This window comes from Cheilinus undulatus, linkage group 22 (assembly GCF_018320785.1).
Source record: "Cheilinus undulatus linkage group 22, ASM1832078v1, whole genome shotgun sequence".
Lineage (NCBI taxonomy): Eukaryota > Metazoa > Chordata > Actinopteri > Labriformes > Labridae > Cheilinus > Cheilinus undulatus.
In genome coordinates this window covers 26,315,084-26,374,898 of record NC_054886.1, presented here as the reverse complement: position 1 = coordinate 26,374,898, position 59,815 = coordinate 26,315,084, and the positions used below count along the sequence as shown (strand labels likewise).

Below are 59,815 nucleotides of genomic sequence, written 5' to 3'. Positions count from 1 at the left end.
TAAAGTCCCTAAAACTTATACAACCCTCAAGTTTAAGTTGACTCTAGCTCAGACCAAGATGATGAAGCAACAACATTCAAATGTTGAAGGTTAAGATCATAGAAAAGCACACTAAGAACAAGACATGGATCAGACGTTTGATTTAATGATTCACATGCAGATTTCTGGTGTAATATCTCATTAGAGAGAAGTTTCTTCAGTGTTGGTTTTACCTGTTGATGGATTGTAGGCATTTCCTTCATTCGTGATCACTGTCTGGTAGACGAGTGTCGTCTCTGAGTCATAAGGTCCAATGTTTCCTCTCGGGCCTGCCTCTGCGCTGAAGACCACTGATTTTTCTATATATATATGAAGGAGAAATATTCACATTTAACATTCATAATACAGCACTGATAACAGGTTATTTTAGTTATGAAATCTTGAAGATTTACTCTACCTTTGCTCTTCAGAGCTGCAATCTGGTTTTCACTGTCCTGCAGCTTAGTTTCTAAAGCCGCCATCTTTGCTTTCAGCTCACCGAACTCGCAGCACATGGTTGCAGTGGAGGATAAAAAGTGTTGATCAGAAGTGGTACTCACTGAGGCTCCAGGTGTTGCTGCAGAGCACAACAGCAGCCAGAACAGAACGGTCGGTCTCCTCTAAATGATGCTCAAAGGGTCGTCTGTCTTGCTACTTTTATATAATTGGATCCAGGATGCTTGCCACAGATCCAAAATTGTTTCACTTTCAGTTTGGCTTAACACCCAACTAACAAAAAGTTACATTTGCCCACATAAAAACTTGTGTAGCACTATTTTAATTCTGTGGGATAGAACTCCTCAAACTTCTGTAAGATGAAATATTTGGTTTGGAGATTATAATGAACATGTTTGTAGTTTCCATGAAAAACATCCATGTATGGTGATGTCTCTGTGGGGTTGTCAGGTGTTTATTATTGGAAAGTAATCTCAGCATCTGATGTGAGTTATTAGTGGACTTATAAGGTTTCACTTAACATTAGAAAGTGAAACCAAAAGTTTCCAAGAACTTACCCTTCATCCTGTTAATCTTATCTGTTCCCATCAACCACATAAACATCTTTGCTGACCCTCTATAACTTCCTCTAATCCTCCCAAAAACTGCTGACATCTAGTTTTCCCTTATGTTTGTCAATTTTAGTTTAAATTTATTTTTCTCATTCTTTTGATTTAGAATAGCCTCTTCTGGTGAAACATATGCAGTTCTTTGTATTCATATTGCACCCCTGGAACTTTCTTATATGCAATTGCGTTGAAACTGAAAACCAAAACTCCTGAGTTGTTATTAGTTGTAAATAAAATATTCAAGGCCGTCCCTGAAAGAGACGTCGTCTGGATGGGAGCATATATTGCTCTAAAACCTCTATCAATATCAATAGTTCCTCCCCAGATGTGTAAGCTGCCCAAGCCATAGGCACTCCTGTAACCAGATACCATCAGATATGTAGGCTTTTAGATCATGCACTGGCAACAAGCTGGATGGTCCCTCTCCTCTCTATTCCAAAAACAATTTAAAATTTTGATTCATCTGACCACAGAACAGTTTTCCATTTTGCTTCAGTCCATTTTAAATGAGCTTTGGCCTAGAGAAGGAGGTGGCCTATCTCGGTAGTGTTCACATAAATACTCTTTCTTTGCATGATTCAGCTTTAACTTGCTTTGGTGGATGGCACAGCCAACTGATGTCTGGATGTACCCCTTAGCCCATGCAGTGATTTTGAATACAGAATCATGCCTGTTTTGAATGCACTGTTGCCTAAGGGCCCTAAGATTACTAGCATCCAATAATGACCTTTGACCTTAGCCCTTAATCACAGCGATTTCTCCAATAATAAGATAATAAAGTTGTTTATTTACAAGTTAAAAACCTAAGAATTTCGTAGTTTAAAACGTATGAAAAATACAAGACAAACTTGCAATTTCTGAGTTTATAAAGTCTTAAATTTTGACAAAAGAAACTCAAAAATGTCAAATGTTATAAATCCTACATTTACAGTACTGTGAGGCCAAACGATTTATAACATTTGACATTTTTGAGTTTTTAAGAAAAATCTCCAAATTCACAAGTTTAAAAAGTTGTTAATTTACAAGAAAAATGTAGGCATTTTTTCTTTGAAGGTTGTAAATGTAAATGAACCAAAATGTAGAGTTTTTTAAATAATAATTTTAAAAAATCAAATATAACTTTCAGTTTGATTTCTTGTAAATCTTTTGGCCTCACATGACTGTAAATGTAGGATTTATAACAAGAAAAATCTCCAAAATTCACAACTTTTTAAACTTGTGAATTTGGAGATTTTTCTTAACAATTAACAAATCCTCGTGTTTCTCTAGAGTGGCCCTAATACACTGTCATGTTAACGGATAGTTTTTACATTGATTTTTGTAAAGAACAAGTGTATGAGGGCCTGTTATGTTCAGATTTTACCAGTGAAAACAACTACAATTGATTTGAAGACTAGTAGACAACTCAGAAAGTCCAGATGATGGCAGCAAAGACTGCATGAAAGTGAGTCACCTTAGACTCCACTTAAACTTGGAAGCCTTGAAGTGTAGAGGGCTGAAAGACTGGAAACTTTACACTGGGCAAGCAGGTCAGATGATAGTGTTGTGATCATAGAGCAGCACCAAGCAGTGCTGGAATGCCAGAAGTAGCAGAAGGAAGTCCTTCAATGGACATGACACACCAGTCCACTAGAGGCATGCCCTTCAGATCAGATAACAAAGCAGTAATGATCAAATAGCCAAAAGAGAATTATCAGGTAGATCAGGTAGGTATTAGCTGAAACCTCACTCAGACTTCAACCAGCTGTTGGAACAGTCCTTGAAGCAGGTGCTGTCAAAGTTCATGAACAGTGGAGATTGTTGGTGGATAAAACTCATACTGGGGCCAGTCAGTAGAAGTGCGGAAACATATTCTCCGCCAATGAAAGCTTTCAGTGTGGCTCTTTGCACTTGTTTTTAATAAAGAAATGTGGCTCAGCTCAGATAAGACTGACATTATGCCACAGCTACATCTGAGTTTATCTCTACACCAGCAGCAGCTATCGAATATTCCGGCTCTGTGTTGTCGATTGTAGCTCTGCAGGATGGATTTGCCTGAAGACAGATATGGATTCTGGCCAACCTATCTAATTTGCAAGTTTAGGTTCTTGCTGCTGGATGACAAGTCGTTTAGGAGTAAACTAGTGACTCTTATTTCTTGGCTTTCTCAGCTTGTATATCTGAAATAAAATAGATTAAATTTCCCTCATTTGTAAAAAAAAAAAAAAAACCTCAAATGACAGTAAATATTTTTAACCCTAAGAGTTCCTTTAATTTCCTCCCACATTCATCCCTAATGACAAAAAATGTCCGCCTCCAAAAAACTATTGTGAAATATTATATATTAATTTTTATTCCACTTTAACAAATCATTTTAAAACTACTTCAGCCTCAAATGTACATATCATATTTTGTTAGATTTTTTGGGGTATTTAACCCTAGTATGCTCACACATCTTAGTGGACCCCCCCAAACAAAAACTAAAATATATAATACACACACACACACACAAATATAAACTATAAAAATGAATGCTAGCAGTCCAAAATAAAATCTTAACATAAAGGAATGCATTAATTTATGCTAAGATAAATGTGGGGTTAAAATGGCATTTTCAATGGTTCTCAATGGGACATTTTTGGTCTTTAACAACAAATGGAACTCAGATGATTTTTTTATGAATATCCTCTGGATAATTTGAGCTATATTCATTCATCACAGCTAAAATGGCTTGAAAAAAAAATAATTAAAAAAACCCTAAAAGGCACAAAATGCCCCTAGGATCTCTTAGGGGTTAAAGATGGTTGTGTTTGCTTTAAAGGCCACACAGGGCCATCAAAGTCTGTTTCATAGTTGAAGCACACAAAAGACACATTTCATCTGTGCTTGACATTTCTCACTTTATTGATCAAAATGGTTCATTTTTATGTAGCTACACATGAGGTAACAACATTTGGTAAAGTTAAGCTTTATTTTAAACTTACATGGTTTATCTACAGGTTTTATCTGCAGACATTGGCTTTTCTTTGTGTATACTTGTCTTATATCCATTCAAAGCTCCTAAGGATAAAATTGCATCAAGATTATCAACTGCCACCCCACAGTACTAGATTGTAACAAGAAACTCGCCATAGCACAGACATGAAAAACTTTAGTCAAAGACTCATTTTCAGATTAAACATGTCAGAAGAAAATGATTTCATCATAGAGGCAGCTGCCGTCTTCTCTGCTCTCACATGTCGACCAGAAAACCGCTGAAGGTCGTGTGGTATCCTGAGCCCCAGATGTGCTGGTTTGGACCCATGCGCACATACACCTGGTCTCCTTGATTCAGCTGCAGGAACACGGCGTTCCCTCCGTTATGAGCCGTCTCGTGAACCGCTGGGTGATTCTGCGTCTGCACCACACGCTGGCCGTTCCTGTAGAGGAACAGCTCGGTCCCGGTTCCTCCTCCAGCATGGTGGAAGATGGTGAAGTAGTAAATTCCCTCAGAAGGTGCACAGAAAATTCCTATAAAGACAGCAATAAATTGACTTTTTCATGCTAAAAGAAATAATAAAATGTAATTCTAACCATGTTGGCCCAGTAGTTTCTTTTCTTTTCTTTATTACATTGTTTTTGGGGCTTTTTGCCTTTATTCAGACAGGATACCTAAAAAAGAGACAGGAAACATGGGGAAGACAGACTTGCATCAATCCAGCGTGTTGAGGATTATAGGCTTTGTGTTTTGGTGCCTGCTCTACCAACTGAGCTACACCAGTGCCCAGGTTTGTAGTTTCTTCGTTGAAGCAAAGACATTTCAAAATTTCATGAAATAGTTTATAAGACTTATAATTACAATATTTTTTCATTTTCAAATTTTCAAATTTGAAATTAGAAATTCAAATCAGGAAACATGCTGCTTCCCAATTACTGTTAAAAAACAGAACAGAAACAAAACATGGAAAAACATGTCCTTGGCCTTTCAGGTACTTCCTATTAATTTGAGAATCAAAACAGGAAGAAAAACCCAACCATTTCCCATTTTCAATTGAAAAAAATGAAAAAAAGGTGGTTTTTTTAGATTTGTTTTTTATGCCTTTATTGGAGAGAAAGGACAATTAATTTAACCAGAAGCAGGGATTTTTTTTTACACTTACGCGGATACAGCTTTGATTTTGTTTTAGGATTTTTCATTTCAAATTTAAAATCCCTTGGCAATGAAACACACTAACCCCTATTCAATCCAAAATCATAAGAATCCAAACAACTATTATCAACAAGTTTGTGGTTTGTTTTTATATCAGCTTTTTATTAGCTGAAGTACTCCCCCAGAGATTAAAAAAAACTTAAAAATTAAATTAAATAATTAAAAAAAAAAAAGTTTCTTCAGTGTTGGTTTTACCTGTTGATGAATCGTAGGCGTTTCCTTCATTTGTGATCACTGTCTGGTAGACGAGTGTCGTCTCTGAGTCATAAGGTCCAATGTTTCCTCTCGGGCCTGCCCCTGCACTGAAGACCACCTTTTTTCTCTCTATATGAAGGAGAAATATTCACATTTAACATTCATAATACAGCACTGATAACAGGTTATTTTAGTTATGAAATCTTGAAGATTTACTCTACCTTTGCTCTTCAGAGCTGCAATCTGGTTTTCACTGTCCTGCAGCTTAGTTTCTAAAGCTGCTATCTTTGCTTTCAGCTCACCGAACTCGCAGCACATGTTTGCAGTGGAGGATGAAAAGTGTTGATCGAGGATTGGATGTCTCAGAAGTGGTACTCGTTGAGGCTCAGAGTCTTGTTGCAGAGTAACAACAACAGCCAGATGTAGTTTGAACCCCGGCTAAAACTTCTGTTGAGTTTTTAAATTCCCAAAGGAGAGGAAGCTTTTCCACCTTGCAACGCCCAGCTTGACACACCTGGTAAAAGGCAGACCTCAAAGGACAGTTACACCTCATGACTGGTACGCTCTCATTGGCTGTTTCATATCAAAGATTATTGTCTTGCCAGTGGGTTTATTGTTTAATTCAAATTTCCAGCTCACACCTTTGGACACCTGGATTGTAAACCTTTCATAGCTGCACTTTGAAATGCTTCTGCCTTTTCTCTGTGGACACACACAGCAAGAAACAGATGTTGCCTGTAGAAAACTTTCCCTGCTGGGACAAGACACTGTCATATTTGGATGAGTTATAGAAAATGGAGCATGATGGTATGTTTCTTGTTCTAACAACTCTTCTTATAGCTAAAATAGAAGATTACAATTTCTACTCCCAACAGTGCCATCTACTGTCCTGTTTTGGTAATTACATTTCTCCCATGAGGACAAATACTTGACATGTGCAGAATGCAGTTTGGTGCTATATTATAGTTTTGTATAAATGCTTATGCTATTCCTTTTCTTCTTAATGCCCCTTTAGCCTTATGTAAACTACATTCATTGGTAAGTTATTAAAAGTGAACCATAACTAAGATGATTGAGATAAACTGAAGTACATTTGTTTCTGTTGAGTTTTCTCTCATGACTTGATATGAAAAGGTTCCTCTTATGAGCTGGGCTAGTTTTTATCCTATGAAGGTAGCGATTGAAAGATGATATTCATTATTTCAGCCTCTCTGGGAGGCGACGAAAAACCCACCCGTCCCCAGATTTAAAGCGGTGCATTCAAGCACACGCCGGTCTCTCTTTAGTCTTGTCTTCTTCTTGTTTGCAGTCTGTTCTCTTTGCTTTAGTTCTTAAGCCCGCTTCCGCCTGGGAGCGCGACAGGCGTCTTGATCGTGACAGGCCTGGATTTTCAGTTTGTTAACAAGTCGGGGCTTTCAGACTGCCTGTACATGTGCCGCGTCTTGCACGCTTTTCAGCTTTTTCTATTCGTTTCTCCCAAGGTTTTGGCCTCCGTGAGTTTTCGCCAACTTTATCTAGTTCCAGCGTGTTTTTTTTTAGTTGTTTTGTATTATTTTGGCTTAGTCACAGCAGCCCAAATCTCTTTAATACTTATTGTAACGTTATCTGAATTCTGCACGCCCAGACTTGACAACCAAATTAACCTACCTGTTGAATTTCTCAAACTACTGAAGTGGTGTTTTTTGACGGTTGTTTGGACAAATTGAGGATTGTATTTTGAACTGGATGAGTCCACCTGAATCAGGGGAAAGGAAATTGCTTGCTGTGTAAAGTGGGGTACACACATAAAGATAATCAGGCTGTTTTTGTCCTGATTTTCCCCCTTCCCGACCAAGGATGGCAAATGCCTGATTATCTTAGGTCTTATAAGATTATCCTATAAGATTATCCTGTGGTCTGAAATGTGTTAAGAGTGAATGTGTCCCAATAACTGGCTCTGAAAACGGTCTGGGCCGACGATCGTAAATGTTAAACTTGTTCAATATTTACGACCAAAAATCTTCGTGTGTGGGGCAAGCCGACGACTCCCGAGTCATGACTCCATGAATTGTGACGTAGAACAAAATGTAGCCAATCAAGAAGTGAGCTGACTTAGGAACAAGTAAGCAGGCGTAAATAAAAACAACTCACCTCTAGCTCGCCTAGTAGACTATAAAGTCTGTGTTCTCGCTGTCTCCAATATTTTCTCCACAGTCTTTTGTTTTAGTTCATGATTTTTCCGTTAAAAATAGTCCCAAGAACACCATCATTCCCTCTTCTTGTATGTCCTCTTCCATGTTGCGTGTTGTGTTTTCCGGTTGTTGCTATGTTTCTTCTTCTTCGTGTTTGTTAGATCACGTGTGATCAAGCGACATTTCTGGCTTGGAGGACGAGATTCTAGATCGGCAGTGGACAGAGTCATGATGTGTGTGGATTAAAACTGTTCAGTGCCTGATTTTTTATCTTCATGTGTGGGGTCTCTAACAGATAAAAAATCTCTTAAGATTTAGAAAATCCTTGTGTGTGTACCCCCCTTAATCGCCACTCAACTTTGCAGAACTCGTCAGCTCCTGAACAACCGGATCCAAGCTGCGGATCAGCTGGTCCAGGCGGTAGCCACAGACCCTCCTCTTTCCAGTTAGATGGCTCATCTCTGAGGACTCCATCCCTCTACGACAAAGTAGACGATTCTTGTCTAACTCCTGCTGAATGGGTTAATGTGTTTCACTCAGGTCCCATTAAAAGCCACTGATCAAATCAGACCTATTTTCCAAAATCCACTCCCAAATTCTACTGTTTGATTATTTTTCCAAAATTTTGGATCATAATCTGTTATTGTTACGTTTAGCCATTTCCTGTTTTCTTTTTCTATATCATAATTCATGTTAGTTACATGGTTTATACATTGCAATCCTGTTATTCGCAATAAATCTTAAAAATTTAAGTAATTTGTCTATAAAGTTTCATGTTGGTAAATTCATTCCTGAAACGAGAGTTCACAACTTGAGAAATGAGACTGATTTAAATTTAAAGGTTAAATGTGGTTATTACATATTTAGTTCCCACATGCGTGGGTGGTGCCCCTTTTAAACATGCAATTCAAATTTGATATCACTTTTGAAATTAGCTCTTGCAAAGGTATTTTTCAGCATTTTGGCTCTTTGGTTGAGCAGGGTTATGCTCAGTAGCAAGGTACCTTCGCAGAAAACAGTGATAAGTGGGGAATTTTGCAGCATGCTTTGAATGGAAAAAGTAGCGCCACCTAGTGGACAAATATGAATTTTAAAAATGAATGCTAGTAATCCAAAATAAAATTTTAATATAAAGGAATGCTCTAGTTTATGCTAAGATAAATGTGGGGTCAAAAATGGTATTTTCAAAAGTTTTCAATGGAACATTTTTGTCCTTAAGAAGAAATACATCGGTTTTTGTGTAGCTTAGCCATTTGAGGCTAATTTAAGGAACTGACATGACAATTTAGAAATAAAAAAAAAAATATCCTCTGGCAAATTTGAGCTATATTCATTCAACACAGCTAAAATGGCTTGAAAAATAACAAAAAAACTGAATGGCACAAAATGCCCCTAGGATCTCTTAGGGGTTAAAGATGGTTGCGTTTGCTTTAAAGGCCACACAGGGCCATCTAAGTCTGTTTCATAGTTGAAGCATTCTTACAGTTTTCATTCTGACACAAAAGACACATTTCATCTGTGCTTGACATTTCTCACTTTATTGATCAAAATGGTTCATTTTTATGTAGCTACACATGAGGTAACAACATTTGGTAAAGTTAAGCTTTATTTTGAACTTACATGGTTTATCTACAGGTTTTATCTGCAGGCATTGGCTTTTCTTTGTGTATACTTGTCTTATATCCATTCAAAGCTCCTAAGGATAAAATTGCATCAAGATTATCAACTGCCACCACACAGTACTAGATTGTAACAAGAAACCCACCATAGCACAGACATGAAAAACTTTAGTCAAGGACTCATTTTCAGATTAAACATGTCAGAAGAAAATGATTTCATCATAGTGGCAGCTGCCGTCTTCTCTGCTCTCACATGTCGACCAGAAAACCGCTGAAGGTCGTGTGGTATCCAGAGCCGTACACGTGCTGGTTTGGACCCAAGCGCACATACACCTGGTCTCCTTGATTCAACTGCAGGAACACGGCGTTCCCTCCATTATGAGCTGACTCGTGAACCGCTGGGTGATTCTGCGTTTGCACCACACGCTGGCCGTTCCTGTAGAGGAACAGCTCGGTCCCGGGACGTCCTCCAGCATGGTGGAAGATGGTGAAGTAGTAAATTCCAGCATAAGGTGCATAGAAAATTCCTGTAAAGACAAGAAAATATTAACTTGCATCTTCTTTTTTTATTGTTAGAAGGAGTAATAAAAAATAATTCTAACCATCTAAGCTCTGGAGTTTCTTTGTTTTTCACTTTATTGGGGGGGCTTAAATCTCTTCTCTTCTCTCAGGCTGTTTTCCAATTACTCTTTAAAAATAGAAAAGCATGGAAAAAACATGCCCTTAGATCTTTCAGGCAGTTCTTTTGAAATAAGGGATAAAAATGGAAAACATGAAACATATTTTTTTCATTTTCGAAAAAGAATTGTAAAATTAGTTTGTTTTTTTTTGTTTTTTTCAAAATGATTATTTTTGAATTTTAAAAATTTGGACATTTTGGGCCTGTATTGGTTAGATGGGATGGTGGATATTTATGGTTGAAAGAAGAATCAAAAATCAGTGGAAACCTTTGTGAAATTAATTTATTGAATAACAAAAATAAACAGGCAAAAAAAGACCCCAACAGTTTTTTGTTGTTTGTGTGTGTGTGTGTGTGTGTGAGTGTGTGTGTGTGTGTGTATGTTTGTTTGTTTGTTTTGTTTTGTTTTGTTTTGTTTTTGTTTTCATCTTTGAAAAAATAGCTTTTTCCTAGGAAAACAAAAGTTAAAAAAATTAGTCAAGTATGTTTTTGGGTTTTCTAGTTTAAAAGAAAGATTTAAAGAACAGGAAAATGTGACTAAAAGGGAAAGATACGTGTTTCAAAATAAAAGCCCTTATGTCAAAATAAAAGCCTACATAGGTATCTATTGTGTTTTACAGTAAAATAATTGGCCAATTTGATTTATACAATGTATAAATGATCTTAACAGAAATTGTAAAGATAACTGTGTTATTTTAAAAAATAAAAATTAATTAGTGTGAATAAATGAGACCAGACTGCTGGAGGTTTTTTTCCATGAAGACGGCACAAGTAATATTTTCTATTATACTGTCTTTTTTGACATGGAGGCTTTTATTTTGAAACAGTCACCTTTCCCATTGGGCCATATGATATCCTTTTCATGATATTCTCAAGTCTTTTGTTAGAATTTTATAAAAATGAATAGATGAAAACTTACTGTGGATGAATTTTTGATTTTTTTTTCAGATTTTGAGATTGAAATGAAAAATGGGGAAAGAGCTATTTTTTAAAAAATCTTTTTTTTTTTTCAAGAAAAAAAAACAAAACAAAACAGAATATCAAGAGTTCCTTCAGATTTCTGAGGCTTTTTCAACCAGGAAACGGCACTGAAAATACACACTCATCTGCACCCCGGTTCATTTTTTTAATCTTTATTTTTTTCTTCTGATAATAAAAGAAAGATTAAACAAAAAAACACTGTTGATGTAAAATTCTTTTTTTTCACTGTATCTGCTTTGGGTCACACATAGAGGAAAAAAAAATGTTACTTCACTAGTGTTCCTTTTTTTGAATTTCCTTTTTTTTTTTTTTTTTGATCAGGACAAAAATAATAAAATAAAATAATTCACTGATTTCATTGTAAAAAGGGTTAGGGGTTTTTTTGGAAAATGGAAAGGGGGAAAAAATGAGACTCATAAAAGCTTCTTTTTTTTTAATTTTTTTGATTCCCAGTTTAAAATGAACTGTCCTTAATGGTGAAGGGCATGTTTTTTAAATTAATTAATTCAATTATTAAATGATTTATTTTAACAGTTTTTTCTGGTTGTTTTTCATTTAAAATAAAAAATTCATTGGTCATAAAATACACTGACTCATAATCAATCCAAATATCATACTAACCCAGAACATTTCCACACCATTCAGCTGTAAAACATGCATATGAAGGTCCTCAATGCTGGTTTAAAATCACCCAAACTTTTATAGTGCTCAAGTTTAAGGTGGCTCTTGCTCAAATCAAAATGAAGCAAAATTATTCAAATATTGAAGTTTAAGATCATAGATAAGCACACTAAGAGCAACGCATAGATGATGCTATAGCTTGTAAAATATCTCATTAGAGAGAAGTTTCTTAAGTTTTGACTTTACCTGTTGATGAATTGTAGGAGTTTCCTACATTTGTGATCACTTTCTGGTAAGCGATTGTCGTCTCTGAGCCATAAGGTCCGATGTTTCCTCTCGGGCCTACCTCTGCACTGAAGACCACCTTTTTTCTCTCTATATGAAGGAGAAATATTCACATATAACATTCATAATACAGCACTGATAACAGGTTATTTTCATTATGAAATCTTGAAGATTTACTCTACCTTTGCTCTTCAGAGCTGCAATCTGGTTTTGACTGTCCTGTAGCTTAGTTTCTAAAGCTGCTATCTGTGCTTTCAGATCACCAAACTCACAGCACATCTTTGCGGTGGAGGTTAAAAAGGCTTGATTGAGATTTAATGCTTCAGAAGTGGTATTCCTTGTAGTTTTAAGTCTGTTGCAGAGCACAGCAGCAGCCAGAACAGAACGGCCGGTCTCCTCTGTACGATGCAGAAAGGTTCCGCTGTCTTGCTGCTTTTATATGATTGGATCCAGGTTGCTTGTCACACTTGTCACAGATCCAAAAGAATGTTTCATTTTTGGTTTGGCCGAACAACCGATGAACATGTGACAGAACTCATCATACTTGTAGTATTTAAGAGGAAATATGTGGGTTGGAGATTATAATGAACACATGTTTGTAGTTTAGTTCTAAGAAAGTAACCTCAGAAACTGATGATACAAGTTATTTGTGCATGTTTGAAGTTTCACTTCACATGAGAAAGTGGAACCAAAGACTCACTGTTCATCCTGTTCATTGTATCTGTTCCCATTAACCATACAAACATCTGTGCTGACCTTTTCTGACTTCCTCTAATCTTACCAAAATCTGCTGACCTCTTATTGTGCCTCATGCTTTTTTTGTTGTTTTTCGGTCAATTTTACTTTTTATTTTTCTCATTCTTTTGACTTAGAACAGCCTCTCTATGCCTGGTGAAACGCATACAGATCTTCGTATTAATATTTCACATGTAGAACTTTCTTATATGTTACTGTGTTGAAACTTAAAGTTAAAATTATGAGAAGTTATTAGTTCTTTATGAAACAAAGAGAAATAAATATGTGGTTTAGCATTGTTTTGCTGAAATATGCAAGGCCGTCCCTGAAAGAGACGTCGTCTGGATTATACTTTTTTGCATTGATAGTGGCTTTCCAGAGATGTGAGCAGCCCACGCCTTAGGCACTAGAGCAAACCCATCCCATCAGAGATGCAGGCTTTTAGACCGTGCACCGACAACAAGCTGGATGGTCCCTTTCCTCTTTAGTTCACAGGAAACAAAGACTGTGGTTTCCTAAAAGTTTTGATTCATCTGACCACAGAACAGTTTTCCATTTTGCTTCAGTCCATTTTAAGGGTGCTTTCACATTAAGGGCCTGGTCTCAGATCCAAGTGCACTTGAGCCCAGAGTCTGGTTTATTTGGGAAGTGTGAATGCAAACGAACCACGCCCGGGCACCGGGCCCGGGCCCACTTGGGGAGTAGTTCTCGGTTGCGATTCAAGTGGACTCTGGCACGGTTCAGATGAGATGTGAATGCAACCGCGCTCAGATACAGGACAGAGCGTCGTATCAGCTTTATGACCTCATCGTAAAAACTAAACTTCTTTCAACAGCACGGCAATTTACTCACATTTTTCCTCAATAAAAAGTGGAAATCGTCAGAATCCAGTCAATAAACGGTCTGTTGTGATTCACCTTACAGATGAACACAAGTTGGAGTCAGTGAGAGGAGGTGCAAAGGCAATAAAAGTCTTGTAACCTCAAAAACCACTGCAAGACCATTTAATCCTCTGAGCTGCACGTAGATGTGCAGATACAAAGAACGAAGTTGCTGGCATCTTAAAAAGTGATTTTAATCATCAATGGCTGCAGGATGGAGTTTTTGCCGGGTCAAAACAAAAGCAGTCTTCACTCAGGTCATGACCCCAGTGGTTGCCATGGTAGCTTCTTCTTCTTTCTCCTCCTTTGCGGGGTTGTAAACCAGCTACGCGCAAACCACCACCTGCTGTTTCAGACCGAGTAAATACGCAAGTGGGCCTGGGCACGGTTTGATATTGCTAGAGTGAAAGCAAGTCAGTGGGGGGAAGGGGGAGGGGGAGGAATCGCGTCGCTGCGCAGTTAAAAAAAAACAGGGCCTAATGTGATAGCACCCTAAATGAGTTTCCGCCCTAAGAAGATAGAAGCATTTCTGGAGAGTGGTCACATATGGCTCCTGCTTTGCATGATTCAGCTTTAATTTGCATTCATGGATGGCACAGCCAACTGATTTCTGGTTGTATTCTTTTGCCCATGCAATGATTTCCAGTACAATCATGACTGCTTTAAATGCAGTGTTGCTTTAGGGCCCGAAGATCACTAGCATCCAATATTGACCTTTGACCTTGTCCCTTGATCACAGAGATTTCTCCAAATGTTCCAAATCTTTTATGATACTATGTTGGTATATTCAAAGGCCTTGCAATATTACACTGAGGAGCATTTTTTCTGAAAATTTTACATGCTTTGCTTAATGCTTCTCCTGCTTTTTCTCATTAGTTTCACTTACTTTTTCAGCCTTTTGTTGCCCCGTCCCTACTTTTTTGAGATGTGCTGTTGCCATCAAATTCAAAATGAGCCAATATTTTTCATGAAATGGTAAAATGTCTCAATTTAAACATCTGATATGTTGTTTATGTTCTTTTTATGAGATTTGCCCTCATTGCTTTCAGTTTTATATTTACATTTTTACAAAACATCCTAACTTTTTTGGAATTGGGGTTGTACTTGCCAGCCTGTTTTCGAGGGGGTGCTTCCAACATGTTTCAAGCTACAGTTGGACAGAAATGGTTCCAGGTGACACTCACCTGTAACAAAACCCCAGAACAGGATTCTGTGGGAACTACTAGTTTAACATACAGAAAGACAGAAATATGCACACAGGGAGGGATGACACAGACAAACAGATTTGGTTCTCTGTTTTATATTTTGTCTTTCATTTTTAATATGAGAGCAGAAACAAGTTAAGGTGTAGTTGTTTTTATTATCCTGTACTTTATTTTTCCAAGATTGTAATAATCTTAAGACTCTCCAGTGAACTAAGGTCAATTCTTTCTTACTATAGTACAAGAAAGTGATCGTTTCTTCTCTTCATCAAGTAGAAAACATGTCATTGAAACAGAATTACAGTTAATGTGAGGAACTGTAGAAAACAAACAGGGAAGTTAGCCTTCGTTAGCTTCTTCACAGTGAAACTAAAAAAGTAAGAAGTCAGAAAAGCTGTAACACTTCAGACAGAGTTACAAATGCTCTGCTTCTTTGAAAATCTCCTTCCCTGACAGACGGTAAAAGGTTCCCATAGGTTTGTTCTTTTTGTCCCTTGGAGGGAACCGTACAGAAGGCAAACCGACACAAAGTGTGTTTACCAAAAGATGTTAAAAAGTGGTGCTTTGCCATTACTGGATCAATAAACTGATGTGATTGATGTAAGTGATCATTTATTCATCATCATCATCATCATCATCGTCCTCATCATCATCGTCGTCGTCGTCATCGTCATCGTCATCGTCCTCATCATCGTCCTCATCATCATCATCGTCGTCGTCATCATCTTCATCATCATCATCATCGTCATCATCGTCGTCATCGTCGTCGTCATCATCATCGTCGTCATCCTCCTCATCATCATCATCGGGGTCGATCTTTCCCGACAGAACGTCCTCGATCCACTGCTCCAGCTCGTCGGCTGTGGGCATGTCATCGCCATCGTCCATCTCCATCCACACGCTGTCAGCCTGTAGAGGAACAAACTCGTTAAAGCTCGACAAGTGAAAGGTTACAGTTTGGTTTTGATTCAAAGTCGAAAGTTACAGCTGATTTGTGGATTAAATGCACAATATGTAGCATTTGAATCAAACTTTGGGCATGTCATTGCATGTCATTAAAATATTACATTTAAATGTTGCTTTGAACAAATATATGCCTGATCTGTCTTAAAGCACCCTTCTCTGTATTCAAGTTTAAACGTATTGATTCTTTGGCTCAATTTAAATTCTAACAGCGATAAAGACATATGGATATATAAGTAAAAAGGAAGTACTGGAATGAAAGTATCCTCAAAAGTGAGTAGTAGTTTAAATGAAACAAGTACTTTTCAGAAAGTTTAGGTTAAGTGTCAAATAAGAGAAAGGTTATGTAAAAGTTTGGGTAAGGTTTAGGGTTAAAGTAGGGTAAGTTTAGGTTAGGTAAAAGTGTAGGTTAGGTTTAAGGGTCATTTAGGGTAGGAACAAAGTTTGGTAAAAAGCACAGGATTAGGTTAAGGGGTAAGATTATTGTAAGGTTAGGTAAGAAAAAGTTTAGGTTCGTTTTTGGGGTAAGTTAGAGTAAGAGTTAGGTTAGGTTTAGGTGTAAGATTAGGGTAAAGTAAGGTTAGATAAGTTCAGGTTAAGTTTTGGGGTAAGTCATTGCGAGGTTAGGTAGTGTAAATGTTTAGGTTAGGTTTAGGTGTTGGTTAAGGTAAGGATAGGTTATATTAAAGTTAGGATTAAGATTAAGTTAGAGTAAGGTTAGGTCAGGTAAATATTGAGGTTAGGTTTAGGGGTAAGTTAGGGTAAGGTTAAACTGGGTAAAAGTTTAACAAGTAAGGTGAACATTTTGGTTAGAGTTAGCATCAGTTTGGGTAGGGTTACGTCAAGCACAAGTATAGATTAGGTTTAGAGGTAAGTTAGGTAAAGGTAATATTATCTTATCTCAAGGTTTAGCCTAGGTTAAGGGGTACTAGGGGTTTGGTTAGGTAAATGAAAAGCTTAGATGTAAGGTTAGGTTAGAGTTAGGTAAAGTGAGATATGAGTTTGGATTAGGTTTGGAGAAAGAGTAGGATTAGGTGAAGTTAGGTAAAAGTTCAGGTTAGGGTTACGGGTTTTTAGGGTAACTGATAAGTTAGGTTAAAGTTAGGTTAGATAAAAGTTGTGTTTATGTCTAGGAGCAAGTTAGGGTTAGGCAAAGGTATAGATAAGGTTTAGTGGTAGTTTGAGTAAGGCTACGTTTATCTTAGGTCAAGGTTTAGCTTAGGTTAAGGGGTATGTTAGAGTAAGGTTAGGTTAGACAAAAGTTCTGTTTATGTTTAGGGGTAAGTTAGGGTATGGTATAACCTTGCAAAGCAGATGGATACACCCGTTTTCGTGTATCTCACTGGCGAATCCATCTTGCAAAGCTCCCGTCTGCACCGTTTGGGCCCGCTTAAAAAGTGACAGGACCAATCAGCGTCGAGGGGCAGTACTTTCGGGCGCGGCAGAGTGGTGACGTAAGCAAGCAGCAACAAGAGGCCGGTGCCATTATGGCGGAAGAGATTAGCGTGGATGCTGCTAAAGCGCCAGTTTCATCAGGACTTGATGAAACTGGCTCACAATATGCTGTTCTTTATGGAGTTTATTCCTCGGTAGCGGAGCACGTGCACCTTGGTAGCAGCTACAACATCAAGTGTTTTATTGCTCTGATTGGCCCAAAAAGTTGTGACAGACAGAACATTCATCCAATCACCCTTTGAGGTTTTTTTTTTTTTCAAAGGCTCTGCCCTTTTAGGTATGGTATGGTTAGGTTAGGTAAAAGTTTAGGTTATGCTAAGGAGTTGGGCAGGTGTAGGGATTGGTTAGGGTAAGGTTGGGTTAGCTGAAAGTTTTGGTTAGGGTTAGGTTTAGGGTTAGTTAGGGTAGGTTTAGGTAAGGTAAAGCATGGACTAGATTTAGTAGTGGGTAAGTTCAGATTAAAGAAAAAAGCTTTGGGTAGGGTTAGGGGTAGGGTAGGTTAGAGTAAGGGGTAAGTTAGGGTAAGGTACGATTAGGTAAAGTTAGGTTAGGTTTAGTTTAGGTGAGGTTAAGGGTAAGGGTAAAAGTTTGGTTAGATTTAGGGGTAGGTTAGGGTAAGAGAAAAACTAGAAGCTAGAAGAGTTGAGCCACAAACTCAACTCTCTAGCTGATAGTCTGATGTTTTTCCAGGTTCTTTCACAAGAACTGAAACTTTTTTTCCACAGGCCTTTCTAAGGCCACAGAATGAGAAAGGTTGCTCACATCCTCAACATCAACAACACCAATCTGAGGAGAACCAAGGTCAATGTGGAAGGTCTTCTCCCAGTAAGGCACCAGCTGGAACAGAGTCAAACAGAGGAGGACATCGTTAGGCTCATAAATCCTGACCCTACAAATTTGTCAAAAACATGCAATCCTTGTAAAAATTAAATATCAACGTGCATTTAAAAGTTGATTTTGAGGAACTAGTGTCCCATCAGTGTGAACACAGAGCTAAGAACAAACCCAAAGACTTTATTCTCCATTTAGGAAGTCATAACCTCAGTGTATTTGCATCAGATGTATTTTTCACACGTTGCATTTATGTTAAGCCTTTAAAATGTGCTTCCAAGCAGATTGGAGTGTTTTTTTTTCATACCAGGGGGAAGTTGTCAGGGTCGATCCAGATGATGCTGAGGTTGGGGTTGTCAGTGTTCTCGCGTGCCACCTCCTTCAGGATTTCCAGGAATTCATAACCGTCTAAAGACAAATTCAGACATTAAACATGGGAAAAGGTATCCTCCAGCTTTATAATAGGTGTACTAATATAAACACTTTGGGGAAAAGTCAGTGTTGTTAAAATGAGTATGAGAGAGCAAAGGTGAAAGTAAACCTGGGTCATCTTCCTCAGCAAAGGCGACAATGTGCTCTCCATCAATGTCATCTTCCTGGGAATACCAAAAGGCAATAAGAAATGTTTTTTATGTTGATGGCATTGAAATTTAAATGAAGTTAAAGAAAACATTCTAAGGAGGGGATGTTTGTTTGATAAAGAGTAGGTTCCAGTCTCTTACCCAGATCTCGTACATGCTGTGTGGCTCAAGCTTCCTCAGAGTGGGTCTGTAAGACAAAAACGACAAAAAACAAATCAAGTCAAACTTATCACTATAATAAAATGGAATATGACACAAATCTGACATATAGCATAGTAAAATTATGAATAAAGCAAAATTTTAGATAGAGGGTTTGAAAGGCAAAGAAAAGAAGTGGGCTTAATGCTGGGGAAGACCCCAGAGTTTCTGTTGAGCCAGGAGGACAACCAGCAGAGACATGAAGGAGCTGATTCATGGAGAGGAAATGGGTGTAATCCATTGTCATCTTGCTTTTTTAATGTCAAGCATAACAAAAAAAAAGCAAGATTGTTGTTAATGTCTGTTTCAGTCTAAAAATAGCTACGTAACGCTCCCTTGTCTCAGAGTTGACCATGTTGACTTCAGTTGACCATAGATCTCAGATACACTACAATAAGACATGACATAATACAGTATGATACCATATAATATGATACCATATGATACAATCTATCAGGGGCGCAGCTTGGGATTTTGGGCCCCCAGAAAGAAAATTACACAGGCCCCCCTTTAGCCAGCCAGCGAAGCAAAAAATGTTGCATCATTATACGAATATCCATGTATTTTTAAAATTATAATATCCCCATACTAATTAGCAAGTACTAGGGTTGGACTAAACCATTTGGACTTTGTTGAGGGGAGGAGCAGGGGCCCCCAAAAGTTTATTTTACTCTATTTGATTCAAATTTCAGTCTGTAGACCAATTCATTTAGTGGCTTTGCTTCAACAGTGATGATAATTACTAAGACAAAAAAACAAATAAAAACACACTTTTCATTTCAGACTTCTAAAAGGCCCATATCTACTCAGGGCTCAGGTAATAAGTACCCCCTTTCCCCCCTGTGCTACGCCCCTGCAATATATTATAGGATGCAATAGGATAGGATACGGATACGATACAATATGCTACAATAGGATATGATCCCATAGATACGATATAGTATGATACTATATGATGTCATAGGATATGATACAATACGATACATTAAAATATAATACAATATGACATGATATGATACAAAATTATATGAAATTGTATGATTTGATACAATATGAATCAATACCTTTTAACCCCCCTCTTTTTTTGGATATTTGTCTTGGACTCCAAGTGCTCCCTACATAAGCTCAGTCCCAAAACACCCCTTGACAATACCTCTAGCCATGCCTCTGCAGTTTGCATGTTTATATCAAACACTCCATAGGGGGTCTTTACTAAACAGTATGCCAATACTTTAATTTCATTGCTGGATTAAACATAATGAGGGACCAAAGATGATTGGGGTCTTCCTGGTTTGCTCTGCAAGCTTCTTTCAAAGCACTCTGGAATCACTGGTTGCATAAAAGTTCATCCATGAAACCAACACAGTTTACTGTTTAACAAATATAATGTTTGGAGTGGAGTCTTTAATGGACAGAATCCTCAATTCAATAGGAGTAAGTTCTGGAGCTGAGCAGTCTACTCAGACTGGAATAGTCTAGTGGGACCACAAACTTAGTCCCACATTGCAAAGTTGAACTTGGAAAACTGGACTCACAACTGATGGCAGAGAATACCTGTAGTCCCGCAAAAACAGCGCTGAGATGCAACAACAGAAGGGCAGTTTCCAGTAGCATTTCATTCTGCATTATATAGCAGTCTTTAATGTAATGTCCAAAACATCCTGATACAATTATGAGAATTTCTCTGTGCTTGAAAACTGTTGGAAATATTTGATGTTATGTAAGACCTCAACTGAAGATAAATAGCAGTAGTCACTTTCAGGAAATATTATTGACAATGTAGTGAGAAAAAAATCTACATATTGTAGATTTAAGTAAAGGTAGATAAGGGCTTGAATTTAGTAGAGGGCACCAGTAAATGCATCTCTTTCAACACTTAACTTGAAAGATTCGCCATAATGAAAACAGACTGGTAGGCCAACCTGGATCATAACATCATCTTGATATCAAACAAAGTCTCACCTGTCGTGCTGTTCGATGTATTCAACAAGCTCAGACTCGATGTAGGGCTTTCCTGGAATGGTGACGGGCTCCTCCATGAAGGGCTCGTAGAAGTCAACCTCGTTAATCTTCAGCTTCAGTTTCTTGGCGATCTGAAATAAAAAAGAAGCATTAATGCAACTTTTAAAAGTTTGTTTTTAAGCCAAAAATCAGTACTATAATCTAGACCTCAAAGTTACTTTTCTCACAAATCCATTAAACTACATGGCCCTCATATAGAATTCCCATTAGCCTATAAATCCAGCATGAAAGTCTGCATTTTGGGGTACACACACAAATACAAATCAACACAGATATTCAAACATTTTCAAACCTTGGGGTCAAATGTGGCAAAGAACTTGACGAAGGGGTGGAACTCCTCAGCAGCATCATCGTACTCAATGAAGTCTTCATGGAGAAAAGGAGAAAAACTGATTATCGATTAAAAACAAGCAGAACTTTTACAGGCTAAGACACTAGGCCAGAGTATTCAACTTACGAGGAGATTTCTCGCTCTTGAAAAAGCCAACCAGCTTGATGACCTCGTCCATGTTGTGGAAACCCTTCAGCTCACGCTCGTTGTCAATGATCTCCACAGGGTCTTCAATCACCTGCAAAAAGACGGGAGTACTAATATTACTGTGAAGGTCCAAATACCTGACAGCGAAAGTACAGTGGGGGGTCAAGGAGAAGGACCAGGGTGTTTTCTTGGGTGCAAATGCTTTAAGCAAGGGCTGGCAATGAGGCCCAATGACGTCAAGGTATCGTGCTCACAAGAATGCCTGGAAAGCAAGGAATCAACATGAAGCCCAATAGCCTTGACATTTTGCCTGTAAAATACGTACAAATTCAGAATTTGATTGTTGCAACATGTTCGAAAAAAGTTAGGACACTCTATAAGTGTCTAGGGAATGACGATAGTCATTGTTTAAAGTATTGAAAGTGGATTTCTTTCTCATTCTTGCTTGATGTTCAAGAGGTTAACAGTGCAGGGTTTAAGTTGTTGTTATTGTGAAGCCATGCTGTTGTATGTCATGCAGAATGTGGCATCTTCTCCCTTAGGGATGTCCCCTAAAAAGACTCATAAATTGGAAGCACATGCTTTTCCAAAGCCAGTATATCCCTCTCACTATAAATAGTGTCCTCACAGATGTGCAAGTGACCTATGTAATTGGCACTAATACACCCACACACCATCACAGTGGCTGGCTTTCACAATCTGTGTTGTTAGCAATCTGGATGGCCCTTTTCCTCGTTAGCATGGAGTACTTTACAGCCGTTATTTCCTCTTGTGAGACCACAAGACACTTTTTCTCTTCAGGTCAGTCCATCTCAGATAATCTTGGGCCCTAAGAGTACAGTGGTGCTTCTGGATGTTGTTGATAAATGGCTTTCACTTTACATGGTAGGCTGTTAGCTTACATTTGCAGATGCCCTCACATACTATGTGAACTGACTGGTTTTCCAGAGGGTTCCTGTAATACCCATCACAGAATGATGCCTGCTTTCAGTGCAGTGCCACCTGGATTGAAGGTGATGGGTATTCAGTGATGATTTTTAGCCTTGGCCCTTATTTGCAGAAATTCCAACAGATTCTTTAAATCTTTTGATGATATTATGAACTTTAGATTGTCAAACCTCTAAATTATTTGAAATTGCATGTTGAGCTATAGGTCACAAAGTGTTTACAAAATGGAGAGCTTTCCACTATTGTTTACTGTGAACTAGGAGTGCTCCTTTTATATCCAGTAATGGAACTATCACCTGTTACTAATTAACTTAGTCACCTGAGGAGTGTTACAGGTGTTTTCTGAGCATTCCACAATTTTCAGTAAGTTTTCTTGCCCCGTCCCAACTTTTTTGGAACATGTTACAGGCATCAATTAAAACATTAAATATCTTGTGTTGTATTCAATTGAATATATTTGAATATATGATGAAATTGATTAGCCAATCACTGCATTCTATATTGATTCTATACTGATTCAAATTGTACACATCGTCCCAGTTTTTTTGAATTAGGGTTTTTATTTTACATCCAGTAGAAATGTTGCAAATACTAATATGAAAACATGCAGACTATCAGACAGACAAAGAAACTGAGTTATAGAAAATTTACATTTTGTAATATCTTGAGATGATCTTATTTGTATGACCATGCTGCATTAAAAACTAGACTTCTAGACCCATGAAAGACTTACATCATAGAGGAACTCCACCAAGGTGTCTGCAGCCAGCTCTCCATCGTACTCAATGATCTCGTTGTCAGCAAAGATGTAGATGCTCTCCACCTCTTCCAGACCTGTTGGCACAAATCATTCAAACATTACGTTAAAGGTTTGTCACATATTCTTTGGTAATTTCTTTATGATTAAACTTTCAAGCTTTAGTGAATATCATCTCCTTCAATGCTGCCAACAACATAAATACTTTCCAGTAAGCAGTGCACATATGGCTTGTTAGCACATCATCATTTAGTGCTGCTGGTGAAAAAAGCTGTGATATCTTTGGTCAACACTTGAGGGCAGAACTGATTCATTTTTGTCCACACAGTCAGACTCAGACTTCTACTCTTTGCCTTACAGCTTTGTGTATGAGGAAAATCCAGTCTGATAGTAGCCATTTAATCCCATAGGAGAAGTTTAAGATGGAAAAATCAGACCTAAGACTAGACTCAGCCTTGTAATCAATTGTTTGAAAAAGGCTCATTCATCTTTTGCTCTTTTATAAAGAATATTTTATGTTGTAAATTCTTCAATTTGTTTTGTTGTAATGTTCTATATTTATGTCTGTTTTATGACTGCAATACTTTTGTTGTTGCATGCATTGTGTTTTTAACTCATCATTACCACACACAAGCCTACCAAACAAACCCAGATATGCAGAATACCCAATAGATGAATAAATAAATGGAAAATAATAACTCAATAAATACAGTTACCAAGATTTACAAAATAAATGGACAGATACCAAAATAAGAAAAGACTACCAAAGAAAATGAGGGAATTTTTAGATTTAAAAAAATGAATGCCCAAACATCTAAACAAATGTAAAGCAGGAAAAAAAACCACATTTTTAAAAATAAATGTTAACAACTAATAAAACATCTTAGAAAATAAATAAACCAAACAATGTGATACCTAAATTCCAAAACAACGGCAAACCATCAAATAAACTCAGAAATGCCTCATAAATAATAGCTGAATGAATAAATACCTACCAAAATTGACTTAAAACTAAATAACTAATAAGCAAATTTCCACATGAAAAAATTATCTATGTACCTTAAAAAAAACCTATGCAAGTAGCTCTTTAAATTTCTGAGGAAAAAAACAGATTAACTATTCAATACATTTCAAAACACCTTAAGGATGTATTCGTAATATAAAATTATTAAGTACAAAATAATCTAGACACATGAAAAATTATGAAATAAGCAAATGAAATTATGAAAAATAAAACGGAATAATTCAATCAATAGATGGATAATAAATAAAAAACTTAACATCAATGTTAATAACTTATGAGTTGAATAACCCCATAAATAAAGTTACCACAAGATATTACAATTCATAAATAAAATAAATGTTCACTCTTGAACAGCTACTAAAATAAAAAACTACCCAAATAAATGACTAAAAATATAAATAAATAAATAAATAATTAATAAATACCAAAATACTTTAACTGAAAACCTGTTTTTTCAAATAAATGTTAACTAAAATAAAAAACTGCAATGCTAAATTAAATGAAGTGAAAAACTAAAAGTAAATACATTCATCAACATTTGAATGACAAATAAATAACTGCACATCTAGATGAAAAATAAACACATAGCTGAAAGATATAATAGTGAATAAATAAAACTAAATAAAATGTGAAACCTGAATTCCAAAAAACTAAAGCATAACAAACAAACAAATAAACAAACAAATAAATTCCAAAATACCTCCATAAATAATAGCTAAATTAATAAATACTTACCAAAAATAACATAAAGTAGATGATAAACAAAGAAACAAACAACCAAATACCTGCAAAACATAGATAAGTAGAACCTATCTACATTTCTAAATAAATACCTTGATTCAGAGCATTCTAAAACACCTTAAGAATACACCCCTAAATAAATAATTTTTAAATGAATAAATATAAAAAATTGAAATACATGAAATCCTTTGTAATAAACCAATGAAATATTAAATGATAAAACTAAATAAATAACTGAATATGTAAAATAATTTCTAAATTAATTAATAATATCATTTAAACAGCTAAGGTTTTTTTTTTAATAAATCTGAAAGAAGAGCTAACACCAAATGAAAACTGATGATTCATGCTAATTTAATGATTTAGCTTATTATCTGCCGGTATCAATTAGGCAAAGATTTCACCAGTGAGGCCTCTGTCAGAGACTGGCAGGCATACCCAGCTTCTTGGCAACAGCAGCGCCCTTCTTTTCATCCACCAGGCCAAATCCAATGTCCTCATCATCGAGATCGTCCAGCACTTGGGCTGCGAGCTAGATGGAGACAGAGAGGAGGGGGAGTGGGGACAAGAATGGGAGTAAGGGGAGATATAGAGAAAGAAGTTTTCAGTTTCAGTCGCCCGATCAAAGCAGTGAACTCATTTATCCATGATACATCTCCTAATCTTAAAACTCCATCAAAGAGCACTTTCAGTTTCATTTGCATGACCAGCCCCTTGACATTTCAGACTAATTTTAAAGCCTTGAAAGCAAAAAGCCTTGGATTGCTGCCTTGCACTTTCTAAATCGGAGTGAAACTGAAGCCAACAATTGACAGCCCTCATAGCCGGCGCGGGAGGAGCATGGACAGCGGGGTTTCCAGAAGAACAAGAGGAGCAGAACATGAGCCAACTATGTCAAGGGGAAGAGACGCTGCGACAGGTGCCGTGGAAAGGCGAGGAGCTCAAACTCTGCCAAAGTAAAGCCACTGGATACATGCGCCAAACTGTACAATCTTCTGTTTTCATCTCCCTGTTTTACAATAAACTCAATATTCCCAACATTCTTCATGATTACTTGTTTAACAGTATTGTTTAGCACTAGCAGAGCGTTTTTAAGAATGGCTGACTCTTTTGAGAGGTTAACTTTGCATGAGATAGGTGAAAAAAGCTCAATGTAGCAGTTTGCAAAGCAGCATTGCAAAGTGTAAAACATCCAAAGCAGCCAAACACCTCAAGGCAACAGCACAAATAGCTTGTGCAGTACGTACAGTTTGGTGCAGCATGTGCTAAGTTGCTACTCAGAGGCAACTCTTAATGCCATCCATTCTTTTGGTCTAGAAACATTAGCTCAAGATTTAACTTTGGGGCAATTTTTCAGTCTAATCCTGAAAAATAAGGCAAAGACAGTGATAACCATGAAGGCCAACAGCTAACTTAACTACACAGGGTAAGGCTTTATTTATTGTAAATGGGTCATTTGACCAAAAATCGGTCTGGCAAGGCTGATAATTTTAGTTTTATCTGCTTTAGTTTTCACAGTTGGTTTAGAACTAAACTGTTCAAGATAACTGATACAGTTGAGAAACTTTTGCGACAGCCAGCTGCTAGCTAGCTTATTTTGAAGTCCTGTTTCCTTCAATTAACGACACAAAAGCAGTCCATTGCTAACTCTAAGGTGTTTTTACATTTTGATAACATTTGGGCCAAATGTCATACGTTAGCTAGGCTTATCATAGCTTAGCTCAGTTTAGCCTAGCGAGCAAAAGTAATCCAAATGACTTCTACTGCTACGTTTTGGCGTGACATGATTCATTAGCTAACACCATTTGTGTCTGATATTAGCATATCCTGTTTTTGAAGAAATTCTAGGACTAGAATCAGAAAGCTTCCAATCAGGGGCAGCCATCTTTGTTACCTAAACTACATTAAAACTGGGGACCTATTTCCTTTCTAATTAAAAACCAAATTCAAATTCAGTCTAGGCCAATGTTAGGAATTGTTTTCTGATTGTTTTGGATTATGTTTGCTAATCATAAGTAGGTATGTTCCTAGCAACTAACTTTATTGATTAAACCCAAATATTAATTCAGACTAGTCAGCTTGCCTTAAGTCGACCAAAACAGCAGAAGCCTGAGCACAGTAATTTAACACAGCGAAACATGAGACCTGACTCTGCAGAGTGTGGCTAACATTAGCGGTGCTAGCATAACCAGCCTTTGGTCCTCCTTGCATGTTAGCATTGAAATGTCTGTTCTAAACGTGGCTATAAATCGTCCTGGTCTATAGTCTATAGTCCCTGCTTTCTCGATCAAAATAGATTCAAACTACTGGCATGTGATGCCACCTGCCCATTGTGCTGGTTTACATCCAGGAAGAAGAGCAGTAATAGCAGTAATGCAGTAGTCAGAGCGGTTGGGGACCACGACTCAGTCCTGTTACACCCTACTATACTTGCCACTTAGCCCTACCCCTACATTTTGCATGTTCTTTTCCAGGGATTGGGTGCTATTTCTTGTTTTCAGCTACACACACAAGTTGAAATTGGGTTTACATGACTTTTCTTATTTGGGAACAACGCTCAGAACACAGTCAATTCATCACATGGTTATATAATGTGAGGCTGGTCTGCTGAATAGAGTGTGGCTAAAGTTAGCGGCGAGCTCCGCCAGCCTTCATTCCTCTTTGCAGATTAGTGTTTTGCTTAATGTAATGTACTTATCACTTCAGTTGAGAAGATAAACGTGAGTATACCACTCAACAGCCTACATACAGCTTTACTTTCAGTTTTTCGTTCAAAATACAGCTTTCGTTCAAAGTAAAGCTACAACTGCTAATAGTGGTGGGAGGCTTCATTATAGTTTTAAAAGAGCATTTTACTGGTATTTTGGGCCCATGCTTCTAAATTACGATAGATAATTAGTTTGACGAATGTGAAAAACTTGCGCTGGCAAATTTGATATCTGAATTTAACGGTCAGCTCACTGTGCACATCCCTTTAGGTAGGGTCAAGTTTGTCAGGTCCATGGCATTTTAAATGGAGATTTTCCAGAGACTCCAAACAGAGTGCTATGGGAAATCTCCCAGAAGGCCTTGTGAATTATCAGCATAATGGCTGCTCTAGTGGAGAAGTGTACAAATGTTGGTAGTTTCTTTGTTAAAATTTCAAAAATAAACTATACTGCATGTTATCTCAGTTAATGTAGCTTCAAAGCCTTATGGTCTTTTTGTAGTGAAGGCTGTCGTTGACTATTGATGACGTACCAGGTTCTTTAAGAGTCGTACCACTTTGCAAGGAAAGATTGCACTAAAACCCCTTGTGACTTTGTTTTAATAGGAACAAGGGGGGACTTGAAACCAAGAGGTAGGGGTTGTGGTAAATTAGAAATAGTACTGAGCCATTATAACAGACATTCTGGTTCTAAAGTAACTAGAAGAACTATCAGTTCAACCTACCAGTAATTCTAGGGCGGACTATTTATGGTGACAACTTTAATCATCTAGGTGCCTAAGCCTAACCCTAATTAGAAGTCAAAAAGTGCACATTTTTCATTTTGTTTTCTGAAATATATTAAAAGCTATAAGCTATTTTTGTATAGAATAAATGAAGGGTGATTTCAGTGTCTGACTGGTGTAAAGTGTCATTTCCAGGAGACTTTCAGTTCAACCCTCTGAGTCCTGTGCTATTTTTTTTTTTTTTTTTACAATTTTGTCTTGCCTGAGCTTATTGTCTTAAGAACTTGTAAAACATTAACCCTGCAGTGCACAGTCAAGCTCAAAACATCCTTTTATTTGGGAAAACCTTTGCTTTTTGGATTTGTGTGCTACAGTAATGTGACTTAAATTTTGAAAAAGTTATGGGACTATAAAGACAAAAAAAAAATAAACAAAAATTCAAGCTCACAGAAAACAATAATGACTAAGGCTTTTTTTGCACAAACTAGTTCTCCCATTTCTTCAAAAAGTGAAAAATTAGCATATATACAAAAAAAAATGTCCTTGTGCCTTTTTGCATTGGCTGTTTTTGAGTCATCCTGATTTAAGTATAAAGACATGCGCTGTTTGACAATGTATGATGTGACAACACAACAGCCATTGGTTGTCACAGCTTGTCACAAAGCAGTGTGGTAAAACGATATGCTGGATTAGCATGCTAAATGCAAAGCTAGTGACGGAGGTAATCATAAATGGATAAAAAAAAATGTATTAGAATATATATCGGAGTTACTGGTGTGGATTTACTCTTTAAAAACCTGGAAAGTCATCCAAGTTCCTGGCTTGCTAGAGGAGCCTCCATAGGGGCGATGAAGGCATGGATAGCATCATTAGAATGGCACATTAGAGGGCTACAAGAGGAGAAAAAATTAAGTGGCTACAATTTATGGTTTAAAAGTTATTACTTTTTTGTTGCCAGTGTCTCTTCTTGTTGTATACGGCAACGTCAATCTCAGATGTTTAAATTTTGGGCCATCTCAGTTCTGTACCTTAACTTATTTTCTTTACATTTACACAGCCTAGGTGCAGTTTCCGACTTTTGGTTAAATTGTTGGCAGCACCTGGATTCCCCTGCTATTGCCATTACCAGATTAAGGTATTTATGAACTAGATGAAACAGTCTGCCACAGTTACAACCCATTAGCTAATGTAAGCGACTGCTAACACTTGTATAGCTAACCTTTGTATAGAGCATAGCCAGACACTGAAATTCTGAAACAGTCCTGGTTGTCCACAGTTTTGTTTCTAAGTGTTTTGACAAGGATGTAGATACCTTTTTGCATCATTGGTTGGATGGTTAATAGTGAGAAGTGAATGGATGTAAATGGTAAAGCTTGATTAATGGGTTAGAAGACAGCCTTCTTCATACAATACTAACCTTGTCTATTCCAAATAAACCTCTGTACTACGTAGCATACACTGGTACAATCAAATGTAGACTCTGGCACAGCCAAAGCCGCTTTGAAAGCAGTTCAGTCTCCACTGGTCTGATGTCGCTTCGTTTAAATTCATCTCTTTTTAAACCAAACTGCAGTCAAGGAGTGGAGAACAATCAGCAGGTACCGCAGCAGCAGGAGGGTCTTTGTTTTTCACAGCCGAGCTTTACAGACACAAAAGGCAGACCTTAACATACCTGAAAGATATGTGCTGCTTGAGCTGTTGTCAACTGCAAGAAGAGGTAACGCTTTAGGGCAAAGCACAATAGTCACAGCCTCCAGGTTTACAACAAATGGGAGGGGCCTTCACAGGAGACAAAATAAGTCCAAACTTTAAACACTGATGATGAACATGGATGATTGAAGCCAAATACACACAGGAATATCTGTAACACTCAATTTTAAGCCCCATATTTCATTTATCTATGAATGATTATTCACATGTAAGTGAATAAAAACTCTATATCGGGCGTTTAATCTTTATCTAATGTCATATACTGGTGACATGATCATGATATTGGGACTGAAAGCAAAGGTATTACCAGACAATCATTACCCATTGACCCCATGTTAAATGTGCTAAATAGAAACGCCTAATTTACCTGTATTCAAATCATTTAACTTAAAAGAATTTACATTTTAAAAGCATATTGACAATTAAGACTGTCTTACTGAAATATCCTTTCTTAGTTTATTCCCATGCCCTCCTTTTTACAGTGCTGTGAAAAAGTATTTTTCCCCTTCCTTAAATGTTTCAGATCCTCAAAAATGTTAATATTTAACAAAGATAACTCAATTAAACCAAACATGTAAGTAACGACCCCTGTAAAGAAATTCAAGGACAGATTAGAAATCAAATTTATTGAGATTTGTGAGTCTGGAAAGGTCACAAAGCCATTTCTGAGGCTTTGGGACTCCATTAAACTGCTGTGAGAGCCATTGTCCACAAACAGAGAAAACCCTGAACAGCAGTGAACCTTCCCAGGTGTGGCCGGCTCACCAAAATTACTTCAAGAGTGCATCAGTGACTCATCCAGGAGGTCATTAAGGAACCCAGAATAACATCTAAAAACCTGTAGGCCTCACTTGACTCAATTAAGGTCAGAGTTCATGAGTCAAATATAAAAAAAAGAATGGGTTTAAGTGGCATCCATGGGAGAGTTTCAAGGCTAAAACCACTGCTGACCAGAACTCAAAGACTCGTCTTACATTTGACTGAAAACATCCTGATGTTCCCCAGCACTCTTGGGAATATTCTGTTGACTGGAATCCGGCGTAAAAGTAACAGCACTTCATCAAAAGGAAGACAAAATAAGGAAAAATAAATGAATACTTGCAAAATAAAAGACAAAAATTGGTGAAAAAATGTAGGAGTGACAATTAAAATAAGTGAAAAAAATTGTGAAAACCAGTTAAAAAAGTGGCCAAAAGGGGTTTAATGTGGAAACGAATTGGCAAAATAGGGGGTGAAAAGTGTTTAAGAGTTGCAAAAAGCATTTGAATGTGCCAGAGGTAGCTTAAAGGAGGCAAAAATTAGATAGAGTAGCAAATATGAGTAAAGAAAGGAAGAAGGGGCAAGCTTAGAAGTAACAAAAATGGGTTAAAAAGGGCAAAATGGGCAGCTTTAGTAGTGAAAAAGTTGCAAAAATGCCTTAAAATTGGTTAAACGTGGAAACAAATTGGGCAAAATTAGTGGAAACAGTGGTGAAAAGAGGTTCAGAGTGGCAAAAATGGTTTAAAGCACCAAATATGGCTTTAAAGAGGCAAAAAGGGAATAAGCAGCAAATATGGGTTAAGAAAGGAAAAAGGGGCTAAAATGGGTGGAAAATGTGTGAAAACTGGTTAAAAAGTGGCAGTTGAAGTAATCTAGATAGGTTGTTTCAAAAGTTGCAAAAACTGGTTAAAAGTGGCAAAAATGAAATTATTAGCCAGGATACAACACCAATTCTACTGATCCAACACAAATGCATTGATATCATCAATAAATCACTACTGGGCCCATTCTCTGGGATTTTCAGGGGCCCTGCTGATTCTGTGGGTAGGTCTGTCTCTCTACCAGGAAATCCTGAAGGAGAATGTTCAGCCATGATTTCATGACCTCAAATTCAAGGGGAAAATACTTCTTCACTACCAACAGGGGTAACAGAAACATCTTGGGTGGGCTTTTTACACCCTGATTAAAGCCAAAGATGTAGTTTGGTTGGTAAATCTAAATGAGGAGGAATTACTGTAGCTTCAGAGACTAATTCCTACATCACATGAGGTCCTGAGGTAATGCTTGATGAGTGTGAATATGGCTTTATACAGGAAATAAGACAGTTCTTTCAGTCAGTGCCTAGTTGCAGATGAGTGCCGAATTATGTAAAAATATACAACCACATTGACAAAATAGTCACAAATGCAATTTAAGGATCATGCAACAATAACATACAATCAAGTTCGCTTTTCCTCTGCTTTAATCAAGAGCTAAATGAAAATGGAGCCTTGTTTTGTTGCATTTTCTACTCAACATAACCAATACATGAGCCTGAGTCAAGGTTTTTCCTTTCAAAGACATGAAACAACCATTCTGCAGCAGAGTTGATAGAAAGACAATTACTCTTAAGGCAGTGCCAACAATACAAAGCCAAAGTGATCTTACCAGTTTGAATTAAAAGTTCTAAACTTGGCCAAAACTAATTCCTTAAGCTCTCCCCAAATCCCTCCCCAAACATGGCAGGCATTGGTCATATCAGTAACATGGGGGTATTTTTAAGAGGTTGTTGGTGCTTGCAGTGGGATGGAAAGCAAAGCAGGGAGTTGTACAGCTATATAAGGACGGCTAAGAAAGCACGTTGAGAGCAGAAAAGAAGGAAAAGATCTGTTACATATAGAAACAGGCGTGGAGAGGGGAGAAGGGAAGGGCAGATGATGAATGGATGAAGACACATGGCACAGCCAGTTAACACGCTCAGTCAACATCTCCTGTTTCTGCTTTCTTCGTCTCTTCACTCCTGTGGTCATTTAAACACCTTTTGTAGCTCAGTTACGAGGCATCCCTTCACCGTTCCTCATCAACAGATGATTAACAAGATTCTCCTAATTCACAGACCACTTGCAGCAGAGCTCATGGATCAATATTTGGTCCTTTTCTAATTCCATCAGGCTATTTCATTCATCAACCAATCAGGACATTTAACCGTTATGCTGACGACACACTGTTATAGCTATCCAAATTCCACAACTTTGACAGTATATTTACACACTGTAGACATTTTTTAGAAGGTTGCTGCATATATTGGTGATTAAATACATTAATAACTCAATACTGGATGCCCAGAACTTGTACTTTTTGTTGTCCATTTTCTTAAAACATGTACCAGTATTATTTGATTTTGACTGGTGTCCATGTCCAAAAAATTTGGTTGATGGTTTCTCAGGGATATTTTAGTATCTTTAGCATCAGGTTGTATAAGGTACTTGATAATAGCAAATATATTATCCACAAGAGAGTTCAACTGTGTTGCCCCTAAAGGAAAGTGTACTGAGGGCAACCGGCAAAAAAGCTATACAGCGTTAAAAATGGGTCCAGTTGCTTCGTCTAATTTAGCTCATTTTAAACAGACCTACAATTCATGTTCGTCTAACCTCCTGAGATCTGAGCTTTAGTTTGGAGAGAATTTTTATTTCTTCATCTTATTTAGAATACATAGGACTTGGCAAGTTAAAACATTCGCTTTGTCTTTGGGAATTTTTCCTTCCCAAAATCCCCAAAATGTCAAAGAAATTACCTAAAATTTATGTAATTCTTAAACGTATTTTTTAAGTATTCCACAAAAAGTACGTCAAAATTTCTTTAAATAGTCCTAAAATCTTTCAGCAGAACTTTATCTTGAAGCCTAAAAATTCTTTTTAAAATGTTGCCAAAATTTCCATGCAAATTCCTGAACAATTTCAAGCAAAATTATTCAAATTACAAAGCAAATTCCTTTATTTTTTTGTTTTGCAAATTCTCAAAAATTCCCCAATACTTTCCCCAAAATTCTATGAAGAAAACGGAGACATCCAAACAAATTCCCTGATAATCCACAATCCAATTTTGGAAAATTTACAAAGAAATTACCCAAATACCCATAAAAATGTCCAAAAATTTCCAAGCAAATTGGTCTTCCAAAAGACTGTGTGCAAATAGTCCCAGCAGTTTGTGAATGATTTTTCTTAATGTGCAGTAGCAATGGATTAAGAGATTTCACCATTTACAGACATAAAATACTACATTCAAATACTGGTATCATTCTGGGGACCCAACATCAAAAATAACAAAATATCCCTTTAATGAGTGATAGATTTTATTTTGAAAAGAAACATGTTAGCATTCTCAATCATTTTTAAAGTTACAAACAGTTTAGCTATAGAACAAAATCAGAAGAAAGATAAAAGATAGTGTCCACAGGAGTCCTCAAACAGACTTTAACTGATATGCAGATGATGCACGGTTAAATCTATCAAATAAGATGGCAATGCTACAAAACCTGTATGTAAAAATCATGTTGCTGTTAAACTCTATATAAACAATACAACTTTAACCAATGCCTGGCCCTCTTGTTCCACACATTAAGCAAACTGCGATGAGTTTCATTCGTTTACTTGCATCAGGTGGCCAAACATCAGGATATGCAGAACAACATTACAGCATTTTTTGCCTCCCTGCAGTGGTTGTCCATTAATTTTAGAACCAAATTTTGACATTTTAGGCTGACATCCAGGGATTTCTCTTTCAAGTCACTATTCTAGAAGTCCCCATCATTGACTGGAAATATTCCCACTGACTCATTTCCTTGTTGGACCTGGATGTTGTTGTTAGCTTAATGCTAACACATCAAGTTTCCAGTTTCCAGTTAGCAGCAACACCATTTATCCTTTAACTTAAACTCTACCTGAAACTGTAAAGATAAATAGATAATTCCCTAAGGTAAGTGAAGCTGGGTTGGTTTAGTTGTGCTACTCAACACTTTCTCCTTCTTTTGTTATCAAATGGCAATTAGCTTCCATATATGCTAGCCACATGGCTATAGACGGGGCTATATGTTAGCCACGTCTTGTAGCACATTACAACTGACATGAAAAAAATCATTATGTGGACAATGTGAAGGTCGTCGACTAAAACTATGATAAAACTGTTCGTCTGCAGCCTTTTTTTTCCATGGCAAAAACTTGAGTAAGACTAACAAAAATAGATCTTTGATGACTAAAACTGACAAAAACAGATTTGTGATGACTAAAACTGACAAAAACTAAGTTTGTTTTTTGTCAAGATGACTAAAACTAGGCTAAAATGTAATTTAGTTTTCGCTGAACATTCAAAATCTGCATTATATCTGCACTGTGGGTAAATCTGTCAAAATGCAATGCATCTGTAGCTGTTCTGCCTCTCAGCTGTAGAAAGCAGGGACCCCAGGTTTGGCTGAGTGAAGAGAACACACTACCATGATTTGGTACCAGATTCAGGCAAGATAATAAATGCTTGGACTTAAAGTAAAGACTAAAATGTGAGGACTTTTTATGGCCTAAAACTAGACTAATGTTTTGAGTTTTTGTCAACTAAAACTAGACTAAAACTAAAAAGGGTAGACATGGATAAAATGGGACTAAAACTAAAGTGCATTTCATTTAAAGATTAAAAAATAAAGCTAAATTTAAAAATAGCTGCGAAAATTAACACTGTTGTGGAAATAAAGTTACCATGCCTACTTTGATTTCTTATGAATGAATTAAATATTTGAACATCATGACCCATACCCATCTAAAACCCAAATGAATTGGTAAACTTTTAACCCTTTGTTGTCCAGAAAGCTTTATTAAATCTACCAGGTTAGGCCTGCTGTATTTTGAGAGTCCCAGGTTAAGATGCAGGGTGATTCAGCAACAACTGTAATGGCTACAAAGATTTGGACTAGTCTCAGTTAGTATTTGATCTACTGACTTTTAAATAAAGTTGTAAAATTGGTGTTTCAAATACCTCCCCAAAATGAACATTTAGTTTGTTTTATGTTGTCTATAGAAAGCCCTTAGGTCTAATAGCTTGAAAAGTACTTTACGAATAGATCAGCACTATCATCAATATCACATTGTTCCCTCCTTGACCATGACCCATCCTTAAGTCCAAGTGCCTAAGGTCAAGTTCGATGTCAGCAGTACAATCACTTGGCACCATCTCCCAGGTGACATAACATGAGGGCAAAGTGCCATGGTGAGCTGTCAGAAAATGTTCTCTGGGTACCTGCTACACTTGGCTGTAGCACCCAATGATGAGTGAGGAGAGGGTGCTGGGTTTTCAGTGCAGGAGATGGGTCAAATTTCAATACAGCCAAACCTACACCTCTGTCAATCACCAGCATGGTGGCAGCAGGTCATGCCGTTTTTTTGCATTGCAAACACAGTATTGTATTTGTTGTCAATAGAACAGGTCAACGCAAGGACTAGCCAACTTTGAAGGCATATAATTCATTCCTTGGCCCCTATGGTCTGTGTTCTCTTCACATTCAGGTATTTTTTTTTTCTACAGAAAGTGCCAGAAAATAAGAGAGCTTCACAAGACATTTCATTTTTGAAAAAGCTTCTTGAACAAAAGAGGAAAATAACTGAAGTGTAACCACAGTAATTTGCATGTCATTCATCCATACACTCATCCAGCTCTCCAACCAGCCACCACCATTCTCTGTAATTTCTGTCCCTGCTGGACGCTTTTCTTCTTCATCCTAAGTGAGGGCTAATTGTACATGTTGGACTTTTCACAGTTCTGACAGATATAAATCAGTATGGCTTCAATCAAGCTGTATTGTCATGTGAAATGAAAATGTTGATTCTCTTAATTCTCCAAAAAATGCTGTTCCACCAGTGGCCACTTGAGGCTACTCCAAAAGTGAGTCAAACCCCATTTAGGCTCATTTTGAAATGCAAAACTTTGAATTTTATTTTTTACCCCCAAAAACTTGGTCACAATTCACCCTGCTCATCTAGGAAAACTGGTTGCACCTGTGATGGCTGCTCCCAGCAGAGAGAGGTTAGTGATCAGCAGGGCTGGGCGGTTACATAGGGAGCAGGTTGTTGCTCAGTTCAGTGTGCCAGTGAGCCAACACCATCATTTGGCTCTCTGAGTTTGAGTATAGAATGAAAGTTTGAGTGCCTGTGTGGGAAAGAGAATCAAACATTTTTGTTATTTTACCTACCACTAGATCCAGTGACGCCCAGCCGTTTTGTTTTGGTCTATCATTTTAATAGAATAGTGGGTGGCAGTGTGGAGCTATTATTCCCTACCATCTTTTAGAAATACATCCATCTTGTTGGATGGGTTCTATTGGGTCACGATGGCAGCAGGCAAAGTAAGTCAACCCAGATGTCCCTCTCCCCTACACTTCACATCTGGCGCTCCCAGGCCAGATTGGATATATAATCCCTCCAGTGAGTTCTGGGTTTGCCTCGGGGTCTCCTCCAGGTAGGATGTGCCCGGGAGACCTCCACAGGAAGACACCCCGGAGGCATCCCGATCAGATGCCTGAACCACTTCAACTGGTACCTTTCGACATGAAGGAGCAGCGGTTCTACTTCGAGATCCCTCCGGATGTCCCAGCTCCTCATCCTATCCCTAACGCTGAGTTCAGCAACCCTCCTAAGGAACCTAATTTTGACTATGTGTATCCGTGATCTCTTTCTTTCGGTCATTACCCAGAGTCATGACCATAGGTGAGGGTTGGGACGAAGATCGACCGGTAAATTGAAAGCTTTATCTTTCGGCTCAGCTCCCTCTTCACCAGGACGGTACAGTATAGCACCTGCAAAACTGCTGACGATGCACCAATCTGCCTGTCAATCTCACGGTGCATTCTACCCTCACTCGTGAACACGACCCCAAGATAGTTGAACTCCTTCATGTCAACTCTGTTTTGTTTGTTCATGCAGTTCATGTTAGTTTCCCCTTTAGTGATCTTGGTTATAAATTTGCAACTGTAAACCTCATTTTGCTACTTTTCATTTTACTCTAGAGCATTTATACATAACATTTATTTTTGTTGCTCTAATAAGAGTGACTATACATTAGTAAAATATGGTTATGACAGCTTGACTTTACGATGGATTGTGATTTTTCCAACCTCCATTGCCCCCCATTTAGCTGGGCCCTAGAAGGCTCTCCCCTTTATCCCCCCTTATAGGCGGCCCTGCCTGCAGACACTGTGATCCCATGTTTGGTGGTTATAAATTTTTGCACCTGAAACCAGTTTTATTTGGGACTGTATACCCAATGTTAGGCCTGAAAAAGGCAGACTAGTAACCAAAGAAAACAGTTACAGTAGCTACATCCATATGCAATTCTAGCTTTGATTAAAAATATTCTTCAGTGTCCACAAAAGTGCTTGGTATAAGCTTTATCCTATCTATCCATCCACTTGAATATCACCTTTTTAACTCTCTCTATACTCTGTGTGTGGCCCTCTCAGACCCTGACCCTGAGTCTTTATAAAAGCCTGAGTAAAACCATCAATGTAAAAGAACTGGTCGTGCTGTTCCCTTCTCTATCACTGATCTAGATCTAGATCTCCCACTGAGTTCTTGTACCGTTCTCATGTAGTCTTTGTATTCTTCTTAAACGAACAACTGAGCAGTTGATGAGTCACTCATTCGTTTACGTGCGTCACCTCATGATGTAAGTCACTCAGAGAGAACCCAAGGGAAAAGTTCGCACCAGCTGCAGAGACAGAACTCTCTTTACTGTCATTAATAATTACAGTGAAAATATTCAGAGCTGATGAAGAAAGTATGTACAGTGTAGATGCCACTGGTGTGCATGGTAAACTGATGACTAAGCATCTTGTGAGTTTGTCCACATTTATTCTGAATTAAGTTCCAATTTTTATGTTCGATTCTTCAGGCCTCAAAGTGCTTTCATCCCTTTGCAATGAAAGACTTTCCCTGCATTCACACCTATGATAATATCAATGATCTCCTATTATTATAACATTTAATGATGAAGAATATGCAATGTTCATTTAATCAGGCTTCCACATCTGGACACTGTAGTTTTACTCCATTCTTCTTTGCCAAATTGGTTGAGCTCTGTCAGGTTGTACGGGGAGCCACAAATTCTCTGTTGGACTGAGGTCTGGGCTTTGAAAATAAATCCTCTCTGAAGCTGTAGTTCTCTTGCAAACTGAGTAAGATTGTCATCTAGGATTTTCCTGTATTCTGCTGCATTCATTTTACCGTCAAGCCTTGAAGGGCTGCCAAAAAGCATCCCCACAGCATGATGCTGCCACCACCCTGCTTCAAAGTAGGGATGGCGTGTTAATGGTGGTGTGCGGTGTTTGGTGTCTTGTCAGAAAGCTCAATTTTGGTCTCATCAGAACAAACAACTTTCTTTCATTTGACCATGGAGTCTCCCACATGCCTTTTGGCGAACCCTCGCTGAGATATAATGAGTTTTTTCAACAGTCTCCCATCTCTACAGAAGAGAAGTAGGGTGACTGATTTTTTTTTTCTTGACTTGTGGGAAAAAAAGTCAGAATTCTGAGATTAAAGTCAGAAATGTACAATTCTGTCCCTGAATAAACTTCTAGGAGGGCCTGAGGGTTAAACAGGTTCATCAATTCAGAACAACATGTAAACCACTGAAATGGGCAGAGCTGGTCTGCACCTGTCATAGCCTGGTTCTGGAAGCAAAATTACCATTCATTTTCTCCATAGCAGATTTGACCATGGGCCACATTATCAGAAATATCCAAGTCATAGTTACGACAAGCTAACTGGGTGTGAAACAATGGTATATGCTCCCATAGAAGACAAAAGTTCTGAAGTTATCGTTCTATTTTAAAGAAAAAATAGTTTATTTGGGATCTCTGCCAAAAAATACGAAAATATCCACAATCCCAGAGTGTCATAGAAATGTCTGTGATTAGTGCAGGGGCGTCCAAACTTTTTCATTGAAATATATAAGAATAGTGGGGCCACTTTCATATGCCTCACCTCAAGAATATTACCATTATAAACCAGTCTAATTTACATTACTTTATTCTTAGTGATTGAGTGTGCTCACATGGCTAGTTATTGGTTGACAAGGACATTTAAGGATTTTGGGGAGGCCAGTCAGATGTCAGGGGGACCTGGTTAGCCCTGGCTACACACCTGGAACACTACTGGTGCTGCTGTTTAGTGGGGTAATTAATGAGGGTGTCATAAATCAAGGTAACATTATTACTTTGGTTGCCAATATGTTTACCATTTACAGTGTTGTCTTAGTGAAGTCAAAAATTGATGAAAACTGATAAATTCTTCCTGTCAAAATGTTTGTTTACAGAATTAGCATGGTAGCTAAAACTAAGAAGTGCTGAAACTAAGAAGTACAATACAGTCAGGGAACAGTTTGCTGTTGTATGTGGGCCATGTTTCATTTTATATTTAAAAATTTGCTATGGGACGCGGGACGCATTTGGTCCCCCAGCCATAGTTTGGACACTCCTGCACTAGTGAAACCATGGAAATGTTTGCTGCTGTTGACTATGCTACATGCTGCCATATGAAGTGATGAATACTTAAATATCAGCCTCAAAAATGGGCCAAGATGATAATCAGACAAATGTGGGACAAAAATCTAAATTTGTGACAAGAATAAAAATTGCAAACATTATGGGGAACATATAACATTTCAAAACTGAAAAATGTTAAGTGAAAAAGTTTCTCCAAAAATGCTACAGTCCTCAAAAAGAGGTTAATTTGAATTACCATCTATTTCCCTATCTCTAATTTCCGCCTGAGCCTGCTGCTCCACTAAATTAAGTGTTGAAATCTGTAAAACTGAGCAGGATTAAAAGGTTTTCATAGCAGCAGTATTTCCCGTCTTCCTGTAGGAGCCGTCCTGGGATCTGTGCAAAATTAGAAGTTCAGGCAGCTTTTCCCCCCAGCCAGATTTTGAATTAGTAATGGCTGCTGTAACACATCAGGACGTTCTACAGCAGGCTGTTACATAACACTGCGCCGGGGTGGTCATGAAAGATTCAGATACTATATTGTATAAAACATACACTCTGCTTTTCCACAACCGAGCGTATATCTGCACCGCTCAGTCAAGGCTCCTGCACAGAAATGAGACATTTACAGTACCGTGAATTCAACACAAATCATCCTCTTTACTTTAAACATGGAGTTTACAAGTCTCTTTTCTCTGAGCACAACATGCTTTCATGGGAGACATGATGAAATGCTTGGAAAGCTTTCAGAGATCTCACAGGCACACGAGCTGACTCACGACATAGTGAGGGCAGAAGTGTCTGGAACCATCTGTGACTTACTCACTGTGAGAGCAAGAAGGAGCTCTACAAACATGTCACATATCAGTCTCTGATAGCAAAGTCCCTCATGTTTGCTCGACTAGTTTCTGGGACCAGTCAGCTACACATTACACTGTCTTAAAACCAGTCTGACTCTAGGACAGTTACAACTGATTAACCGCATAATCCTTCGAACATTCACAAACTCACTGAATCGGCCAGATCACACGCTGGCTGTCTGTATAAGATCTCACAACTCTTGTTTAATCAAACCTGGTTTCAGAGGGAAAGAACATCCGGAGGATGATCTACGTACGCCACTAGCTGTCCTGGCACATGGCTACTATAATGTCATCAGCTAGAGTGGATGGTGAAAGTGCCTGCACTGACATTAAGCTTAATCAAAGTGGATAATCATGCACAAGGTGTAGTTGGGAGCTATACAGGTGACAGAAAAAAAATCTGTAAAAAACTACACAAAAAGTCGCCAGTAAATGAGTTAATGTTTTAAACCAGTGGTTTTTGACTGGTCTACCCTCAGGACCCACTACTTCCTTAATAAGCATTCGTGACCCAAATTTCTGAGTTATTTTTTCAAATTATTTAAAGTAACGTAGGTAAGGTTGGAGTACAAAATGTGACAACCAGGGCTGGAGCCAGGCAGAGCCCAAAAAAAACAACGATCCAGGGGGCTGTTTCCACAGAACTTTTTTTTCGCTTTTCAGGCAGTTGCAAGTTAACCTGGCATGCTAGATGGATAACCTTTGATATACAGCGTTTGGGAAAGGGCAGAGCCTTTAAAAAAAAACTCAGAGGGTGATTGGATGAACATTCTGTCTGTCACATCTTTACGGGCCAATCAGAGCAACAAAACACATGACGTCGTCGCCACTACCGAGGTGCTCGTGTGCAGCTTATAAACTCCATGTAGAACTGCATAACGTGAACCATGTCAGTACACGACTTTTGTTGTTTTTTAAAGGAAACAACTCACTGCTGTTTTTTGTTCTTCTTTTAACGAAGAAATGTTGTCAAGTTCTGATAAAACTGGAGCTTTAGCAGCATCCACGCAAATCTCTTCCGCCATAACAGCACTTTTGGGTCCCGACCTACCAGTTGAGACCTGCTGATTTTTTGCACTTCTGTTACAAATGAGACGTTGCTATGGAAAATGCTTTGCTTTACATTTTATAAAATGATCTGCAGTCTTCCAAAGCCAAGATTTCAAGCTTTGTTAACTTTCTTGGTAAAAATGTGCTCTACACTGATTACAGCAGGTAATTTGTAAACATCAGTTAATCAATCACTGGCATCCAGTGAGTAACATGTCCATACATGACATACATAATTATTTTAATGTCTTAATTGTATAGCGTTTAATAGTTTCCGCCCATTTTTTTGGCAGCTCTGGTTTCGGAAGTAAAATTCACCTTTCATATCCCCCTTAGACATTTTCAAAAATCCTTATTTGAATTCATGAACCAAACTAAACAGCCACATAAATACTCATGACTTTAAAACATTGGATTTGGCACAAAACAGGTAAACAAATATGGAGAATAAAAAAGCACACAGGACTGTGTACATATTTCTTTACAAGGATGAATGAAATACATATCCCACAATCCACTGAGATCTTTTTTTAAAATTAAAGTAAACCAAAAGATCGGTAAACAAAAGGAACACATATTTCAATTTTTAGTGATTAATAACATCAAAAACTCACATATTAATATGTAAGTCCTTTCTTTCTGGATTCCCCCCTTAAGGCCCCCTTGGTGACTCCCCTGGAGGGTCAGGACTCCAGCTTTGAAAAACGCTGCTTATGCGTAATAAGAATGTAAGACATAGTTTTAGCCAAACAAAACCCCTGTATGAATCTTTCATGTGGCAGCTTGATCCCATACGCATCATGGACATTTTCCTCCTATAAATAAGTGATAGATGAAGTCATTCCCTGATATGGATAGAGGAGGAAAGAGAGGCAAACAGCTTGCTGCTGAGAGTACAGTCATCAGCTGCTGGGTAGAGTACCAGTGGTGATAAAGCCATCAGATGTTTTCATCCAAACACAAGCCAAAGTGCTCTGTAGAGGCTGCTTTTGAAAATTCACATCACTATTCATCAGCAGGAGAAAGGAGCTTGCCTCCACTTTGACTTCTTTTTTTTAAAAAAGCATAAACATTATTTCAATTCATGCAGCACCGAAACACTGAAGAGATGATTCATGCCTGGGACAAAAATCCTCAAGAGGTTCAGTTTATCGAGTTTATTCTTTACAAAACACCTCTCTGAAAGAGGAAAAGACCACAGAATCATAGAAACATGTTGAGCTGTGAAAGGGCCAGATTTTTAAACTGTTATGATTCTAGTTCAGACAAAGGCCTCGGACAGCTGTGTTTCCCCACGCAATTTTTCCACTTTTATTTTCCACTTTTCATATTTTTGCATAATTTGGACTCATTTTTTCTTCTTTTGTACCCACTTTACACCTATTATGCCAAATTATAACTCGTTTCATCACTTTTTTCCAGTTGTAACACATTTTGGCCACTTGAGATTCAATTTTTGTCAATTTTAAACCTTTTCCACCCCTTTTTTTTCTGCCTGTTTTCGCAACGTTGCACTTATTGTTGCCTCTGTTGACCTATAATTGCCACTATTAACTCCTCTTTTACCACTTTTTATGCCCATTTTAACCACATTTTACTGTTTGTTATGCCTATTGTTGCCAGTTTAACCCATTTCTGCCAGTTTAAACCACTTATTCCCACTTTATATCCCATTTTATCAAATTTTCACCTATTTTTGCCTCTCTAACCCCATTTATGCCACTTTTAAATCCCCTTTTACCATTTTGTATACCCGTTTTTGCCACTTTAACCCAATTTTGCCAATTTCAACTACATTTCAATATTCAGTTTGCCCATTTTTGCCAGTTTAACCAATTTCTGCTGATTTTTCTGCCTCAGTTAACCCATTTTTGTCAGTTTAAACCAGTGGTTCTCAACCTTGGGGTATGGACCCCTTTTGGGGTCATGAGACACTGAGAGGGGGTCTCCAGATGCCCTAAAAAAAAAAACAAAAAAAAAAAAAACAAGAATGGTTTTTAAATTACACTGTTGCCACTTTACACCAAATTTTGTCACATTTCTTACCCCTTCTCATCTTTTTTTCCCACCAACTTTATCACATTTTTGCCATTTAACCCCTATTTTGGTCAGTTTTAAACTCTTTCCACCACTTTTCTACTGCCTGTTTTTGCCACTTCTAAACAAATTCTTGCCAAATAAGCTTAATGTTGTCTCTGTTGACCCATTATTGCCCCATATAAACCCTTTTTACACCCAATTTTTCCCTTTTTAACCACATTTCACCATTTGATATGCCAAATTTTGGTAGTTTAACCAATTTCTGCCGATATCTGCCTTTTTTTTCTTTCTCAGCTAACCCTTTTTTGCCAGTTTATATCAATTCTCCATCCCATTTCATCAAAATTTCCACACATTTTTGCTAATTTAAAGCCTTTTCAGCCACATTTTAACTCCCTTTTATCATTATTTATGCCAGTTTTGACCACTTTAACCCATTTTTTGCCATTTTTATCAAATTTTTGCCACTACTAACCCATTCCTGCTACTTTTAAAATCCAACTTCCCCACCTTTTCACCATTTTTTTTGCTATTATTAACCCATTTTAGCAATTTTTAAACCATTTTCATTCCTTTCATTTTTAAGAAGGCTTTTTACAACACACGAATAAATAAAGATATTTGTTTTTTCTAAAAGAGTGCTTATCATTCAGGTTAGATTTGAAATATGGATATCACAGCTTCACTTTCCAATGGACCATGATTTTGCTGACCTCCATGGGCCTCAGAAAGCTCTTCCATGAATTCCCCCTATGGGCGGCCTTGTCCGCACATGACTATTCTTAAAGGTGCATGGCTGTGTTAAACCACCTTCAGGTACAGTGGGGGTCCCCAGATTGAGAACCACTGCTCTATACAACAATCAGACAATGAATGCCAGGGGTGGGCCAAGAGGAGGGCTGGGGTTTTGTTTGACAGAGACCTTGTTCCTCCAAACCCTAAAAAGTTTGGAGAAAAACCCTCAGAGTTATTGATCTTGGCCTTTGACTTCCAAAATCAACTGATTCCTTCTAATTGTTCCTGAGATATCACATTGACAAGAATGGCCAAAATGTACGTACGAATGTACGAGTGTACCGTTGAGAAAGCAAACCCTGCAGTGACTCATCACTGGAGTGAAGGCATGAATAAAGATGATAGAAAAACCACTGTGGATTGCTTCATTCTGATCTAATCAAACTTTGAAAATCCTTGATGATAGTACACTCTTAGAAAATACTGTTTCAACAGTTGAGACTCTAAAAATCCCCATGAACAATACTCTTTCAACAGTCCTCTAACAGCAGGTGGTAATTAAGAAAATAGAGGAACTAGATTTCTGTGCTGGCCTTCAAAATGGTTTCTCCACACGTTGACACTGATGAGAGGTCTTTGGAGAGTTACATCAAGGACACTTAATCCAAACATAAATCCTGTCACTTTTAATTATATCGCATCTGACAAATGAGTTCTTAATTTAGCGTCACTCTCACACTCTTAATTAGGGGTCGAGATGTGGCACGAGAAAGGTAAGAGGAGATCTATTAAAAGGTGGTGGTATCGTTATCACACGCTTGATATGAGGGTCATTAAATATTCATTTTTGACAGCTGAGTAAGCTGGAATTCTGAGCCTGTGGAAAAGATGCTGGACCGTATTGGAGTTGATCTTGGAAAAGATGCTTGATGCTAAAATATCTCATGTGGGGTTCATCAGGTGAGAGAGCCATGGGGATGTACCCTCTTGGCCCCGGCCTAGTCCAAGATAAGTTGTGGTAATGTGATCTAGCCCTGCTTATGCATTCTGGAAGTGGGGTGCCAATGTTTGTCGCTTGAAAGCAGAGTTGATCGTAGTTATCTGGCTGCCTGTCAGGGTCACAGGATGTAGCATGGAATAAATGTGCTCAAAGTAAACACCTACTGACCAGCGCCCAATAGTTCAAAGGTAATCTAGTCAAGGTCAAGTGTGGTTTACTACAAGGCTTAAAAAGAATGTGTTCAATCTAGTGGTGATATGTTAGGTTATTACCTCCCTATGGTATTTAAAACATGATTAAGGGGTTAAAACATGACAGGATGCTCTCTAATGGGGCCCACCAGTGGGCAGTATTCAATAGAGCAGTGGTTCTCAACCCTATTGGAGGTCATGAGACACTGTGAGGGGGCTGCCTTCCAAAAAAAAATCAAAGAACACTTTTAAATGATGTAAAAATCTATATTTTACCAATTTGTATAAGTTGCCTAAAAATACTTAAATGCATAAAAAACATGATCATAGAACTAATCTTTAAAATGTATGGCACTGTTCTACTTTGCCTCAACTACCTTCAGCTACAGTGGGGGTCCTCAGTCTCAGCCATCTTCATTTTCGAGGTCCTAGTTCGAGAATCCCTGTGATAGAGTGCCTTTTAAAATACATTCCAGTGGAGAAAACTTAATTAAGTCAACAAAGGATGCCCTTCCAGTGCACAAAACATATCAATGTCCCCTAAAAAATGCCCCTTCAGTCAACAAAATAAGGTAAAGTACCCTCTATGCTGGTCTTCCAGCAGAGAAAAAAATGGCAAGTGCCCTCGAGAGTGTCCTGTGAGAGGAAGAAAACTCGATAAAGTCTTCTATAGTACTGTTCCAGTGGACTCAACATAGAAGAGTCCTCTATGGTACTGTCCAGGTGGAAAAAACACGATAACGTGCCTCCAAGAGTGCCCTTCCTGTAGACAAAACATGAAAAAGTGCCTCCAACAGTGCCCTTCCTGTAGACAAAACATGATAAAGTGCCTCCAACAGTGCCCTTCCTGTAGACAAAACATGATAAAGTGCCTCCAACAGTGCCCTCTATGGTGCCCCTCCAATAAACAGCTAATGGTAAAGTGCCACTTATGATGATCTTTTAATGTACAAATATATCGAAGTGCCCCTACAGTGCCATTTCTTATTAAAAAACAAAATAAACTACTACCTATGACAGCCTTTTTGGTGGCCAAAACATGATAAAGTGCCCCATAGAGTACGCTTCCAGTGAACTAAACATGGAAAAGAGCCCTCTAGGGTTTCTTCCAATAGACACAATGTGAAACTGTGCCTTCAATGGTAGCCTTCCAGTGGACAGAATATGATAAAGTGCCCTTTCAGCAGATAAAACATGATAAATATCCCCTAAGCGTGCACTATCAGAGGAAAAATATGAAAAAAGCCCCCTAGAGTACCCTTCCAGTCGACAGAGCATGGAAAATGCCCTCTATGATGCCCTTAAAGTGAGCAAAATGTGGTAAAGTGACCTTCCAATGGGCAAAAAAAAAGAACTCTTTGTGCTGCCCTTACAGTAGACAAAACATGATAAAGTGTCCCCTTGAGTGTCCTTTCAGAGTGAAAAACATGATAAAGTATCCTTCCTGTAGGCAAAAACTTGGAAAATTGCCCTCTATGATGCTTGTTCAGTAAACAAAACATGATAAAGTGCTCTCTATAGTGTCCTTTCAGTGGACAAATAATGAAAAATGCACTCTATATTGCCCTTCCAAGTGAGAAAAATGAGGTAAAGTGCCCTCTAGAGTGCCTTCCAGTAGAAAGATTTGAAACATTGCCCTTTAAGGCTGCTCTTCCTGTTGACAAAATATGGTGAAGCACCCTCTAGGGTGCCCTATTATTGGATAGAAACATGATAATTGACCCTGCCCTTGTTTGTTTTATCACAAAGCTATAGCATGTATAATCCCATCATTTTCAAAATCCCATTCATCTTAGCAAGTATTTCAAAGTCTTTCATCATAAATGTATGACAACTTTTTGTGCCCTGGTGCCTCACTGCATACGGCATGTGCCCTTTGATTTTTTCACCCCTGAAACATTGTGAGTCCATCACTGCTTTCGTCTATATATACAGGTCAGCCATTCTCTTAAGAAACATCTGTTGATACTGTGTAGCTCTTTCTGGTTGGCTAGCTTAACTGGCAATTGACTATAAAAGCTGTAAACAGCTCTTTCAAATTTTTTTGAGTTTGAAAACAAGAATCTTTTCTTGACAATGCGCATGATACTCGTATGTTGACTAACTAACTAACTAACTAACTATTGTTAGTCCTAAATTATGCTTCTTGAATTCAATTTAAAGTTCTGATTTTACTTCTGTAAGAGGAATATCAGACAGCAGCCAACAGTTAAGGTACCCAGCCAAAAAAAAAAAAAAGCCCATTTAATATAGACCCCAGCTTGATCCATCTCTCCATGAATACCACCAACATTAAAAATGTAAGAGGGAGAAATTTATTGTGCTGTTGAAAGGAGGAGGGCTCAGGGAGTCAGTCTGGATAAGGGTTTCCTTGGTGACAGGCTGACCTTTTCCAAGATCTCTCAGAAAAATAGATCGAGAACACCAAAGATAAATTAAAAGCCAGTGGAAAACCAGGATGGTTCCCAGTTTATTATGAGCCTAGAGTTTGTGTTGGCTTGTCTTTAGAGCACCTCAATCACCTCTGTCACAGAGAATTTTTATACAGCCTGGGGGAAACAAGCCCAAGTCTGTCCTTTTAGCTCTCCCTTTAGGGAATTTCTTTCTCTATTGTTTATTGATTCTTCTGTAGGGATAGCTAAGTGTAGGCAGCATTGGAGTCAGAGACAAATTTTAGGTACTGTATCATACCAAATCGTATCATTCATATATCTTTCAATCAGTATCCTATCATATCACACTGAATAACTGTGTCCAAGGTATGCTCTTGATCGTATCTTTCGTATTGTACACAATTGAATCAGATCAAATCATGTCTAACTGAAAAGGCTAATGCAATATTCAATTGTTGTTTTTCTGTCTAATGGATGCTTTAATTGTGTTGTATATAAGACCCCTTAGATGTTTAACCATTTTATTGGTTTTATAAATCAGTCATGGTCAATATAATTTTTTTTTTCCTTTTGGAAACAAAAAAAGGACAAAAAACCTCTTTAATATCATGTGCTGAGAAGCACCCCCACAGCATGATGCTGCCACCACTGTGCTTCACAGTGAGAAGGATGTGTTTGCTGTGATGCCTTGTGTTTGGTGTCTGCCAAAGCACTTGCTCACACATGATGTTCAAACATCACCATAAACACACCATTCCCACTGTGAAGCACGATGGTGGCAGCATCATGCTGTGGGGGCGCTTCTCAGAAGTCGGCCCTCGAAGGCTTGTAATGGTAGAAGGTAAAATAAAAGCAGAAAAATATAGGAAAATCCTGGACAATCTTATTCAGTCTGAAAGAGAACTACAGCTCGGGAGCAGATTTACTTCCCAGTAGGACAGTGTCCTGAGGAACATAGCAAAAGCAGAAATGGTTTAAAGACAACAAGGTGAATGTTCTAGTGTGGCAAACTGCTCAATAATTCTTTGGCTGACACAATGAATATGGCTAGGTTCTAATAAACACATGAAGAATAATGAAATAAGATAGTACACTTTATAAATCTAAGTTAACTATTAAACCTAAAGGGGAAAAGGCTGAAGAATATAGTATAAATCATCAGTTGGATTCCTACATAATTTATGAACTATACTTCTCTTCTTTGAAGTGCCGTAGATGAAGCAGTTTGACATTAAAGGAAGGTTGGATAAGGTGGTGGTAATGCTGTCTAGGGTGCCCTAGCAACAATGTGAGACTGTATGAGGAGGATTGGAGGGTGGTAAGTAACAGATCGCTGCAACCTGAGCTGTGTGGAGAGCAGTGATTGATGGCTATGGGTATTTACAGAATGCAGCACGCCAATGGTCAGAGTTCAGACAGAGAAAGAGAAAGAGTGCATGGATATAAAGGCAAAAAGACAGAGAAGAGTTCGATGGATTCACAAAATTAGACGGAGAAAAAGTGTTGCATTATTTATGATGTGAAATTAACTAATTTGACTGAGGACGCCACTGGCTTATGGTGGCTAATTTTTGCACATATTGGGTTACATATAAAGACATCTTTAGATGACTTTAGCCTCACAGTAATCTGCTGTCTAAGTTTTAATAATGAGAGATATCTTAGGCTGCAGGTGGAGTGGCTTATTTTAAGACCAACACATCATTGCTGTCAGTTTTGCTTCCTGGTTTTGCTTCCATTTAATTTGCGGCCGTGAAACAGAAGAGAGAAATCCGTGATAAGAGCTGGTACTAAGCCAAACATGAAGCTCTCCATCAATGGCGTTAACCATTCAATAAATTCCAACAAAAGGTAAAGAGGAAAGCAAGAAACATGGAAAATCTGAGTGGTAAAAAAGATTTATGGTGGTTTTACTACTTTGAAAAGGATGGCAGTTGACTGGGTCTTCTACTTCCAAAGGGTCTAAAGGTAAAAGTGAGGTAGTCATCAAAAAGTATTTAATGAGTATTTAGAATGTCTCTGGTGTTCCCCAAAGTTCTGTCCTGGGTTCACTTTGTACCTACTTCCTCTTGGTCTTATCTTTCGTATATTCAACATCAACTTACACTGCTATGCAGATGACACCCAGCTGTACCTAGCTACTAAACCACACTCTGTCTTCCTCCCTTTGTAAATGTTAACAGAAATTAAGTCCCGGTTTTTGCACAACTAGCCCCTAGCCATGTGGTCTCCATCTGCAAACATTTGCGATATTTAATGGGTTGTTCTGAGGAGCCCAGTGACTTCAAGCGTGGCGCTGTGATGGATGCCACCTTTGCAATAAGACGGATATTGTATAGTGACATTATTAGAAAGTGGAAGCGTTTAGGAATAGCACCAACTCAGCCATAAAGCGAAAGACCAGGTAAAATCACAGAGCGGGGTCAATAACTGCTAAGTCACATGGTGCATCAAGAGTGAAGAGTTCTAAACTTCCGCTGAAATTAAAGTAAGCACACAACTGTGTGGCGGGAGCTTCATTTAATGGGTTTTCATGGTTGAGCAGCTGTATGCAAGCCTTGCATCACCAGCGTCTCTGGGGTTATTGTTTGGGGGTCATGGCTGAAAAGATTGGTGACCACTGCTAAATAGATGCCCTTTTAATGCTGCTATCTGCGTTAAATATGCTTTTATCTATGCAACTATTGTTAGCACAATCTAGAATGTGAAATATTGTTAATTTATTTCCAAAACAAATGTTTATCAGAGAAAAAGTGCTGTGGAAATGTTAAAGTGCTATTTCTGTTAAACAATATGTCTGCCACTGTTCTTCATTATAGAAGTATGCAGGAGGGCATGTACAAAATGACTCACTGAAGTCCAGTGCTCCTGAGTTAATGTGACAGCATTTGTACCTCTCCAGAGTTCATATTTAGTCGCTTTCTCTGTATTAGTAAGCCATCCATCCATCCATCCATCTTCTTCCACTTATCTGAGGTCAGGTCACGGAGGCAGCAGGCGAAGTAAGTCAACCCAGACATCCCTCACCCTTGCAACGTAACCCAGTTATGGCTTAGGAGTAGCCATTACAACCTGTCTCTTTCATCATACATGAAGGCTGTCCACAAGGGGGGAGATTTCTGAGCCATGGAGGTCAGCAAAAGCATGAGCTGCTACAAATTCAAGCTATGATAACTGTATTTTACTCATAACCTCAATATTATGTAAGCAACAAACCTACACACTTTAGTTATTGTTGCTTTAAAATGTAATAGTTTGTAATGTCAGGCTTCACAGCAATGCAATGACTGGCACAAAGTCAAACATACCACCCATTCTTTAATATGGTCTGCACATCATGTCACCATTTTACCCCACTTTGGCAAACAGCTTTTGTTCTCTAGTCACCAAATGGAATTTCTTTTTTCATTGAGTATTCCAAATCAAAGAAGGGCGTCAACGTTCATCTTTCCACAGGCCTTCACAGCAGAGAGGATACATAGGATTATTTTTCACAGACTAAGAAAATTCCACCCAGAGTCAAAGGTGAAATGCAGGTCATATTTTAGGAACGACAGGATGAATCTGCTGAGCTTGTCGGTGACTTCTTCAAGCTGTCAGGATTTCTGTCTTGTCCAACTTTAGCCTTCTAGTGATGGTTGTCAAAGAAGTTCAGTGTATTGAGGTTTGTAGCCTCTTTACATGGAGTCTCTGCTGATGCTATCCACACACTCATAGTAGGGATGAAACAGTTTGTGACATTTGCTGCCAATAGATTTAATAATCAATGAAGTGCTAGTTAGCCATGTCATAGTCTTACTATCTTTGCTGAGAATTGTGAAACAGAAACAAAACGGTGGTCGGTCAGTGGCCAAAGGTTGGGAACCACTGCTATACAGTCCACTATTTTTGTTTTGTGGATCTATAATGAAGGAAAAAAGCTGTTAAAAGTGTCCCTTCTTTCCAGTTTAACACTGTGAGGGATACCAGATTGTTTTACAGGTAGTTTGTAGCATAAACAAGTAAGGGGTGGCTACTTTTAAACAGCTTTTCTCCCTTATTATGCTGTAAAAAAGAAACTCCAGCTTCCTCCCACCACCAAAGACATGCTCGTTAGGTTAATTGGTGACTCTAAATTGCCCGTGTGTGTGAGTGTGCCTCTGTATGTCAGCCCTGTGATCAACTGGTGGGTGTACCCCATCTTTCACTCATTGACAGCTGCAGCCTCCTGTGACTCTGAAAGGGATGGATGGATGGAGATCACCTGAGTGATTGTAGTATAAAGACACCTGTGTCTGGAATGCCCGGTCACTGGTTAATTCCTGGCTACTATTACACCATGAAGACAACAGAACACACCAAGCAACTCAGAGAAAAGGTTATTGGAAAGTATGTTGCCCGGGTTTCTTCACCAGTCACAGCTTTATGGGAGAGTGGAAAAGAGAAAGCCACTGTTGAAAAAAACCCTTTACATCTCAACGAGGGTTTGCCAAAAGGCATGTGGGAGACTCCATGGTTAAGCGCAAGAAAGTTCTTTGCTCTAATGAGACCAAAATGTTGCTTTTTGGTCATCAGACGAGACACCATAACACTGAACATCACCACAATTGCACCATCCAAGCTGTGAGGTACGTTGGTGGCAGCATCATGCTGTGGGGATGCTTCTAAGCACATGGCATTAAAGAGGTTTGCTGTAATTTTTCTTGTCAAAAAAGTCTAATTATGTTGACCATGGTTGATTTATAAAATCAAAATAGGGCAAACATCCATGTATAGGCGCTGTAGTTTTCCAAATTAAATCATTATTCAGCTTATCATAATTCTATATTCATGTTTATGCCATCTCTATATATGGATGTATTCTTTTGAGTCATATTCAGTTGTCTTACTTTTCTGAGCTGAAAATATTTCAACAGCGTATGAAATCCACCCATGAAATTAAAATGGAGGTTTACTGTTATGTAAATAAATTCATTTATTTTGAATTTCCAGCTTGTGAGAAATAGATTTTCTGCCGTTATTTTGGTAGCAGTGAGATGTGGTCAAACATAAGTAATGACTCTCCTGACAGCGTGTTGAATTGATGACATTTATATCACAGAGTGGGTTGGTGACTCAGAACAGAAGCATTCATGAACGACACAGTCACTCATCCATGTTGGGTCCAAGCTCACAACAAAGCCAGTTTAGATTTGATTCCCCGGGCCCTGCACTTTAATAATTCATACTTCCTGATTCATAGGTGGTAATGACCAGCTATTTTAAGCATCCCCCCTTGAGCACCCTTTGTGCTCTCTCCTGATTGGCCGGCTGAACGGTCACAACCAGCTGGCAGCGAGTCGGTGACAGAGTTACAGTCCAGGAGGGACCTGCTCCAGTAAGCATCTCCTCACCAGGCCAAGAAGCACAACTTGGCAGCCGTGAGAGGAAATTGATCAGATCCAATGACTTGTGCGTGTAAATGATGGTTTAGGACCCCAGCCTGCGCCCACGGGGGTGTGTAGTGGTAGAAAGTATTGCAGAGTGTTGCTGGGAGCAGTAGTCCTGGTGAGATATGGCCCTAAACTCTGGGCTAGTCCCAGGAGGGCTTTTAGCCTCTTGCTAAGCATGCAGGGCTGTCCTGGGCTATTTACAGAGGTGACTTATGGAGGCTAGTGTAAGGTACACTCTGTAAGAAGACACTGCTGCTCTGACAGGCAGGGGATTGCTGTGGTGAATACACTGGCTGACAGTAGGGCCCAGGTGCTTGGAAGGGACTCCTTCAGATTTATCCAACCAATAAGAGTTTTCAGGACACATCTTTCCTTAAACTTTCAGGATACAAGCATCACCACTGGTACATTTAAGCCCCCAGCTCTCAAGTACCAATGTATTTGTTTTTGGTGCTGCTGCATTGCTATGAATCATAGCATTCTGAACAGGAAGCAGCCACTTTGTATTCACAATGAATATAATTTATTTAAGACCACCTCAGGTCGTGTGCAGGTGATGGTGATGGCTGCACCAGCGGACACGATGGCAAATGTCTCTGCATTTTAGACCAGGAAATTGGTCGTACCAGGAAATTAGACACAGCCTGCTTTTAGATAAAATCAGGTATTCACAGTGCATCATATAGACTAGACATTATGGTAAAAGCAAAACTTTCTGTTGCTATTCCAATTGATTACATTCTAAGTCAAAGTAAGGCACTGCTGATGAACGGTATAAAAGAAGAGCTGTCAGCATTAATGCATTAATCATAATTGATTAGGGTACGTGGTAGGAGCACTAATTTTAAAAAATCATGAATAATTTCATGCTTTATTGTATAGTTTGCTTAAGCATATCAAACATTTACCTTTTCACCATTCCCTCCATCGTTAAATTCATGTCATGAGCTTCATTCTACCTAAGGTTCCTTAATTTGACTCGAAATAAAAGCAAGTTTTTATCCAGATAGGAAATCATTTAAGTTTTAGACAATACAGAAACCCAAAATGAGGCAGGAATCGTTTTAAGTGCAAAACAGTGAGATTACATAATGAGTAAAAATTTTGTGAGTAACCAACAAGTATTTCTAGGATTCACTGCTGATTAAATTTTAATCACCTGACAGCCTTGATTAAAAAAATATTGTTAAAAAATATGAAAAATATTCCAACTGAACCTGGCTTTTTTATAATACACTCTGGCATAAGGGATTAATCTGAGATTAATCTCAGATTTAAAAAAAAAAATGTTTGCTGTATTGTTTGACAGCCATAATAAAAAGTTCCAGCAACTATAAAATACACAAACTTAATCTTGCTTTTCAGAAAGCCCGTTCTTTAGAAACAAGTGAGATTAATCTGAGATTAATTTTGGTTCAGTTTTAGTGTTTAAGCATCCATAAAAATATCATGGCAATTTTGCAATATTCCAACTGAATCTGTCTGTTAAAAGCATGGTCTATAAAGATGAGATTGATTAATCTGAGATTAATCTCAATTAAAAATGTAATAATTTGACAGCTCTATTAAAAAGATATTATATTTATAACATATAACAACTGAGTCTGGCTTTGAACCCATTAAAGCCTGAAAACAAAAATTATAGCCAGAATGTTTATTTCACTTTCTACTGACCCCCCCCCCCCAAAAAAGGAAAAAAAAAAAGAAAAAGAAAAAATTTCCATAGAATTTAACATGTATATATATTTTTTGTATCTCATTAGATATATTAGGTGTTTTTGGAAACTCATAATCCACTTGAGGCCATTTTTTTTATCATTTATCAGATTGTATTCATTAGTTTTCTTTAAGTAATTTATTATCCTATTGATTAGATAGAGTTATCATAAAAGTATGTATCAAATGTGATACAACAGGCTTAAAGGGGTTAAAAGTACAATTTTTGCAAATGAGAAATTAATCTCAAATAAATTGTAATTAAAAATGTTAATCCTTTGACAGATGAATAAAAAGGTATTGCAATAATACATATACCAACTGAAACTGTTGTTTAAGTACATTCTTTCTGAGATTAATCTGAGATTAATCTTGATTTAAAATTTTAAATCATTTCATTCAGCTCAATAAGTAGGTACGCAATTATAAAATATACCAACTGAATCTAGCTTTTAAAAGTACGTTCTTCAGAGATGAGACACATTTATCTGAGATTAATGTGATTTAAAATATAACTGGTTTGACAGCCCTGAGAAAAGGAATGGCAAATGTAAAATATGTCTACTGAATCTGAACTTTAAGGTGCATTCTATAGGAAGAAGAGATTAATCTGAGATTAATCGCAATTGAAATTGTAACAGTTTTACAGACCTTGAAAAGGTATGGCAATTATAAAATATTCTTACAGAACCTTGCTTTATAAAGTACATTCTTTAGAGGCAATATAGATTAATTTGAGATTAATTGCAGCCTATATTCAAGGGATGGCATTTTAAAAAAATTCAAACTTATCTGTCTTTTTTTAAGTGCATCATTTAGTGACAAGAGAGGATAAAATCTTTAAATGTTTGACAGCCTTTTTTAAAAAATGTGGCAATCTTGAAATATTCTAACCAAATATGTTTTTAAGTACAATCTTTACAGACAACAGAGATTAATCTAAGATTAATTGAGATACAAATGTTTAATTGTTTGACAGCCTGAATGAAAAGGAAGGCAATTTTAAAATTTTCCAACTGAATTTAGCCTTTTAAGAAACATTACTTAAGAGACAACAACAATTGGAATTTCAAAGGTGTTTTTTCTTTCTCTTTCTTGAAAAGCGTTCTGCACAAATAAAGAGTGGCATTTTCAACAGCTTTTCTCTCAGTGGGAATTCACCCATGGGACAAAAATGTCAGTTTAGTGTTTAATAAATACATCATATGGAAGGCATTTTTAAATGAATAGAGTGCTCAATTCAAAACAAGAAGTCGTAGAGGTTGGTGTGCTGAGTAGTGATGGTCTCAACTTGACCAGGAAATGGAGGGGGGCGTAGCTTGCACATTAGTGGGGTGGCTGAACTTTTTAACCAATGGCAGAGAATAATTGTGGTCTATCACAAGACAGTGGCTCAAAGCATGAATGAAATGCAGCTTCCAGAGGCAGTTACCAACGAATTATGTACTTCCAGTAAAAACCAATGTAATTTGCAATATAAGAACTTAGTTAAAATATAAATGTAACATTAGAGTATACATTTTTCAATCACATTTGAAAATTTCAGTGCAAAGAAGTCTACTTATTATGGCTTTACATATAAACGTTCAACACAAATGTTAATATATCTAATTCAAGCTTTATCTGTAAGTCTGTGATTACCAGATGTTTATTTTAACTTGGGCATAGCTGAAGCCAACATTAGCTTCAATCTAATGGGTCTTACCAAACATGTTTTCAGAATGAAATGTAGTAGAGTTTTTCTTTGGGGTGCTAGTGTCTTTTATATTTGCTCGTTAATCAGAACAAAAAATGAAGTAAAATAAGTTGTCATAGTCCCTACATTTGTATGACAAACAGCCTGAATTATAACAGATAACATTTGACATGGCCACTTTGGGAATATGGTCTATTATCTAGAGAAAAGAATCCCACAAGAGTTAGATTAAGAAGCTCTTCAAGTTTCATATGTTTGAAAATTTTGGACAGACTGTGTTCTTAAGATCCACAGAGTCAAGTTAAGCAGTACAGTTACAACTCGTTTAAAAACAAGACAGTTGGCACGGGTTGATTTCATGTGGTAAAATGCCACATGGACTGAACTAGCCTTACATACATAAACTGATAGCAGAGATTGCTATGTAGTGCCCATCAGTACCAACTCATCCCATTCATACACATTCATGCACTGCTACTAATGCCTAACTTGAAGGTCTTGCCAAAAGACACTTAGCCAGGTAGACCAAAGGAGCTGGGGTCAATCAAACCGCCAACCTGATTAAAGACGACCGGCACAGACGCTGAATATGTGTTCACCCAATCTCTTGACAAATACTTCCACCTCACCCCAGAACTTCCACATGATCCGTTTACCTTCCTCGTCACCTGTCAACAGTCGCAAACCCACATATCTGAAGCGCTAAGTGCAAAATCCACGACTGCATCCAAGAATCCCAAACTGGAGCCAAAATTCTCCAAGAGAAACCCCTTCCCTTCCTTCCCCTCTTCCCTACAGCCACAGATCCATCCACTGTCATGCTTTGGCACGGACCCACCTCCAAAGCCAGCTCTTCTATCTGAAACTGCTTCATGGCGCTGCGGTTCCCGTCCACATTTTTGTGGTAGTAGATCACCATCACGTCGTACTTCTTCATGATGGACTTGTAGTTCTTGGAGGTGAGGTCATGGACGCGGTCTTTGCCGTCATACTCGGGGATCTCCAGGCCCTTCTCCCCCCAGGACAGGGTCCCCAGAGATAGGAAGACCCCTAAAAACACCCAGCCCCACTTCATGGCTATCGTCACCTGGTGGTTGTGAGACCGCCTCTTCTCAGAGCCTTGACTTTCACGTGAAGAAAGAACTAACTATTTAACGTTGTCCCTAACGCAAGTTGGTGTCAAACAGGGAGAGTTAGGAACAAAGTCTACTTCCTTTCCCCACTGGCTAGAGAAGAGCAGGTTTGACAGTGGCAGCCTCCCTTTAAAAAACTCATACACGTGGTTTTGCTGACGCTTTGGGACGCAGAGAGGAGGAGGGGCTCTCTTTGGGGTACGTGAGTAGGCAAGACACTGATCCCTCTGGTGCAAGAGCTGTGCACAAGCTGGAGAGGCTGCCAAAATAGTCGGACACACAGTGACAGGGGGGTTGGTGGGAGTCCTGAGCAGTGGTCAGAAAAATAGCAAATGGGTGGAAACATGGGAGCTAAGCTTAGGTCATACGGCCACCTGTTTGAAGCTGAGGCTATGAAAAGAGCAGCGGTAGTGCTGCAGAGCAACAGATACCGGCTCAGTGTCTTGAAGACTGAAGGTATAGATGGATGTACCATGAGAGCTTGAGGAAAGAGGAGCTCCAAGATGCCATTCCCATATTAAGTTTTGCAGAGGAGTCGGACTCCTGCTAAAAATAAGGCTTCTGAGGGACAGTGCTGTGGACAAGATGGCGTCCATGTCGAGGGCTGGAGGGGAGATCTGCTCTGTGGGCAGTAGAGTTCTCTCGATATCTTTACTGTAATATGATACCAGAAAAAAACTAAATTCTTGTTTGATACCATGGCGTTAGAACTCATGGTAGCTTTTTGTTAAAAATCCATCTACTTTTGTTTTCAGGTTTGGCTCTTGTGGATTCAATGGATTATTATCATTTTGATGTGAAAATGTAAAAGTATCAAACATTTTGTCAACTCTCATGAGCACAGACAGGTGAGTGGAGAAATGCTCAGTATTGCATGTTCTGCGGAGGTCATGAAGAAATTCAAATTTGCCCTGGTTGACTGGTCTCAATTTAGATATATAACCAAATGTGTATGATAAGACATTTGATAAGGGTCTGGAGTATTTCACTAAATTTCAGACTTTCAAAAATACAAACCCAAATTCCAGAAAAGTTGAGACGCTGTGTGAACAGATTACTGCAAATCCTTTTCAACCAATATTTAACTATAACATAACAGGACTGAAAATTAAGAAACTGAAAAATCACATGGACGTAAGTATTCAGACTCTTTGCAAAAACACTTGAAATTTAGCACAGGTTCTTCCATTTCTCTTGATCTTTGCTGAGATGTTTCTACACCTTGACTGGAGTCCACCTGTTGTAAATCAAATTGATTGGACATGATTTGGAAAGGCATACACCTCTATAGAAGGCTTAACAGCTGACAATGAATATCAGAGCAAAAACCAAGCCAACCAAGCCAGGTCTAAGGAACTGCTTGCAGAGCTCAGAGACAGTGAAGTAGATAGGCACAGATCTGGGGAAGGCTACAAAACCATTTCTGATGCACTGAAGAGCACAGTGGCCTCCATAATTTACAAATGGAAGATGACTGGCACATCCAGGACTCTTCCAAGGGCTGGTTGTCCAGTCAAACGGAGCAAAAGGCTCTATGCTCGGCAGGGTGTTACGCATGTATCATACA

The 59,815-nt window shown here is 38.1% G+C and overlaps 3 protein-coding genes across 4 annotated transcripts; all 3 read right to left on the bottom strand.

Annotated features, from left to right (window-relative positions):
- Nucleotides 1-3,965: 3,965 nt before the first annotated feature.
- LOC121504931 (complement C1q-like protein 2) lies at nucleotides 3,966-5,940 on the bottom strand. The gene is made up of 3 exons (XM_041780042.1): nucleotides 5,667-5,940; nucleotides 5,446-5,574; nucleotides 3,966-4,571 (listed from the first exon to the last, which is right to left on the bottom strand). Exons 1-3 carry the CDS (start codon nucleotides 5,761-5,763, stop codon nucleotides 4,294-4,296), a joined length of 504 nt encoding a protein of 167 aa, XP_041635976.1. The 5' UTR covers nucleotides 5,764-5,940; the 3' UTR covers nucleotides 3,966-4,293.
- Nucleotides 5,941-9,133: 3,193 nt separating this feature from the next.
- On the bottom strand, nucleotides 9,134-12,382 carry LOC121504704 (complement C1q-like protein 4). Its single transcript, XM_041779724.1, has 3 exons — nucleotides 11,984-12,382; nucleotides 11,763-11,891; nucleotides 9,134-9,762 (listed from the first exon to the last, which is right to left on the bottom strand). Exons 1-3 carry the CDS (start codon nucleotides 12,078-12,080, stop codon nucleotides 9,485-9,487), a joined length of 504 nt encoding a protein of 167 aa, XP_041635658.1. The 5' UTR covers nucleotides 12,081-12,382; the 3' UTR covers nucleotides 9,134-9,484.
- Nucleotides 12,383-14,713: 2,331 nt separating this feature from the next.
- On the bottom strand, nucleotides 14,714-58,338 carry casq1b (calsequestrin 1b). 2 transcript variants are annotated; one of them, XM_041779727.1, is made up of 12 exons: nucleotides 57,954-58,338; nucleotides 29,722-29,754; nucleotides 25,056-25,149; nucleotides 22,829-22,929; nucleotides 21,127-21,238; nucleotides 20,962-21,035; nucleotides 20,610-20,740; nucleotides 18,591-18,636; nucleotides 18,410-18,464; nucleotides 18,176-18,276; nucleotides 17,800-17,874; nucleotides 14,714-15,528 (listed from the first exon to the last, which is right to left on the bottom strand). In XM_041779727.1, the coding sequence occupies exons 1-12, from the start codon at nucleotides 58,188-58,190 to the stop codon at nucleotides 15,232-15,234; spliced, it is 1,356 nt and encodes a 451-aa protein (XP_041635661.1). In that variant the 5' UTR covers nucleotides 58,191-58,338; the 3' UTR covers nucleotides 14,714-15,231. The 2 variants fall into 2 exon arrangements, with proteins under 2 accessions (XP_041635661.1, XP_041635662.1); XM_041779728.1 differs by lacking the exon at nucleotides 29,722-29,754.
- Between the last annotated feature and the right edge of the window lie 1,477 nt (nucleotides 58,339-59,815).

Excerpts from the sequence above, each read along its gene's own strand:
- LOC121504931 (XM_041780042.1), bottom strand. The coding sequence starts at position 5,763 with ATGTGCTGCGAGTTCGGTGAGCTGAAAGCAAAGATAGCAGCTTTAGAA. Across the intron at positions 5,575-5,666 it reads TGCAGCTCTGAAGAGCAAAG|AGAGAAAAAAGGTGGTCTTC; the intron begins GTAGAGTAAATC and ends TCCTTCATATAG. Across the intron at positions 4,572-5,445 it reads CGCCTACGATTCATCAACAG|GAATTTTCTGTGCACCTTCT; the intron begins GTAAAACCAACA and ends CTGTCTTTATAG.
- casq1b (XM_041779727.1), bottom strand. The coding sequence starts at position 58,190 with ATGAAGTGGGGCTGGGTGTTTTTAGGGGTCTTCCTATCTCTGGGGACC. Across the intron at positions 29,755-57,953 it reads TAGAAGAGCTGGCTTTGGAG|TTGACAACAGCTCAAGCAGC; the intron begins GTGGGTCCGTGC and ends CTCTTCTTGCAG. Across the intron at positions 18,277-18,409 it reads TGCTGAGGAAGATGACCCAG|ACGGTTATGAATTCCTGGAA; the intron begins GTTTACTTTCAC and ends ATTTGTCTTTAG.
- LOC121504704 (XM_041779724.1), bottom strand. The coding sequence starts at position 12,080 with ATGTGCTGTGAGTTTGGTGATCTGAAAGCACAGATAGCAGCTTTAGAA. Across the intron at positions 11,892-11,983 it reads TGCAGCTCTGAAGAGCAAAG|AGAGAAAAAAGGTGGTCTTC; the intron begins GTAGAGTAAATC and ends TCCTTCATATAG. Across the intron at positions 9,763-11,762 it reads CTCCTACAATTCATCAACAG|GAATTTTCTATGCACCTTAT; the intron begins GTAAAGTCAAAA and ends TTGTCTTTACAG.